General features: G+C 36.7%; 2 protein-coding genes across 6 annotated transcripts; both read left to right on the forward strand.

Moving 5' to 3' along the window:
• Positions 1-1,119: 1,119 nt before the first annotated feature.
• On the forward strand, positions 1,120-31,187 carry LOC134854625 (acetyl-coenzyme A synthetase, cytoplasmic-like). 5 transcript variants are annotated; one of them, XR_010164422.1, is made up of 2 exons: positions 1,120-1,752; positions 22,672-24,393. XR_010164422.1 is itself a non-coding variant. In XM_063870959.1 (2 exons), the coding sequence occupies exon 2, from the start codon at positions 28,959-28,961 to the stop codon at positions 30,999-31,001; it is 2,043 nt and encodes a 680-aa protein (XP_063727029.1). In that variant the 5' UTR covers positions 1,184-1,752; positions 28,957-28,958; the 3' UTR covers positions 31,002-31,187. The 5 variants fall into 5 exon arrangements, 4 of the variants coding, with proteins under 4 accessions (XP_063727029.1, XP_063727030.1, XP_063727028.1 ...); XM_063870959.1 differs by lacking the exon at positions 22,672-24,393 and adding an exon at positions 28,957-31,187 and having other exon boundaries at positions 1,184-1,752; XM_063870960.1 differs by lacking the exons at positions 1,120-1,752; positions 22,672-24,393 and adding exons at positions 24,755-26,473; positions 28,957-31,187.
• Positions 31,188-36,233: 5,046 nt separating this feature from the next.
• LOC134854886 (anoctamin-4-like) lies at positions 36,234-48,456 on the forward strand. Its single transcript, XM_063871245.1, has 5 exons — positions 36,234-36,481; positions 37,708-37,886; positions 39,279-40,016; positions 40,453-40,595; positions 47,374-48,456. Exons 1-5 carry the CDS (start codon positions 36,234-36,236, stop codon positions 48,454-48,456), a joined length of 2,391 nt encoding a protein of 796 aa, XP_063727315.1.
• The last annotated feature ends 19,257 nt before the right edge of the window (positions 48,457-67,713 follow it).

Below are 67,713 nucleotides of genomic sequence, written 5' to 3' on the forward strand. Positions count from 1 at the left end.
AACCCCGATTTTTAGGTCAACGTTTTCCTAAAACGCTTTTTGGCCTGTTTTTTTTCAAAATTTTGCTTGCGGTGCAGAAAAATCGCTTAACATAGGGTCTTTATAGTGATTGTTGGAGCTCGGAAAATCAATTTGGTTGACATAAAAAAAGGTCGATAAAGTTTTGAATTTTTTTCGAAAATACCCCACCCCCTCGAAAAAATCCTAGATCCGCCCCTGGTATCCATATGACGTTCAAGAATTTTTTTTGTTTTTTGCAGAATTGTGTGGAATTTTGTGGAGTCGTGTGAAGTCTATGACGAGCATTTTTGGGTGTGAGATTAAATAAAGAACCTCTGATTGATTTTTTGCTTGGAGAAGCAAATTTTTCGGTTCAAAAAAGTTAAATAGCAAATTTGGTGTAAACTCTGATTGTATACTTTAAATGCAAAATTTTATAAAATCACATTCAGTTTTTTGTCTGGAATGCGGATTGTCGCAGTTAAGCAGTCGTGATTGATTTTGTGGTCGTGATTGACGACAGAAATTCGACTGGAGTCGAAAACACCGTTCGTATTGATCTCGGCTTTTACGATTTTTTTCGTTTCGGTGGAATTTGCTTTTTTTCGCCTCGTTTCTTTATTTCATTTCTCAGGTTTTCTATTTGATTCTCTAGTTCCTTGATTTGGTTCAAATCTTTGTGACTTGCCATCATTAAAGTGCTCATGCAGTTTCTGAATTAGTTGTTCTATTTCAGACTTCAGATGGGCAATTTCGTTGTCTTTTGCCTCAATTTCCTCTTCTAAATTATCCAAATCTTCGTTTTGTTTAAATTAGCAAAAAAATTTGAATTCGATTTTGAAATGGTCTCGAAGTCGAGTCCGAACAAAAATTAAGGAAATTTATTTTTGTTGAAAACTTATCCTCGGGGCTAGTCTGAATCCGTCATTGAATCCGTTTTTCACTATTGACTTTGAAGTCGTGATTATAAGGAGCCCAGAGTCTCATAGTAAGAGCTTCATTGAAATTCACAAAAGCTTCAATTATTGCGAACAAAGGTTTTTTTACAAGGGACTCTCTCCATTCAATCAAGAACCGCCCACGGTCTTTCTGAACTCATGAATTACGTCAGTGGTAAGAATCAAGAACCGTTTTTCATCCAATTGCACTTGAATTATTTAAAAAAAAGACGGAACCGCCAGTTATAAATGCACCACCCTGCAATCACAAAATTCTACAAGTCGAAGTTTATTAGACCTAGCATTGAATAGTTGACAGTGAATCCTAAATTTTATGACAAACAGTTCATAAACATTCATTATATTCAGTGAAACTACTGCTTTAAATGAAGCTACATCAGTGTTTATCTCCAATGCCTGAGTTCTTCCATCGTTCAGATATCAGATCAATTTAAAAGATTATCCCGCTTATCATAATGTCATGCTCTGACAAAATAGTAATTCTTTGATAAGTTTTCTTCTTCAAGCTCTTTTGATTCAATTAAGCCCCTCTCAGAAGCTTTAACCTTTCTTCTTTCGTTCAGCACACCTATTTTTAGAAAAATTTAGGGCTTAAGAAAGAAATAAATTAGACAGGCCTATCGGGGATAGGACGTCACAAAACAATAAAAAGCAATCAAGTTAGATTGCCCGGCAAATTTACTCAATCACTTTGAGTGGTTTTAAAACCAATCGATCGGAACGAATTTTAGATTTTATTTATAGCAATTTCCAAAAAATTACTTCTACACTTCTCAGTCACACACAGACTACAGTAAGTTTCATTTCGTAGTTTAAAAATTAGACTTAAATCGAAAAAAAAAAACAAAAGCCCCCCCCCCCCCGCCACCACCCCCCTAAATGATGAAAAATTGAAATAGAAATTCTTATTTCAAAATTGGACTGAGTTTACTTTGAAATGCAGCGCTGATATCCCGAGCATTAAATGAAGCTAGAAAGTGCAAGAGTTCAAGGGCAATCAAAACTGCATCTGGTATGAAATTTTTGCGCAGAAAAGGGCAAAAATAGAGTAAAGAGCCAGTTTAAGGCGCAATAAAAGTGATAATAAAAGTGCTTCATCTTTACCAGTTCATTTTAATAACTTCCATTTCTCACCAAGGGGTGTAACCAAAAAGACCTTTCGCCCTTTTCTTTGGCAGAATGCACAGGTTTAAGTTCTCATCCTTTATGAACTTTTTTGCTTTTTATCACTAGCTCATGAAAAACAAAAAATTTTCTATTGCTGAATTATAGTATATTCATTGGATAATTTGGAATTTCGAACAATTTGTCAATCGAGACATGTTAAGGGTATAAACATATAATGAAGATACTAACGTACCAGTTAGTATTAACAAAAAAAGGTTGACACTTTTCAATATAGAGTGCTGACTTTCCAAACGATACGCACAAAGCTCGAAGTTTGAAAGGCGCATTTTACAAATTGGGTTGACTTAAGACAAAAAATGATGAGACAAATCTTTCCTAATTTTTGGAAATTGTTTTGATGCTATTTGTTTTTGCAAAGACTGAGCTCAAAATTTTACCCCAAAAAACGGGTCATTTTTAGATCTTTAAGTAAAAAATAACGCCAAAACCACCGAGTCATGACCGAAAAAATTATATCAACCTGAGCTTCTTACGCATTCCAACAATCTTTAGGAAAAATTTAACTTCAAAAAAATTGCACACAACGTTTAAAAATAAACTTTAAACTAGAGTTGGTGTTTTTTTGTTGTAAAATTGTTATTTTCTTTCTAGAGTAGCATCAAACGAATTTGCGATATTATTATGCACGACTCTAGGAACCCTATGTTTGAAAAGCAGCAGATATCGGTAAACCGACAGTAAGAGACACAATTGGTAAGTAACGTAATCGACGGCAAAAAATATCTTTTTTAATTTAGATTTTAGAAAACATGATGTAAAACTTCTGCGGCTGTAAGATTCTGCTCCAATGGTTTTGTCATACCTCCTTGTATGAGCGTGACTATACTGAATCCGAACGGATCGTTAAACGTAGTCTTTATGTGAGTTTGATAAAAACAACTGTTTTTCAGAAACATAAATTAGCGTCTGAGTCTTGCTCATGGACTTAAATCGACATGCCGCCGTATCAAGGTCAACTGACCAACCAATTTATATAAATATGTTTAATCAAATTAATAAATAATAACAATGATGAGTTTATTGATCCGTACCGGATGACACTCCCCCTTCTCGGGATATTTAAGAGTTTCAAATTTTGAGTTTTATAGTCCCTTGAGGACTGTTTGTGCATTTTCTCCCTCTTTTCTATTGTACGCTATTTCTTTGTTTCCTCTACTTCTTGGTTGTTTTTATCATCTTCTGCCTTCTCGTTTTCCTCTTGCATTGCATTATTGTTTGTGTTGTTGTCCGCTTCATTGCTGCTAATCTTATTTTCGATATATAAGATAACCGTTTTGTTCGGGCTTTCATCTGATGAGATGAGGTCGACAACCTCGTCCGTTTGTATTCCCTTGTTTTTCGGACTGATTGCCTCCAGAAAATTTATACACGCCTGATACTCGGGTGATTTGTCCGTGAATCCCATTTCCTGAATGAGCGATTTGAGGCTTGGCTTCGTTTCCGAGTTGATCACATCTGGTGGCGAATCAAGGTTGAATTTCAGCGGCTTTTTGTGAGTGTTTGGTTCTTCGATAGAATTTATTGGGATGGAGTCCCCAAAAAATTTTGCCAAGGTTGAGTGACGTCGGGGAGTGGAGCGTCCTGATGATGCCTTGTCTGCTGAAGTTGAAGTTGTTGCTGGCGGTGTTTACTTTTGGTTGATTCTTTTTGGCGATGGTTCGGCCGCTTCTGAATTTGACGACCTGTTGCTCTCCGTGTCACTATGGCTGATAGTTTTCTTGGTTGGGGTCTCAGTTTTCGTGCTCCTCTCCAATGAGGATAGACTCATTCATCGCGGTTTGTCACACGGACGTCCACCTGTTCTCTTCGCCATTGGTTTGCCCGACCTTTTGGTTGGGCTGGATTTTTTGTTGCTCTGCTCCTGTATCGCTTTTTGTTCCTTTCTTGACAATTTTTTTGGTCAGCCCTGTTTGTTCATCCTCTCGGAACATAATATGTTGAGGCGCCGTCGGGTCTTTGATGTCTAAAAAACTAAGACAAGGTCCACATCTGCTTGCGGATTTGTATGCTCCTTAGTCGCTTAACCGTGATGGTCGGATTTTAATGTTTGGATCATTCTTTCTACCACCACTATGGCTCTATGATCCTCTACCGGTGCGACAAGTAACTTAAAATGATTTGTGGTACAAAATTTGGAATTTTTTGGCCCTAAATATCTGTGCTTGGTCTTATCTTAACCGACGGGGTACTCCGTTGTTTTAAACAGATCGTTGCATAAATTTTACGGTGACATCCGCCGTAGTATTTCAAACAACTTTTGCTGTTGGAAATTTCGACCATTTGTTTATAGCAACTAATGAGTAGGCGTCCTAATTTATTTCATCGGGGAGGGGCCCTGCAAAATCTAACTGTACCTCCGCATTTGATTCTACAACCGAATCCATTTGGAATGAGTGATTTTCCCTATAATTGGTTTGAGGGTTTTACCTTGCTCGGTAGAGTGTTTGCAACTTTTCGCCATCTGGACAATTGATCGGTGTATTTGTGGAAACCACACGTTGTGGCATAAGCCTACCATGGCGGCCGACAATGGATGTGTCAGGTGCAGACTGTCTAATATCGTTTGACGTAGTGTGTTGGGATAATGATGCATTCGTCAATCAGCAGACATTCTTCCCGCACGTGCAGTCTGTTGCGAACATTAAACCAGTATTGTCCGTAGTCGGATTTTATCGCGTCCCAATCTCGCTTTTTCACAAAGGTGCTAAGCGGTCTGAGGTTCCTGTTTTTTTTCGTAGCTGCGGCGATAAATTTTACTCCCAGGACCTTCTGTAGTCTCTTCCGGAACAGTGATGTATCTTCTTCTGTTTCTGTCATCATTGTTTACGGTTGCTACTTTTCCTTCTGTAATTTCGTGGTGGCTAGCTTCCAGTTGTGTGGCCTTGGGTTGTGTTCTTGTCATGATTGGCTGTTATTCATTCGGAGCATATTCCTCCTGGCTTGCGATGTTGTAGTTTATCGGGATATTTTAGAGTTTCAAGTTTTGAGTTTTCTAGTCCCTTGAGGACTGTTTGTGCATTTTCTCCCTCTTTTCTATTGTTCGCTATTTCTTTGTTTCCTCCTATTCTTGGTTGTTTTTATCATCTTCTGCCTTCTCGTTTTCCTCTTGCATTGCATTATTGTTTGTGTTGTTGTCCACTTCATTGTTGCTAATCTTATTTTCGATATATAAGATAACCGTTTTGTTCGGGCTTTCATCTGATGAGATGAGGTCGACAACCTCGTCCGTTTGTTTCCCCTTGTTTTTTGGACTGCTTGCCTCCAGAAAATTCATACACGCCTGATACTCGGGTGATTTGTCCGTGAAGCCCATTTCCTGAATGACCGATTTGAGGCTTGGCTTCGTCGGCGAGTTCATCTCATCTGGTGGCGAATCAAGGTTGAATTTCAGCGGCTTTTTGTGTGTTTGGTTCTTCGATAGAGTTTATTGGGATGGGGTCCCCAAAAAATTTGGCCAAAGGTTGAGTGACGTCGGGGAGTGGAGCGTCCTGATGATGCCTTGTCTGCTGAAGTTGAAGTTGTTGCTGGCGGTGTTTACTTTTGGTTGATTCTTTTTGGCGATGGTTCGGCCGCTTCTGAATTTGACGACCTGTTGCTCTCCGTGTCACTATGGCTGATAGTTTTCTTGGTTGGGGTCTCAGTTTTCGTGCTCCTCTCCAATGAGGATAGACTCATTCATCGCGGTTTGTCACACGGACGTCCACCTGTTCTCTTCGCCATTGGTTTGCCCGACCTTTTGGTTGGGCTGGATTTTTTGTTGCTCTGCTCCTGTATCGCTTTTTGTTCCTTTCTTGACAATTTTTTTGGTCAGCCCTGTTTGTTCATCCTCTCGGAACATAATATGTTGAGGCGCCGTCGGGTCTTTGATGTCTAAAAAACTAAGACAAGGTCCACATCTGCTTGCGGATTTGTATGCTCCTTAGTCGCTTAACCGTGATGGTCGGATTTTAATGTTTGGATCATTCTTTCTACCACCACTATGGCTCTATGATCCTCTACCGGTGCGAAAAGTAACTTAAAATGATTTGTGGTACAAAATTTGGAATTTTTTGGCCCTAAATATCTGTGCTTGGTCTTATCTTAACCGACGGGGTACTCCGTTGTTTTAAACAGATCGTTGCATAAATTTTACGGTGACATCCGCCGTAGTATTTAAAACAACTTTTGCTGTTGGAAATTTCGACCATTTGTTTATAGCAACTAATGAGTAGGCGTCCTAATTTAATTCATCGGGGAGGGGCCCGGCAAAATCTAACTGTACCTCCGCATTTGATTCTACAACCGAATCAATTTGGTATGAGTGATTTTTCCCTTTTATTGGTTTGAGGGTTTTACCTTGCTCGGTAGAGTGTTTGCAATTTTTCGCTATCTGGACAATTGATCGGTGTATTTGTGGAAATAACACGTTCTGGCATAAACCTAACATGGCGGCCGACACTGGATGTGTCAGGTGCAGACTGTCTAATATCGTTTGACGTAGTGTGTTGGGATAATGATGCATTCGTCAATCAGCAGACATTCTTCCCGCACGTGCAGTCTGTTGCGAACATTAAACCAGTATTGTCCGTAGTCGGATTTTATCGCGTCCCAATCTCGCTTTTTCACAAAGGTGCTAAGCGGTCTGAGGTTCCTGTTTTTTTCGTAGCTGCGGCGATAAATTTTACTCCCAGGACCTTCTGTAGTCTCTTCCGGAACAGTGATGTATCTTCTTCTGTTTCTGTCATCATTGTTTACGGTTGCTACTTTTCCTTCTGTAATTTCGTGGTGGCTAGCTTCCAGTTGTGTGGCCTTGGGTTGTGTTCGTGTCATGATTGGCTGTTATTCATTCGGAGCATATTCCTCCTGGCTTGCGATGTTGTAGTTTATCGGGATATTTTAGAGTTTCAAGTTTTGAGTTTTCTAGTCCCTTGAGGACTGTTTGTGCATTTTCTCCCTCTTTTCTATTGTTCGCTATTTCTCCACTTCTTGGTTGTTTTTATCACCTTCTGCCTTCTCGTTTTACTCTTGCATTGCATTATTGTTTGTGTTGTTGTCCACTTCATTGTTGCTAATCTTATTTTCGATATATAAGATAACCGTTTTGTTCGGGCTTTCATCTGATGAGATGAGGTCGACAACCTCGTCCGTTTATTTCCCCTTGTTTTTTGGACTGCTTGCCTCCAGAAAATTCATACACGCCTGATACTCGGGTGATTTGTCCGTGAAGCCCATTTCCTGAATGACCGATTTGAGGCTTGGCTTCGTCGGCGAGTTCATCTCATCTGGTGGCGAATCAAGGTTGAATTTCAGCGGCTTTTTGTGTGTTTGGTTCTTCGATAGAGTTTATTGGGATGGGGTCCCCAAAAAATTTGGCCAAAGGTTGAGTGACGTTGGCGAGTGGAGCGTCCTGATGATGCCTTGTCTGCTGAAGTTGAAGTTGTTGCTGGCGGTGTTTTCTTTTGGTTGTTTCTTTTTGGCGATGGATCGGCCGCTTCTGAATTTGACGACCTGTTGCTCTCCGTGTCACTGTGGCTGATAGTTTTCTTAATTGGGGTCTCAGTTTTCGTGCTCCTCTCCAATGAGGCTAGACTCATTCGTTGCGGTTTGTCACACGGATATCCACCTGTTCTCTTCCCCATTGGTTTGCCCGGCCTTTTGGTTGGGCTGGATTGTTTGTTGCTCTGCTCCTGTATCGCTGTTTGTTTCTTTCTTGACAATTTTTTTTGATCAGCCCTGTTTGTTCATCCTCTCGGAACATACTATGTTGAGGCGCCGTCGGGTCTTCAATGTCGAAAAAACGAAGACAAGGTCCACATCTGCTTGCGTATTTGTATGCTCCGTAGTCGCTTAACCGTGATGGTCTGCACGGTCAGTAAATTAAAGGATTAGGTAGAAAAGCACCCCCACTTTTTCTTAAGAGTCTAGGTTGTTTTCCGAATGTCTGTACCCATGCTGTATGTGGTGTGTAAGTTAAGATTTTACCGTCGATTGTTTTGTATTTTTGTTGAAATGTTTTGGGCTCTTTTACTTAAGTTGCCACTCGGATTGTTTTTCTTGCTTCTTGTTCTATTCATTTGCTAATGTTTTTGTCGATGGATGTTTGTATTCCTTTATACCTATTGTTTGTTTTATCTATGTTTTTTAACGTTTCGAACCTGGTGTTTGTTTAGATGTCTTGTCAGCTCCCATTGGTTGTTGTTGTAGTTGTTGTCGTTTTTTAATCGAAACTTCATCCTCCGACCACTGTTGTAAGCCGTGCATGGTTTCATCTGGCAGAGGTGGCTTCGTGATGTTTTTCCGATCTAAACATGCGTGTTTTGCATTTTCCCGGATAAGATTATTAGGTGAACTAGTAGTTGCCAGGTTTGATAGGGGAGTATTTGGTTTTCTGCCCAAGTGTGCTTAAAAAGGTGAGATTTTTGTTACGCCATGTGGTGTTATGCGCAATGTTTTCATTATCACGGCCATGTCCGAAAATAATTTGTGTGGTTATTTGTTGGATCTGTTCTCATAACCCCTAGTCGACGTTTTAATGTTTGGATCATTCTTTCTACCACCACTATGGCTCTATGATCCTCTATTGGTGCGAAAAGTAACTTAATATGATTTGTGTTACAAAAAAGTTGGAATTTTTTGGCCCTAAATTTCTGTGTTGGTCTTATATTAACCGACGGGGTACTCCGTTGTTTTAAACATATCGTTGCATAAATTTTATGGTGACATCCGCCGTAGTATTTGAAACAACTTTTGCTGTTGGAAATGTCGACCATTTGTTTACAGCAACTAATGAGTAGGCGTCCTAATTTATTTCATCGGGGAGGGGCCCTGCAAAATCTAACTGTACCTCCGCATTTGATTCTACAACCGAATCCATTTGGAATGAGTGATTTTCCCTATAATTGGTTTGAGGGTTTTACCTTGCTCGGTAGAGTGTTTGCAACTTTTCGCCATCTGGAAAATTGATCGGTGTATTTGTGGAAATCACACGTTCTGGCATAAACCTAGCATGGCGGCCGACACTGGATGTGTCAGGTGCAGACTGTCTAATATCGTTTGACGTAGTGTGTTGGGATAATGATGCATTCGTCAATCAGCAGACATTCGTCCCGCACGTGCAGTCTGTTGCGAACATTAAACCAGTATTGTCCGTAGTCGGATTTTATCGCGTCCCAATCTCGCTTTTTCACAAAGGTGCTAAGCGGTCTGAGGTTCCTGTTTTTTTTCGTAGCTGCGGCGATAAATTTTACTCCCAGGACCTTCTGTAGTCTCTTCCGGAACAGTGATGTATCTTCTTCTGTTTCTGTCATCATTGTTTACGGTTGCTACTTTTCCTTCTGTAATTTCGTGGTGGCTAGCTTCCAGTTGTGTGGCCTTGGGTTGTGTTCGTGTCATGATTGGCTGTTATTCATTCGGAGCATATTCCTCCTGGCTTGCGATGTTGTAGTTTATCGGGATATTTTAGAGTTTCAAGTTTTGAGTTTTCTAGTCCCTTGAGGACTGTTTGTGCATTTTCTCCCTCTTTTCTATTGTACGCTATTTCTCCACTTCTTGGTTGTTTTTATCACCTTCTGCCTTCTCGTTTTCCTCTTGCATTGCATTATTGTTTGTGTTGTTGTCCTCTTCATTGTTGCTAATCTTATTTTCGATATATAAGATAACCGTTTTGTTCGGGCTTTCATCTGATGAGATGAGGTCGACAACCTCGTCCGTTTGTTTCCCCTTGTTTTTTGGACTGCTTGCCTCCAGAAAATTCATACACGCCTGATACTCGGGTGATTTGTCCGTGAAGCCCATTTCCTGAATGACCGATTTGAGGCTTGGCTTCGTCGGCGAGTTCATCTCATCTGGTGGCGAATCAAGGTTGAATTTCAGCGGCTTTTTGTGTGTTTGGTTCTTCGATAGAGTTTATTGGGATGGGGTCCCCAAAAAATTTGGCCAAAGGTTGAGTGACGTTGGCGAGTGGAGCGTCCTGATGATGCCTTGTCTGCTGAAGTTGAAGTTGTTGCTGGCGGTGTTTTCTTTTGGTTGTTTCTTTTTGGCGATGGATCGGCCGCTTCTGAATTTGACGACCTGTTGCTCTCCGTGTCACTGTGGCTGATAGTTTTCTTAATTGGGGTCTCAGTTTTCGTGCTCCTCTCCAATGAGGCTAGACTCATTCGTCGCGGTTTGTCACACGGATATCCACCTGTTCTCTTCCCCATTGGTTTGCCCGGCCTTTTGGTTGGGCTGGATTGTTTGTTGCTCTGCTCCTGTATCGCTGTTTGTTTCTTTCTTGACAATTTTTTTGATCAGCCCTGTTTGTTCATCCTCTCGGAACATAATATGTTGAGGCGCCGTCGGGTCTTCAATGTCGAAAAAACGAAGATAAGGTCCACATCTACTTGCGTATTTGTATGCTCCGTAGTCGCTTAACCGTGATGGTCTGCACGGTCAGTAAATTAAAGGATTAGGTAAAAAAGCAACCCCACTTTTTCTTAAGAGTCTAGGTTGTTTTCCGAATGTCTGTACCCATGCTGTATGTGGTGTGTAAGTTAAGATTTTACCGTCGATTGTTTTGTATTTTTGTTGAAATGTTTTGGGCTCTTTTACTTAAGTTGCCACTCGGATTGTTTTTCTTGCTTCTTGTTCTATTCATTTGCTAATGTTTTTGTCGATGGATGTTTGTATTCCTTTATACCTATTGTTTGTTTTATCTATGTTTTTTAACGTTTCGAACCTGGTGTTTGTTTAGATGTCTTGTCAGCTCCCATTGGTTGTTGTTGTAGTTGTTGTCGTTTTTTAATCGAAACTTCATCCTCCGACCACTGTTGTAAGCCGTGCATGGTTTCATCTGGCAGAGGTGGCTTCGTGATGTTTTTCCGATCTAAACATGCGTGTTTTGCATTTTCCCGGATAAGATTATTAGGTGAACTAGTAGTTGCCAGGTTTGATAGGGGAGTATTTGGTTTTCTGCCCAAGTGTGCTTAAAAAGGTGAGATTTTTGTTACGCCATGTGGTGTTATGCGCAATGTTTTCATTATCACGGCCATGTCCGAAAATAATTTGTGTGGTTATTTGTTGGATCTGTTCTCATAACCCCTAGTCGACGTTTTAATGTTTGGATCATTCTTTCTACCACCACTATGGCTCTATGATCCTCTATTGGTGCGAAAAGTAACTTAATATGATTTGTGTTACAAAAAAGTTGGAATTTTTTGGCCCTAAATTTCTGTGTTGGTCTTATATTAACCGACGGGGTACTCCGTTGTTTTAAACATATCGTTGCATAAATTTTATGGTGACATCCGCCGTAGTATTTGAAACAACTTTTGCTGTTGGAAATTTCGACCATTTGTTTATAGCAACTAATGAGTAGGCGTCCTAATTTATTTCATCGGGGAGGGGCCCTGCAAAATCTAACTGTACCTCCGCATTTGATTCTACAACCGAATCCATTTGGAATGAGTGATTTTCCCTATAATTGGTTTGAGGGTTTTACCTTGCTCGGTAGAGTGTTTGCAACTTTTCGCCATCTGGACAATTGATCGGTGTATTTGTGGAAACCACACGTTGTGGCATAAGCCTACCATGGCGGCCGACAATGGATGTGTCAGGTGCAGACTGTCTAATATCGTTTGATGTAGTGTGTTGGGATAATGATGCATTCGTCAATCAGCAGACATTCGCCCCGCACGTGCAGTCTAATGCAAACATTAAACCAGTATTGTCCGTAGTCGGATTTTATCGCGTCCCAATCTCGCTTTTTCACAAAGGTGCTAAGCGGTCTGAGGTTCCTGTCCTTTTTCGTAGCTGCGGCGATAAATTTTACTCCCAGGACCTTCTGTAGTCTCTTCTGGAACAGTGATGTATCTTCTTCTGTTTCTGTCAACGTTGTTTACGGTTGCTACTTTTCCTTCTGTAATTTCGTGGTGGCTAGCTTCCAGTTGTGTGGCCTCGGGTTGTGTTTTTGTCATGATTGGCTGTTATTCATTCGGAGCACATTCCTCCTGGCTTGCGATGTTGTAGTTTATCGGGATATTTTAGAGTTTCAAGTTTTGAGTTTTCTAGTCCCTTGAGGACTGTTTGTGCATTTTCTCCCTCTTTTCTATTGTTCGCTATTTCTTTGTTTCCTCCTATTCTTGGTTGTTTTTATTATCTTCTGCCTTCTCGTTTTCCTCTTGCATTGCATTATTGTTTGTGTTGTTGTCCACTTCATTGTTGCTAATCTTATTTTCGATATATAAGATAACCGTTTTGTTCGGGCTTTCATCTGATGAGATGAGGTCGACAACCTCGTCCGTTTGCTTCCCCTTGTTTTTTGGACTGCTTGCCTCCAGAAAATTCATACACGCCTGATATTCGGGTGATTTGTCCCTGAAGCCCATTACCTGAATGAGCGATTTGAGGCTTGGCTTCGTTTCCGAGTTGATCTCATCTGGTGAGGAATCAAGGTTGAATTTCAGCGGCTTTTTGTGTGTGTTTGGTTCTTCGATAGAATTTATTGGGATGGGGTCCCCAAAAAATTTTGCCAAGGCTGAGTGACGTTGGCGAGTGGAGCGTCCTGATGATGCCTTGTCTGCTGAAGTTGAAGTTGTTGCTGGCGGTGTTTCCTTATGGTTGATTCTTTTTGGCGATGGTTCGGCCGCTTCTGAATTTGAATACCTGCTGCTCTCCGTGTCACTATGGCTGATAGTTTTCTTGGTTGGGGTCTCAGTTTTCGTGCTCCTCTCCAATGAGGATAGACTCATTCATCGCGGTTTGTCACACGGACGTCCACCTGTTCTCTTCCCCAATGGTTTGCCCGGCCTTTTGGTTGGGCTGGATTGTTTGTTGCTCTGCTCCTGTATCGCTGTTTGTTCCTTTCTTGGCAATTTTTTTTTGTCAGCCCTGTTTGTTCATCCTCTCGGAACATACTATGTTGAGGCGCCGTCGGGTCTTCGATGTCTAAAAACTGAAGACAAGTTCCACATCTGCTTGCGGATTTGTATGCTCCGTAGTCGCTTAACCGTGATGGTCGGCACGGTCACTAGATTAAAGGATTAGGTACAAAAGTAACCCCACTATTCCTTAAGAGTCTAGGTTGTATTCCGAATGTCTGCACCCATGCTGTATATGGTGTGTAAGTTAAGATTTTCCCGTCAATTGTTTTGTGTTTTTGTTGAATCGTTTTGGGCTTTTTTACTTTAGTTGCCACTCGGATTGTTTTTCTTGCTACTTGTTCTATTCATTTGCTAATGTTTTTGTCGGTGGATGTTTGTATTCCTGTGTACCTATTGTTTGTTTTAGCTCTGAGTTTTAACGTTTCGTACCTGGTGTTTGTTTAGATGTCTTGTCAGCTTCCATTGGTTGTGGTTGTAGTTGTTGTCGTTTTTTAATCGAAACTTCATCCTCCGACCACTGTTGTAAGCCGTACATGGTTTCATCTGGCAGAGGTGGCTTCGTGATGTTTTTCCGATCTAAACTTGCGTGTTTTGCATTTTCCCGGATAAGATTGTTAGGTGAACTAGTAGTTGCCAGGTTTGATAGGGGAGTATTTGGTTTTCTGCCCAAGTGTGCTTCAAAAGGTGAGATTTTTGTTACGCCATGTGGTGTTATGCGCAATGCTTTTATTATCTCGGCCACGTCCGAAAATAATTTTTGTGGTTATTTGTTGGATCTGTTCTCATAACCCCTAGTTGGAATTTTCTGGCCCTAAAGGTCTGTAACAGTGATGTATCTTATTCTGTTTCTGTCATTGTTGTCTGGTTTACGGTTGCTACTTTTCCTTCTGTAATTTCATGGTGGCTAGCTTACAGTTGTGTGGCCTCGGGTTGTGTTCTTGTCATGGTTGGCTGTTATTCATTCGGAGCGCGTTCCTCCTGGCTTGCGATGTGGTCTTGCATCTCCGGCCGTTCCTCACTAACTTCTGTTTGCGTTCCCACCAACACTTTACAGTTGTCTGTTTGTATCGCTTGTGATGTCTTCGTTTTGGGGATGTGTTGTTTGTTTGGTTGTTTTCTCTCTTTGGTAAAGACTTTTGTTGGGAAGTTTTTTTCTGGTGGCCTTGAGGAAAGTAATTCTCTGGCGTCCTTGACTTCTGTTTGTGTTGTTTCTGATGTGGGGGCTATTGCTTTTTTCTTTGTTGGTGGTCGTTTGTGCCACCGAGGATCTGAGAGGCTTTCCTCCCTGTCCGACGTTCCTTGCCAGTCGAGTAGTTTTTCCGCCTTTCGGCCAGGTGGGTTTAGTGGTTTTACTTCGTCATTGATAAATCCGCCTTTGTAATTTGTAATATCCTGTTTTCGGTTCATATTTTGTTGTGTGTGAATGAATTTTACGAAGTTAGTTGAATTGTCGAAAGAACTGTTTTTAGTCAGCGCTGACTGATTTTCGGAGTGATTTGAGCAGAACTGATTTGGGGTTTGTGTTTGCAATTGACCGCTCAAATTTTGAAAGAATGCTCATTTAAGTCAGGTTTTGATGTGATAATTGTTGTCCATTCTTTTCGCGCGCTTTTTGATCAGCTGACACGGTGCCAGATTCTGATTGGCTAACTCATTAAGAATGACGTTGTCAATCGTTTCCAAGTTATTTATGAATGTACTAATCGATGCAACAACAATTTCCTCCTCATCATACTCGCTTGGGGTATTGCCAATCCATCTGGATATTGTGACATATAGTCTATAGAACCATTTTATTCCCCGCCAAATGTTTGATATCGAAGTGAAATGGGATTAGTCGATCAATCCATCTGGTTAATATTCACTGACTGGTTTTTGATCTTTTGCTTGCGTTTAAGGCGCTGATTAAAGCTTGCTGGTCTGTGATGACGGTGAAATGTTTCCCGTACAGATAGTATTTGTAGTGGTCAGTTGCCCACACTACACCGAGTAATTCGAGCTCGATGACTGAATACTTTTCCTCGCGGGAATTTAAAAATCTTGATGCATAGGCTATTGCCACCCAACCCTTTGATGAATATTGTTCAAGCGACGCCCCTAACCTTGATGTAGAAGAGTCATTTACTATACGTGTCTCTAGATTTTGATTAAATTGTTTGTTTTGTGTTATTTCAGAGACAAGTTTTTAATGTTTTCAAATGATGTATGATGTTCCGGTTTTCACTCAGTTGGTTTATTTTTCAGTGTGTTTTTCATTAGTGGCCTTAATGCTGCTGCTGTTTGTGCTAAGTTTGGGATATACCTGGTGAGATGATGTATAGAGGCCATGAAACCTTTTAATTGTTTAAAGGTTTTTGGGGGAGAGAGTTTTTTAATTGCTTCTGTTTTTATTATCAATGGTGTAGTGCTCTCGCTATTCATAGTGTATCCTACCCACTCAACTTGTTTACAAGCAAACTTACTTTTGTCTAATGATATGGCAAGGTTTTCACGTTTCAGAATCGTTTGTAGTTTTTGTTTGTGTATCTCGATCGATCCCTTGGTCACAATTAGTATGTCGTCTAAGTATGCGTATGGGTTTGAGTAAATTGTACGCGTGAGTTCAATGGCCTTTTGAAGTTCAGCTGGCAGATCCGTGAGGCCGTAAAATCCAGTTTGAAACTTATAGGTTCCTCTAGCATTGCTACCAATTAAGCTGAAGTTGCATTGTTCCCGAATTGATTTATCCAGTGGGATTTGTGAATACGCGCATCGCAAATTTAATGTTGAGAATGATATTTGCTAATTGTTGTTTTATTTTACCACCTGTGCTTTGTTGTCTAATAGTAGTTCGATGTTAGGCATCTGATAATTATTCTTGGGAATAAAATTACTTATCTTTTTCGAGTCTAATGCCATTTTTACCGACTGGTCCTTTTTTTACCGTAATCATGATTGGACTAATGAATTGTCAATCTGAAGATTTATCCAGTTTTATTATATGTTTTTGATCCATGAGTTTGCTTAGTTCTATTTCTACTCGTTCTTGTAGTTGAACTGGGTTGTAGTTTTCTGCTGTACCGGAATGAAATCTTGATTGAATTGTGTCCGCATTACGTGGTCTCTTGGTTTTCCAATTCGAGTACATAGTAGTGGATAGTTATTTTTTACCCATTGTTTGATTTCCGGGTTCGAATATACTTGTTCCAGTATGTTCAGCACGTCCCTTTGTTTCGGTTTTTCTTGTATTAGTTTTACTCCAATTTGTGGAAGGATGTTCCTGCCTATGATGTTTACCTTCTGGTTATCTACAATGATGAATGGGCCACACTGATTTTCCAGCCTCCTGATTCAACTGTTGCAATCAGTCGTCTCTTTGGAACGATTGTTTCACCAATGTAATATGCTAGATTCCGAGCTGTATCTTCCAGCGGAATTTGTTTCAATATTGCGGTTTTGTCCATCACTTATAACCGCCGGGCGGTTTTTTTAGTAAGGAACAACATTGGACTCCCGGAGTCAGCGATTGAAAAAAATCTGCTGTTTTTGTCTTCAGTTTAATGATATGTCCGTTTATATTGTCTTCGGGCAAATTTGTTGCGTGTTTTATTTCGAATGCTTCCGATATTGCCATCACTGAAAACTTGTCTACATTGTATTCCTCCAAACCATTTTTTGACGTAAGCTCAGCAAATGCGACTGGATTGAGTTGTGTTCCTTGGCTCTCTGATTCGTTTTCTTCTTGTTCAACTTCGTTGTTGCAATCTCCTAGATAGATAACGTTTCCTGAGCGACACACTTTGGCAAAAAGGCCCCGTTTGGCGCATTTAGAACTAATTTTATCTTTTGCGGGACACGATTGTAAGTGGTTTTGTCCGAACTGGTTACCACTTTTTTAATTTGCTTTTGAGCGTTGGGAGATTGGTTTCTTAGTTGCTGAGATTGACCTTTTGCATTTTGTTGGCCTCGAGGATATCCGATTCCCCGAAAGTTTCCACGGCCTCTTTAATTGCATGATTGTTTGCAAAGTTACTTCGTCTCCGTGTGTTGATGTAGTGTTTCGGTTCTTGGTTTGGTGTGGATACTTGGTTTCCGAACGGATTTGTTTTCTTTGTACGACTGTGCTATTCCCTTTTCTCTGCGTATCGCATATTCATACGCGTCTTGTGGGCTTCTTGTTTGTGCGAGTAATTCTTCGGCTATCTTTTCATTTTGCATATATGCCGTAAAGATGTCTCTCACTCACTCGTCGTCTCTGTCTCCGCAATCGGCTCTTGACGCCAACTCGACTAGATCAGCGTGAACTTGTTCCAGACTCACTGTTTTCTTTTGTTTTCTGCAAATAAAATTGTATCTTTCGAACGCGACAATTCTGGTTGTTACGAATATGTCTTCTAGAGTCGTAAGTAGCTCTCTTGTTGTTACCGTGAGTAGGACTAAGTCTGGGAGTTTTTGCTGTATTTGACTTTGTCCCTAAGCTCCCAGACAAAGAAAAAAGTAATTTCTCACTTTTGCATCTGCTTCATCCCATCGGAACGGAACGAATTACATAGAACTCCCTTTTCGCGGGCTTTCACTACGTCTCCCAACCGACTCTCTTTTCCTGGTTGCGAACCTCCCGATTTTTCTTTTGAGCTTTGTCTCTCCAGTGATTTCGACCTCGTAAATCCGTTCGGTGGGCTCGAGGAGCGGGGGTTTATTTCTTTGAAAATTTCTTACTTTAATCCCGTCTTTGGCAAATACTGCCATCTCAAAAATTGCTGCCCACTTCGACTATTCCAGTGGTGGTTCGGCTGAGGCTTTCTCCCAGAATGGGTTGATATTCAGCGGGTTTTTTGAGTATCCTGCTGGCTGCGCCATGAGCGTGACTATACTGAATCCGAACGGATTGATAAACGTAGTCTTTATGTGGGTTTGATGTTCAGAAACATAATTTATGTTCAGAAACATAAATTAGCGTCTGAGTCTTGCTCATCGGCTTAATTCGGCATGCCGCCGTATCAAATTCAACTGACCAACCAATTTATATAAATATGTTTGTTCAATTTAATAAACAATAACGATGATGAGTTTATCGATCTGGACAGGATGATAGGTTTGCTGTCGTTTTTGCTGCATAAAAAAGTGGATTGAGCATTCTTTTGAGTCTTTTTTTGTCAAACGGTGGCTAAAAAAATTGTTGTTCTGCTGAAATGACCAAAGATGTTGCAGTTTTCTTTTTAAAAAAGTTAATGTTTTTGTTTGGAGAATTGTAAAAAGTCTTTGTAAAAACGGTTTTTGTGACAATTGATGCAAACGCAAAGGCTTATATGCAAAAACCTCAGCTGTTTTTTGTTTCTGGGAAAAAAACAGAAACTCTAATTTTTATTCAACTCTTGGATGCTTTTATGAGAAAAACTCGAAAATCAGGCAAAGTCCACCGAATTGTACATGCAACATTCAAAATAATAATAAATTTTCATTCCGATTCATCAAATCAGCTGAATGTAAAAAAGAAATACATAGATTAAATTGTCGAAATGCACCAGATCCATCCAAAATTTTAGCCTGGGCATTGAAGGATGGCAGCAATGAAATATACACACATCTGACTTTTCTATACACTGAGTTTTTGAAAAACAAGTTATATCCTTGCAAGCTCAAAAAAGCAATCGTCACTAACATAAAAAAAAAGAGGATCCAGACAAACCAGAAAATTATAGGCCTATCTCTATAACTGTGGCTTTCTCAAAAGTTTTTGAAAATTGTTTTATAAACAAATCAACGAATATCTGATATCCCAAAAATTACTAAGTAATACCCAATTTGGTTTCAGAAAATCATATTCAGCAATCGACGCTATTCTTTATTGCACTGAAGCATTCAGAAAAACAATAGACAACAAAACTGTAGCATGTTCCTTACTGGATCTCTCTAAAGCATTTGATTCTTTTGATCATACTTATCTTAAACAGAAACAAAAAGGGTTAAACTTTTCCGAAGAAGATATAGAAATGATCAATTCCCTTCCCTTATCACCAACCGAAGCCAGAAAACAATTGTAAACAACACTGAATCCGATTGGGTTGCATTTGAGCAGGCTGTCCCACAGGGCATTGTCCTTGACCTTCTAATATTCAACCTCTGAATTAACGATCTCAACAAACAAATTGACAAAACATGTGAAATAGTTCAATATGCGGATGATACATTACTACTCTGTGAAAAGAACGGTCCACAAAAAGCTCTTAAAGCAATCAAAGCCAATTGCAGTCTGCTGTCAAATAATTTTTTCGATCATTCACTTCAGTTAAATGCAAAAAAAAAAACAGAATGCATCATTTTCAGCAAAAACACATTCAAGGAAAAAAGATGAAAAGTATACTATAACTCTAGATGATAAAACAATTGAGGAAGAAACCAATGTTAAATACCCAGGAGTAGGTTTAGATCAGTTGTTAACATTCCAAGATGAAATTTGAAAAAATCCTAGGAAAATGGCATGCGGTATATAAACACTTCAATCAATCGAAAAGCCATTGCCAGTAAAAACAAGACTCTTGATAATGAATGCACTGGTAATTAGTTATTTGCATTACCCAGCAATTCTTTTAAGTGGAATATCCGCTAACTTAATGATATCTCTAGAAAATCAGTTAAGCTGGGCAGTAAAAACTTGCTAGGATCGTGCAAAATACGACTCATCTTCAGACTTGAAGATAAAACACAATATATTGTCAGTAACAATGGTTCTGGACTATAAAATATTGTGTCATTTTTGGAAAATACAACATCAATTATTGCCAGCCTATAATAACTTTGAGTTTGATAACCACCAAATAGATATTAATACAAGAAACAAAAAATTATTTTTCGGCGACAGATACAATGGGCAATACATAGAAAATCCCTTCTTTAAAAAGTCCGTCATAATCTGGAACAAACTAACAGATGATAAAGTCAACTTTAAAGACATACTAACATACAGAAAAGCAAAGATAAAATTCAAGAATTATTATTTATTGTTATTTAGAGCCCTCTGTGGCAACTCATGGTAAAGTTTCATGGAAAAGCTTCAAGTTTATATAATAACATTTTTATATAAACCACCTTGAAGCTATCAGGTGAAAAGTAATCATCGATAATTGTAATAGTTTTTGTTTTGTTTATTGTAACTATGCGTATCTAATGATGTTATAATATTTTTATGAATTGATAGAAAAGATTTGACATACACTTGTGTATTGAAATTAATTTCGATATGCAAATAAAGTGTTCTTTTTTTTATTGTTTGTGTTTAAGTGCTGAATCAGTTGTAGTCGATCATTACTGTTTTTGGCTCATTTTAACTGCCTGTCGTACGAGCATTGTATTATTCTATACAATCTGGCGGGAGTTTTTCCTTGAAAATAGCCTTTTGAGCCATTGGGAGTTTGTATCAATATCGCAAGCAGGGGCGGATCTAAAATTGAGTCGCTAGCTTTGTAATTAGGGCTATTGATTTTTGTAGTTGGTCTGGTTTGTTGAGTTTTCGTTTTTTTTTAAGTTTGATATATTATTTCTTTTTTCAATAATATGTTTTGTACTAATTTTAAGCATGCGAATTGTCTCCTGTTTTTTAGGGCATTGTGTACTGTTTTGTTTTTAGGGTAGTGTGTTATCTTTTGGTAGTCTAGTTGCGTCTAACAGGCATTCCTGATACAAAAATTTTTAGTTAGACAATGGTACGCTCAAAAGAAACAATGAAAAATTTGAGTATTAAGCAAGCTCATAAAAGATGAAATTTAGTGTCTTTTTAATAAATGAAAAAGTTGATTTTATTTTCAATGAGGGTTGAGAATTTCAAAAACAAACAACACTGAAAATTGTGTTTTCCTATCGTATGATGTTGCATCTCGAAAAACTAGTTGATTTAGCAATGGAAAATTGCAATCTAAAAAACTCCTGGATGCGAATATCGAAGTTAGTTTCCGTCTTACATGATGTTTATAAACTTACCTTATAAGGATGGTTTTCAGTGTAGTTTGGAAACAGAATTTTGTTTTCATTTCGGCTTCAAGAACATTTAGCTTGAGATCCCGTCGAGATACTGTCCTGCGCCCATATGGCGGACAGCAAACCCCATGAAGAAATATTATCTGCTATCAGGGAGAGAGAGGGAGATAATGAGAGAATGAGAATGAGAACTATTAGAATGGTTTGAATTGTACAAGTTCCGGGTTGCCGCTTTTCCCATAAAGCATCTTTGATTTGCATACCACATGATCTTCTCTTGGTTAACAGAGTAATTTATTGTTGTTATTTTTCAAAGCGACGAGTCAATTTTTAATTGAAACCAAATTAAAGGTGGTCTAATTGTTGGTAAGGTTCCCGGCTATCATTAATTGAATTAGATAAATTCAGCCTTAATCCTTTCCTGTCTGATTTTCCGTACGAAACACTCTCTCCTATTAGTTTTAAGCAATTCCTTTCATTCGCTTAATAGAGAAACTAAGTTGTTGACGTGTTTTCGAACCATCCTGAGTTAGTTGTACAAATACACGCTTTGCGCCTACAGTAAATCTTGTTACTTTTCTCGATAAAATCCACCATCATGTCGGAGGACGAACACAATAAGGTGACCCCGAGGCTCCACCCCTAATTAGCAAAGCAATACAGGCGCAAGTAAAAAAGCTTCAACCCTTAATAAACATTTTGTATTTAGATGATGAAAATCTAGCCGACGACTACAAGATGGTGCTCCAAGACCTGGAAATCATACCGAAAACGAAAAAAAAACTATGTTTTTAGCCTAAGCACAGAAAAACTTGAGCCATGTTTTCCAGAACCGACCACAAATACGCAGTATATTACGATTATAGGTCAATTTCTAAATGTACGTCTAAAAATAAAACTCAAATCCAAGGAAGAATTGTTAATCTTAGGCTCCACTATTGGCGAATCTTTTGGCAAAGAACTGCTAAATATAAAATAGCTGAACTGCGGAAAATTTGGGAAAAATTTCAAAAAGCTGGATGCCCATTATGAGATTACCTTCTAAAAATTGCATAAGCATGCTAAAACTCCTTTTTTGCGGAAAATCCCTTGTTCTTTGAAGAGTAAATTTTAGACGATACGATCAAATTTCAACAGACTCAATATTTAAAGTTATCTATGTAAAAATGAAAGATAACCAATTTTTGTTAGTCGTTATTTCGGAAAGCAAAAGTGGCCTGGATGTTTCTTCCGCTAACCTCCTTTCCTTACCCGTTTTTTAAAGCCTCATCAGTAAGAGCGAAAGCTACCTTAAGCGTTGTTTTTGATTCTGAGCGCGAGGAGCGTTGCAAATAAACTTTGGTTTGACTCAGCAAATTGTTAAGTAACTCCGAAAGTCGAAGTGCAAAAAAATTGGAGAGCTTTTTTTTGATACCGAATTTTATTGAATGATTGAGAAACTAGAACCAACTGATTAAAAACGGTCAATGCGTGCCAGAATATGTTCCTATCGCAATGGTCGAATGTCGGCCTTTGTAAAAATCTAAGAAAAAAATTTACAGCATTTATTAGCGATTGGACTCCGCCTAGATTCAAAGATATGGTAAATTTTTAGATTCGTTAGGGGAAAAGCTGTAACCGTAATAGGATGTTTTAGCCTATCTTGACTGAAAATTGCACTGAGGTTCTTGCCAAAAAAAACTTGAAGGCCCTTATAATGCGAAGTTTTACTTCACCCACATTCCTTGTTTTAGAGCTTTGTTAGCTCCACATGACAGATCGAAGCGACCAGATTGTTTGACGCTTGTCCCATGGGCTGTTGGTTGGCCAGCTACTATAGGCTGCTGGTAGGGCAATAGCTTTTGAAGTTCAGGATGCCGCCGGCCCTAGCTTTCAGTTTTTCTTCTAAGTATTCTAGTGGGAAATCTACGGCAGGTAATTTTTAGTGAGAAATCTACGGCAGGTAATTTCTCAAGAAGAGAATCTTCATCTCAATACAGAAAGCGAAAGCTGACTGCGTCACGAAAAATTGCAAATTTTTTTTGTAGAGCCAAGGGAACGAAAGTGCAGCTTAGTAAAAGTATCTCATATCAGGTCAATTTTTCAACTCTGGTTCTTTCTGTGCAAATGTTAGTTTTCTCATTCTGATTGGCTGGATTACCAACCATCTGAATTTTTTTTTTAATTCACGCTCAATTTTGCTTTTTCCTAATTTATGGCATTCAAATGGTCTTATGATTGGGCGATATGATCAAGGACTAGTGAAGTAACTTCGGTTACGATGATAATTTCTGACCCTCTGAGCTACCTCTCTCCCATATGCTCGAGCCGAAGATAGTGAAGTGAACAACCTTCAAGAAAGTTTAAAGAATCTTTTTAAAATCTACGCAACCTTTAAAAGTTTCTGAGCAGAACAATACGCACACTAGATTTTTTAAATATTATTGGACTAACTTTTGAACATTTTCAAAGTTAGCAAAATGCAAATTAATTGCTACTCCCTAAATGGCCGTCGTTGTTTAGGTGGGCGTGGTGACTATTTCAGTTTACTAACCTTACTAATTGTCGACATACTAGGTATTGATTTGTTATTTCTCTTTTCAGGTTTTTTTCGGGTTCATATTTTCTACCAATCAAACTTGAGTATTTTTTGTTTACTTTGTGACAAGTATGAAATAACGGTGGTCTAGTTGTTGACCGGCCTCCCGGCTTTTCTTATTTTCTGTATACTTGCGAGCTTAGGGCCGCTTAAACTAACTTCCCGAAACCAACTTTTCTTCTGGCAAATTTCTTAGCTAGACTTTTCTTTTACTGTAACCAACTTTTCTGGCATATCGCTAAAAATTGAGCTTGCTGTTTTAAATTAAATTTGCAATTTTGTTTTTGAGGTAACGAAGTTTCTTTCATTGTTGCTGTAGTTTTGTTGACTTGCTTTACATCTCCTTTTTATCAATATCACTTCCATATTCAAAAAAATTCTAAGGATTTTGGCTGGAATGTGATGACGGGTCTCCTGACTGTAATCTCGGTTACTATGATACTTTTGACCTGCTGATTACCTCTATAATGCTTAATTTTACTAGCCCTGATTTTTGGCTTATTTTACTTCCGGTTTCCTTGTTTCTCCATTGGAAAATCGTTTGCCATCTATGGAAAATCAAACATACACTACTACCGGCATACACAAAAATCAAGTACGTGAACAACATAATTGACGAGAACAAAAGAACTAAAAATCTACACTCTAAAGCAAGATTCAGCAGCCATTATAACGAAAATAGTTTTTTTTTCAGAACATCAGTTCTTATTTGGAACCAAATTCAAAATGCAAATTCAAACATAAACAGCTGCAGCCTAACTTACAAGACTATGAAATTTAAATTTGAGGAATATTTTCTATCTATTTTTCGTTAAGATCCTTCTATTGCAACCTTTGGAAAAACAACAAACAGTTTAAGTTTATTTGTTGTTGAAATTCGAACCATTAATTTAATTATTTTGTAAATAAGTATAAATCTCAGAAAAGTTGTGTGACTTACACTTGCTCAATAATATTAATTATCATTCTGCAATTGAAGTGTTAATTTTTTTATCGGGTTAGTCAGCTTAATGTAATTCGCTTGAAGGAAACAAATTGATTTTTGTTCTTAGTAATAATTTTGGTATTTTGTGGTGTAAAATTTCAAATTTGTATTGCTTAAGTGCTGAAAGAACAACAATTTTGCAAGGCATTTTTTATAGCTCAATGGCCATCTTATCTCGTATAGTTGGTTTTTTTGCAGCTTGGTAAATACTAAAATACTAGCTTGAGATCCCGTCGAGATACTGTCCTGCGCCCATATGGCGGACAGCAAACCCCATGAAGAAATATTATCTGCTATCAGGGAGAGAGAGGGAGATAATGAGAGAATGAGAATGAGAACTATTAGAATGGTTTGAATTGTACAAGTTCCGGGTTGCCGCTTTTCCCATAAAGCATCTTTGATTTGCATACCACATGATCTTCTCTTGGTTAACAGAGTAATTTATTGTTGTTATTTTTCAAAGCGACGAGTCAATTTTTAATTGAAACCAAATTAAAGGTGGTCTAATTGTTGGTAAGGTTCCCGGCTATCATTAATTGAATTAGATAAATTCAGCCTTAATCCTTTCCTCTCTGATTTTCCGTACGAAACACTCTCTCCTATTAGTTTTAAGCAATTCCTTTCATTCGCTTAATAGAGAAACTAAGTTGTTCACGTGTTTTCGAACCATCCTGAGTTAGTTGTACAAATACACGCTTTGCGCCTACAGTAAATCTTGTTACTTTTCTCGATAAAATCCACCATCATGTCGGAGGACGAACACAATAAGGTGACCCCGAGGCTCCACCCCTAATTAGCAAAGCAATACAGGCGCAAGTAAAAAAGCTTCAACCCTTAATAAACATTTTGTATTTAGATGATGAAAATCTAGCCGACGACTACAAGATGGTGCTCCAAGACCTGGAAATCATACCGAAAACGAAAAAAAACTATGTTTTTAGCCTAAGCACAGAAAAACTTGAGCCATGTTTTCCAGAACCGACCACAAATACGCAGTATATTACGATTATAGGTCAATTTCTAAATGTACGTCTAAAAATAAAACTCAAATCCAAGGAAGAATTGTTAATCTTAGGCTCCACTATTGGCGAATCTTTTGGCAAAGAACTGCTAAATATAAAATAGCTGAACTGCGGAAAATTTGGGAAAAATTTCAAAAAGCTGGATGCCCATTATGAGATTACCTTCTAAAAATTGCATAAGCATGCTAAAACTCCTTTTTTGCGGAAAATCCCTTGTTCTTTGAAGAGTAAATTTTAGACGATACGATCAAATTTCAACAGACTCAATATTTAAAGTTATCTATGTAAAAATGAAAGATAACCAATTTTTGTTAGTCGTTATTTCGGAAAGCAAAAGTGGCCTGGATGTTTCTTCCGCTAACCTCCTTTCCTTACCCGTTTTTTAAAGCCTCATCAGTAAGAGCGAAAGCTACCTTAAGCGTTGTTTTTGATTCTGAGCGCGAGGAGCGTTGCAAATAAACTTTGGTTTGACTCAGCAAATTGTTAAGTAACTCCGAAAGTCGAAGTGCAAAAAAATTGGAGAGCTTTTTTTTGATACCGAATTTTATTGAATGATTGAGAAACTAGAACCAACTGATTAAAAACGGTCAATGCGTGCCAGAATATGTTCCTATCGCAATGGTCGAATGTCGGCCTTTGTAAAAATCTAAGAAAAAAATTTACAGCATTTATTAGCGATTGGACTCCGCCTAGATTCAAAGATATGGTAAATTTTTAGATTCGTTAGGGGAAAAGCTGTAACCGTAATAGGATGTTTTAGCCTATCTTGACTGAAAATTGCACTGAGGTTCTTGCCAAAAAAAACTTGAAGGCCCTTATAATGCGAAGTTTTACTTCACCCACATTCCTTGTTTTAGAGCTTTGTTAGCTCCACATGACAGATCGAAGCGACCAGATTGTTTGACGCTTGTCCCATGGGCTGTTGGTTGGCCAGCTACTATAGGCTGCTGGTAGGGCAATAGCTTTTGAAGTTCAGGATGCCGCCGGCCCTAGCTTTCAGTTTTTCTTCTAAGTATTCTAGTGGGAAATCTACGGCAGGTAATTTTTAGTGAGAAATCTACGGCAGGTAATTTCTCAAGAAGAGAATCTTCATCTCAATACAGAAAGCGAAAGCTGACTGCGTCACGAAAAATTGCAAATTTTTTTTGTAGAGCCAAGGGAACGAAAGTGCAGCTTAGTAAAAGTATCTCATATCAGGTCAATTTTTCAACTCTGGTTCTTTCTGTGCAAATGTTAGTTTTCTCATTCTGATTGGCTGGATTACCAACCATCTGAATTTTTTTTTTAATTCACGCTCAATTTTGCTTTTTCCTAATTTATGGCATTCAAATGGTCTTATGATTGGGCGATATGATCAAGGACTAGTGAAGTAACTTCGGTTACGATGATAATTTCTGACCCTCTGAGCTACCTCTCTCCCATATGCTCGAGCCGAAGATAGTGAAGTGAACAACCTTCAAGAAAGTTTAAAGAATCTTTTTAAAATCTACGCAACCTTTAAAAGTTTCTGAGCAGAACAATACGCACACTAGATTTTTTAAATATTATTGGACTAACTTTTGAACATTTTCAAAGTTAGCAAAATGCAAATTAATTGCTACTCCCTAAATGGCCGTCGTTGTTTAGGTGGGCGTGGTGACTATTTCAGTTTACTAACCTTACTAATTGTCGACATACTAGGTATTGATTTGTTATTTCTCTTTTCAGGTTTTTTTCGGGTTCATATTTTCTACCAATCAAACTTGAGTATTTTTTGTTTACTTTGTGACAAGTATGAAATAACGGTGGTCTAGTTGTTGACCGGCCTCCCGGCTTTTCTTATTTTCTGTATACTTGCGAGCTTAGGGCCGCTTAAACTAACTTCCCGAAACCAACTTTTCTTCTGGCAAATTTCTTAGCTAGACTTTTCTTTTACTGTAACCAACTTTTCTGGCATATCGCTAAAAATTGAGCTTGCTGTTTTAAATTAAATTTGCAATTTTGTTTTTGAGGTAACGAAGTTTCTTTCATTGTTGCTGTAGTTTTGTTGACTTGCTTTACATCTCCTTTTTATCAATATCACTTCCATATTCAAAAAAATTCTAAGGATTTTGGCTGGAATGTGATGACGGGTCTCCTGACTGTAATCTCGGTTACTATGATACTTTTGACCTGCTGATTACCTCTATAATGCTTAATTTTACTAGCCCTGATTTTTGGCTTATTTTACTTCCGGTTTCCTTGTTTCTCCATTGGAAAATCGTTTGCCATCTATGGAAAATCAAACATACACTACTACCGGCATACACAAAAATCAAGTACGTGAACAACATAATTGACGAGAACAAAAGAACTAAAAATCTACACTCTAAAGCAAGATTCAGCAGCCATTATAACGAAAATAGTTTTTTTTTTTCAGAACATCAGTTCTTATTTGGAACCAAATTCAAAATGCAAATTCAAACATAAACAGCTGCAGCCTAACTTACAAGACTATGAAATTTAAATTTGAGGAATATTTTCTATCTATTTTTCGTTAAGATCCTTCTATTGCAACCTTTGGAAAAACAACAAACAGTTTAAGTTTATTTGTTGTTGAAATTCGAACCATTAATTTAATTATTTTGTAAATAAGTATAAATCCCAGAAAAGTTGTGTGACTTACACTTGCTCAATAATATTAATTATCATTCTGCAATTGAAGTGTTAATTTTTTTATCGGGTTAGTCAGCTTAATGTAATTCGCTTGAAGGAAACAAATTGATTTTTGTTCTTAGTAATAATTTTGGTATTTTGTGGTGTAAAATTTCAAATTTGTATTGCTTAAGTGCTGAAAGAACAACAATTTTGCAAGGCATTTTTTATAGCTCAATGGCCATCTTATCTCGTATAGTTGGTTTTTTTGCAGCTTGGTAAATACTAAAAGCTTATTAAATGCTGGTAACTGTGGTTGTCGAGTTTTTTTTGAAATTTGAATTCTTTATTTTCTTAAAGAAAGTCTATTTTTTAACTGATTTAGTTTTTCGTCTCATTAATTATTCGCTAGCATGCAATGCTACACTTGCATTGTATCAAGAGTGATGCGAACTTTCGCTTCGTCTCTGTGTTTATTTTAATTAGCTTGGTGTCCTGATTTTTTAAGTTTGTTGCACAATTAATGTAAAGCTAAGGCCGGATAATAATTTGAAATTAGTTATTTAAATGCTTGTAACTATGCTAACGACTGTTGCATTCAAATCAGTCGAAGTTTAAACCAGCTATCCAATAAAGTTGCCAAAGTTACCAAGAAATTACAACAAAAATTGTGCAACCATCATGCATCTTTCGACAGCAAATGGTATAAGATTCGGCTGACTTATATACTTGTCTCATTTTCGGATAACTTCGGCTGGCTTATGCACACTCACGGAAGTCACCATTTCTCAACGCAACGTGCAATTGATTTATTTTTCAGGTATGCAGAACCAGGTGTTGATTAAACCTCCTTGTGTTGGGGATGGCGATAAGTCACATTGTACGAATTTTGATGAATACAAATCTACTTACGCTGAAAGCATCTCACATCCAGACAAATTTTGGAGTAAAATTGCACAAGAGAGTTTCTTCTGGAAATCTATACCGGAAAACAAGTATTTATCGCCTATCTTTTCCAATGAGACAGTGGCTACTACTGTGAAATTTTGGCCCGGGGCAACCACAAATATTTGCTACAATGTCTTAGATAGAATATGCGAGCGCGGCGATGGCTCAAAAATGGCTTTCTTCTGGGAAGGAAATGATATAGGAGACGACAGAAAAATAACATATCAAGAGCTTCTCAAAGAGGTCAAACTGTTTTCCAATGTCTTGAAAGGTCTGGGCGTTTCCAAAGGCGACCGTGTAGCCATATACATGCCAATGGTGATTGAGCTGCCAGTTGCTATGCTCGCTTGTGCCAGAATAGGAGCTGTTCATTCAATAGTTTTTGCTGGGTTTTCAGCTGAAAGTCTAGCTGGACGAATTTGTGATTGCCAGGCTAAAATACTGATCACGGCTGATGGGTTCTACAGAGGTGATAAATTGATTGCGCTCAAGAAAATCAGCGATGGAGCTGTTAAATTGTGCGAGGAAAAGAATCAAGCTGTTGATAAGGTCATAGTATTTCGACATGTTACGTCACCCAGTGGTTCAACAATAGACCATCAGTGTCCTAAGCGGTCGTGTACAGATCTGAAAGTGTTGTGGAACGACAAAATTGACGTATGGTGGCATGATTTGATGGCCGATCCAGATCTTTCTCCGGACTGCGAGCCCGAATGGGTAGATGCGGAGGACCCGCTGTTCATTTTATACACCAGTGGGTCAACTGGGAAACCTAAAGGCATGATGCACACAGTCGGAGGTTACATGGTCTATGCAGCGACTACCTTCAAGTATTCGTTTAACTACAACCCAAAAGACATTTATTTCTGCACGGCTGATATTGGTTGGATAACAGGGCACTCGTACATTACGTATGGTCCAATGGCTAATGGAGCTACAAGCGTGCTTTTTGAAGGTACTCCTCTGTATCCGGATGCTGGTCGTTTGTGGGCAATAGTTGAGAAGTACAAAGTCAATCAGATATATACAGCTCCTACAGCTATTCGAATGTTAATGAAGTTCGGCGAGGCGATCGTGAAAAAGCACGATAGGTCTAGTTTGAAAGTCTTAGGCACGGTAGGAGAACCTATCAACCCTGATTCATGGCAATGGTACTACAAGGTGATCGGTGATTCGAAATGTCCAATTTCGGATACCTACTGGCAAACTGAAACAGGCGGACATGTTATTACAAATATTCCTTTCGTAACTCCAATGAAACCAGGATCTGCGACGTTCCCATTCTTTGGAATCGAGCCGGCTCTGCTGGACGAAGATGGTAATGAAGTCATTGGAGAAGGCGAAGGCTTTTTGGTTATCCAGAAACCATGGCCTGGCATCGCTCGAAGCGTGTACGGTGATCATAAACGATACAAAAATACGTACTTTGGTCGTTTCCCTGGATTCTACATGACTGGAGATCGAGCTAAACGTGATGCTGACGGATATTATTGGATTGTTGGTAGAGTAGATGACATGATAAATATGTGTGGGCATCTTTTGAGTACTGCCGAAGTTGAGAGCGCTCTCGTGGACCATCCAGATGTTGTAGAAGCTGCAGTGATTGGGAAACCACATAAAACGAAAGGTGAATGTATGTACTGCTTCATAACGCTGAAAAACGACGCGAATTTCACGAAAGACCTGGAAAAAAGTTTGCACGGGCTAGTTAGATTGCACATAGGTCCAATGGCCGTGCCCGATTATATTCAAAACGCACCAAATCTGCCGAAAACTCGCTCAGGGAAAATAATGCGACGTGTGCTACGAAAGATAGCGGCAAGAGAGGAAGATCAAATTGGTGATACTTCAACCTTAGCTGACCCGAAAGTGGTCGACGAATTGATTTCGAGTCGTCCAGACGAAAAGATCGAATGATAATATTCAAAATTATTCAAACGATATCTAATAAATCGGATTAAAACTAATTGTCACCTTGTCTTTGTAATACTTTTAATTGGATCAAGATTGTTTGATTTGTAAATTTTGTAGTTGTGCTTCAGGCCAGAGAAATTCATGTTTTGCAGTGTTTGCACTGGTTGTAAAACAGATTGTATCTATATCTTTTCCCTTAATATATTCTTCATCTTTGTTTTTTGACATTATTTGCAAATAGTTAGTGTCATAAGGCTCAAATTCAGATCATTTTCCTGAAAATTACTTACTCATTTTATACAAACAGTAAACTATCCAGCAAAAATTTGTCTAGTTTTTTTTTCATTTCCGACTTTAAGCAGCAAATTTTTTCATTCTAAGATTTCGGCGAAAATTAGATTTTTTGGGTTGTTTTTAAGCAAAAAATGAAACTTTTAATTAATGGGTCTTCTACCGTTCTCCACCAGTTATTTTGAGTTTTTATTTTTGTCAATTCGTTCAAATAGCATTTAAAATAATGGCATGTTGTTCCATTACCTAATTACAAAATATTTTGGCTTCAGAAAAAACCTCGTAAAGTCAGCGGCTTGGAATCGGTAGAAGAGCCTAGCAACACTTCGGAGCCAAGATTTTTCAGGCTAACAACTAGATAAACAAAATAACTTGAATTATTTGGAACCTCGGTTAATAAAAAATCGAAATAAAGGAGTTATTTCTCACATGTAGAGTTAGGTAACGCGCATGTCTGCGAAAACAAAGGTTCATGGTTCGAATAAGTTCTGGACTTTTTTTATAAACGAAAATTTCTGTTACGAAAAAGTCATTACCGGACTTGTGTTTGCCCGCTGATGTATTGTCGGCCACAGCAAGTATTTTGCCAATAAGTTGAGCGTTTTTAAAATAATTGAAATACTTTGCGATGTATTCCAATTATGTGCATGTAATTGCGCTCCAAGAAGTTGGATATTTTTTGAAATTTTTTATTGTATTTGTTTTTTTTTCATTTGAAATATAAAACAAAATAACATGAATTTTATTTTAAACATTAATGTTTATGACAATAATAGGGAGGGAAAATTTTCTTCATTTCGCCTGGTGAAGAGTAATGAACGTAGTGAAGACTCTTATATAAATATGATGGTTTTTTTCAGGAAAATTGTTCACACTTAGTATTAATTTTTCGCGGTTTGACTCGTAATTTTTGTTTCTAATTTTAGTGCATTTCCATTGTGTAAAGGAAGGCAAACTTTACAATTGAACAACAAAATTGTAAAGGGCACGAAAAACGTGATCGATTCTAGTTTCGAACGTGGAATTTAATTATCGGATTACCCAGTGAAATAATATTTTTACTTATTGATTCAGTTTTCTAAAATTGGGTATGTTTCATAAAAAATTGTCACTTACAAATTATTTTAGAAGTTCAAAGAATCTTTGGGCCGTCTTTTTTTCAAAATTCGAACGCTGAGAGTTTTCAAAAAATCAAGTCCTTTTTTTCTGTTTTTTTTTTGCGTTCATTACTCTTTTGCAACAGTCAGTTGATTATGTTTTGATTTTGTCAATTGAGATTTTATAAATTATCAAGGCTAGAAAATGGCTATATGGTACTTTTTTTGTAATATGCTGGAGTACGCATTTGAAGTATCGGGGTTTTTGAAAAAGCATTTTGTCACTTTTTACAGACAAGTTTGTTGCTGTTTTTTTTTCGACACATTTTGTTTCGAAAGTGGTGCGAATCTAAACAACGCCTTTGTATTACGCTTGCAATTATCAAATCGGAATTTTAGACTTTTGCAGGTGAACAACTTGGTTGACAAAATCAGTCAAAATTTTTGATAAATTGGTGTAAAATACATTCAAGTTTCCTAGATTTTCTTGCACAATAGGTCTAGAGGTAATGACTACGCCTGAGACAGCGAAGGCGCTAGGTTCGAATCTGACCAGGGCTTTTTTTAAAGAAAAATTTTAATACTGAGAGAAAAGCGTAGCATAAGAAGTTAGTTTCAATACTCATAACCTCCCATTAAAAATCGTATAATATCTTGTTCAAAACCTCACTCAGTCTCTTTTTGAGTGCTAACACAAGTGTTGAAAATTTTATCGAAAATTGACCCCTCAGTTTGTGGTTATTTTGTTTTGAGAAATCGCAGTTTCCATGAATTTTCTAGATTTTAATAACCTAGTAAGTTTCGAAAAATCTTCATTTTTTCATCAGTACCAGGGGAGGTAATTAATCTTAATGTCCTTGTACATCTAGTGAAAAATATGATGGCTTTTAGAAAGTAGCAAAGAAAAAAAAATAAAAAAAATTTAACTATCTTTTTACGGTACTACTGCAGATATTTACGCAAGCCATCCTTATGTTATAGTATGAACTATCTTTTTTTGCCAAATTAAGTCGCAAATATTGTTGCAACGCGAAAATTGTTGCAATAAATGTGTATTTTTTTTATTAATAACCAGCTATCAAGTACAGTCGATGCTAAGGAAACAAAAACTATTATTGTTCCGACTTTCCTAACCAAAGTTACGAAATATTTGTGAGCGGGATGGTTTTTTTTTTCTTCAGACAAATTCGACTTTTTAACTAGCCATTTTTGACTGGATTTTTCAAATATAATTCAAAAAATTTTGTTGTCCTGAGCTGAAATTTGGAAAGAGAGTTTATCTGTGATCAGTTTTTGTAAAGTTGTGGGGTTTAAAAATTGCCATTTTGGCCAATTTGGGACAATTAACTCGCGATATATTTCGCGCTATTAACGGGTAAGCGGAGATTTAATCCGTCATAGAAATCGTTCCAAATTGGTTGAATGAAGCTTATTTGCCATGATTGATTTGTTACTAGGAGCTAAATTTATCACTGTGTATTTAATATGGCGGGTGGGGGATGTTTTTTACAAAAAATCTGAAATTAAAAAAAAACATCCTTTTTTTACATTAATTTTTTCACGTTCTTACTGCTCCATAGATTGCTCTATAACTTTAGGCATGTTAGTCGATAATTTTTTTCTTTCAAATGGACTGATACTGCTAATGCGTCATAATTAGCGTGCGTCACTTAAGAAATTTTGTAGACTCAAAGTTTTACTCATTCAGTTTTTCTCAGTAGCGTCATCTGTCATGTTTTTGCTTGTGTATGTGAAGTGCAACGGTTGTACTTCCAGTATAAAATTGTGCATTTAGGTATGACGGCTAAAATCCTTGTCTTTTTGAAATGCGTTAATTTTGCTGACAAAATAGTTTTTTAAAAGTTTATCAATAATTTAATCCGTGATTGTTAAATGTTAGCAGATAGTAAATTTGTTTTGTTCCCTTTGTCTTTCATCTCGTTAATCTGAAAGTCGTTGATAAATGTTATTTGTTTTAAGTTTTTGTTTGATTTTGTTGTTGTCATGATGTGTACTTTTTTTGTGATTTAAAATTTTTGCTTTATTTGCCTCATATAGGAAGGTGTCGACTGCTCGGTTTTGAACAAGTCGTAATTGAAAAATGCAAATATCGCATATCTTATGCGTCCACGCAATTTTTACGACTGTAAATAAATATCACGCTAGAAATGGTCTGTTTGCTAACATTTTTTTCCTCACACCATGTTTTTATCGGTGAGCTGTCCATTTGATTATAGTTTTTATGGGGCTTAGGAAGTTAGACGAAAAGCAAGGTGAAGTCCCATTTATACCAACGTTCATGTGTACCAAAGTGAAAAATTGGTCCCATTTGTACCATAATTATTCAACTCGATTTCTGATTGGTCGAATTGTGAGCCAACGAATTATTAGATTTATTTTCTAGTGTTCAAACAGAAGAAAAGTAAACAGCAGAATAGTGACCGCCGCAGTCGCGCCAACGTATTGCGATCTTGGCAAAAGAGGGTAGGACTTTATACGAAAATTAGAGCCGGTTATCGGCGCGAAGCGGAGACGCGCGCGTAGCGCGCCTACTGGCGACCTTAAACCAAGAGCTTAAAGTAGTCGGCTTAATAGTCTTAGGCCAATTGAATATTTTCTTGGTACTAACGCAATTGATTTTTTCTGTTGCTACAAATGGAACTGATTTATACAATTAACTTTCCGTAGGCTATTCTCATGCGCGAAGGACCGAATGGGCGAAAAAACTTTTAAGCGGAGGACCGAAAACAAAATTAGCCGAAAATCATTTTTTAAAAAGAATCACTTGGCCTTCATAACGAACTCCTTGAAATATAAAACTCATTCCCATTCGCCGGCGATCAGTGACAATTTAAAAACTTTGCATATTTCTGCCGTTTTTATATTCGGCCAATATCAATATTCAGTCCCTGGAAATGTTTACTTTCTTTCCCAATTTTAGATTATTGAAACCTGATTGGCTGATTTTTGTTTTCGCGCATGAGGGATTCCACCTAACTTTCCTACTTGCTAATCAATTTTTCACATGTTGCAATTTTATAATTTATGCAGTTCATAAATGTTTTCTAATATTCGCATTAACGTTTTATAAACCATAAATAATAAAATAGTTTGATATTCAATGGGATTGTGTTCTCTTTTTGTGATCTGTGGAACTTGACTCTTAACAAAAAATTTTGCTGGCCCTTTCTTTTTTTAGCAGTGACGTCTAAAATGCAACTTTTGTACGAACAATAACTCAAGTTTTGATGGCTTGATGTTAGTTGGTCTTCTTTGGGGGAAAAGTCCCAAACATATCGCTTATGAATATATTGATTAACAGTGATATTAAAACGGTTATCCAAGTTTTTAAAAAATGTTTTATGGTCCTATCTGGCTCTAAGTGCAGAGTTTCAATTTTACAATCGTTGCCGTGAAGGAGTTTTTAAATTGGAATTCGAGGTCTAGGGTTCATAAGTTCCAGTTTCCCTTTAGTTTCCCGATTTAGCGCAACGATGAAATTTTGCTCAAAACATGATCTAAAATTTTGGTGGACTTTAAAACAATGAGCGTATTCGGTATTTGACGTTGCAAGACAATGTTTGTCAACTGAGAATATTTTCAATTAAACTCCAATTAATGTTTTCTAAAATGGTTCTTGAAACCAGGTTTTCTTAAAACGAACATATGCGATTAATGAACTACAGGCAATAAAAATTCTGAATAATTTATAAAACAACTTATAAGCGGGAATGAAACTTGATCACGCAACGTGAAAAGATTCGTTGGTCACTTCTCGCGAATTCTCAAGTGATGCCAAATGGTTAGTCCGAAACAAGTAAAAAGAGTAAGAAAAAGGAAAACTGACATGAGTTCTTCAAAGCAAGATGATTTTGAAGATGATGCGAGGCCCAGCAAAAGACCCAAGACGGAAAAGATCAAATTATTCGAACGGGCTAAAACTGTGTTGTCCAAGGATATGGGGTTGGCTATGGAAGGCGTGTATGACAGATTGGACAATTTAGAGGAGTTTTACGTGGATCCGAATTCGGGTGAATGGACCCGAATCGACTTGGTTCTCGTGCACCGAGTGAAGACAAAAGACGACACAAAAGAGTGTGAAATCTAAGTTGCTGATTTAAAAAAACCTAAGCTTAAGATCGCTAAAATTGATGGGGTTGGATAGGAATCTAGAATTTAGACATTTTATTTTAAGGTTCAATGCATTTTTAAATGTCTGAAAAGTCAAGTTCTTAGAGATGCCTTGTGTTGTTGACTAGGTTGAATTTTTATTCCATTTTTTGGATGTTTTTTTTTGTGGAAAATTTAACAATGCGAGAGCGTTTTGTCAATTTTTTAACTTGGATTTTCGCTTATAATAGTTTGGGCTTAAAGACTGATAGCTGGGTTTTTAACGCTGTTTTTTCGATGCGATAAGCTAGGTTGTGGCAACTGGGTACTATATTTTTATCCCGTAAACAACTTTTTTCACAGAAATTGCACGGAAAATGTTCGTGTTTCAACCTATTTTATTATAAATTCAAATTCAAGCAACCATCCAGCACATCTGGCGTACAGGTATCACGCCTAGTTAAAACGACAAAAACTTGTAGTTTCAATCCGGCCGGGACTTTCTTTTGCAAACTAGAACGTTTCTGCTATTTTAGACCATCGTTTGTTTGCTGACTTCGGTCTGCTTAGTTCCAGCAGAAAGCACTTTTTAAAAGTTAGGCTTCTTTCTAGCAATTTTATGCTAATTTTAAAGTTTCTAATGGTCGAGGTATCTTCGTTTCATTGTTTTTTCGGCTTGTTTTAGCAATTTTTATAATTCATTTTTTCTTGACATGAAAAAAATCTATTTTTTTGAAGATTTTTTTTTCAATTTTAGATTTGTCTTTTCAGTTGTTTTCAATCCTTAATATTAATTTTTGCATCGCATATGTCTAAAACTCGGAATTTTGTTAAGCTGCAATTTATCTATTTTTTACGGGTGTGTTTCCGCAGATTTATTGAGACTACGGAAATTAAGAGAGGGACTAAGACGTACTATTGGACTAATAACTTGCACAGTGCTATCTGGCCGAACATAGAAAGCGCGACTATTAGACGTTGTAGTACGACAGAAACCTAGATATGTATCACTTTTTCTCCAGTATAGAAATTAAAAGAGGTGAATATTTGCCATATTTTTGTGCACTGAAGAATTGAATTCTTTTATTAAAAAACTTTTATGTGCATTACATGCTCCCTGTCTCTCAAATGCTGCGTCAGATTAAGCTGTGTTAAATCTGAAAATTTTTGTGTAAGTTAAGTAACGAGTTTTTTTTAAATTTAAAATCTAGGGTGCAGTCGCGTCGAGCCAAATTTGAAGCCAAACTGCGAGCTAGTGGCCTGAAGCTGGTGAAGGTCAGGGGCACTTTCGAGTCACGTGACAAAAGCGAGAAGATCTTCACGCTTTGCACTGTGGAGAACTACAAACTGGTGGATGAGGTTGCCAGATTCAACTGGAAAATGCCAATTGGTGAAAATACTCTTAGCGTGTATCTTTTTAATCCTTTTAAACTACCCGAGCCGAGGTCCACCACTTGATTCATTACATTTAAAATCTCACCGAAAATCATTTAGGGATCGGAGGATCACAATATGTGCTTGGTTTTACCGCCATGAAGAAATTAAACTTCTGTTGGTATTTAACACGCCAAAGTCATGAGTTGACCAAAACTTAATCATTAAAACTAATTATACATTTTGAAAATGAAAATTTTCTTGTCAATAACTCCATAGAAAATTGAATGTTTCTGTTATAAGCATTTTATACATGCAAAATGTTATGAAAAGCAATTTTCCATACGTTAAATTTGTATTTTAGGCATTTTCCATAAGGAAAATTGACAATTAATTGTGTTTCGCTTTGTTTTTTTTGTCTTGTGAAAACCCAAAGGTTAAGATTTGCCTTCGGAATAAATGTCAATTTTGCACATTTGACATGCCATATAGGAACAAAAATAATAATTTTAAAGAGTAATGAACGTAGTGAAGACTCTTATTTAGATCCAGCTGATTTTTTAAAAAACTTTTGCTGGCTTTTTTAAAAGCTGATAACTCTTTCAAAAATTGTCTTGGAACCGTTTTTTTATTTAAAATCTTCTTTTTACGCGCTTGAGTTTATTTTTTGATGTTTTATATAGATTCTGTTCCGATCATTTGAAAAATATGGAGGAACTTAATATTCGGGTGTTTTAGTTTTTTTGTTTGCTTGCAAAATCAGAAACCACACAGAGTTGTCGGAATGGGTCTAGTGATTTACATAATTTCAGTCGTGATTCGAACTACAATGAAAAATTTTCAAAATTTTCTCAGTATCGAGAAAAACTGGTTCAATTTTTTTTTTCATTTCAATTTTGAGCGAATAAAGCGAGCGAGCAGGCTTACAGCAGACTACTTATGCTTACATTAAGCCTTAAAAAATTAGTTTGAAGCAAGTTCAGTTAGTTTTTTGAGTTTTCTCCGCGCCTTTTTGAGAATCAAAAACTTTAAAAAGTTTTCCGCCAAAAAATATATTTTTTTTTTGAATTTTTTTTGATTGAAGGTTTTCAATCATTTTTAGACCAAAATTTTTGTCGATTATGCTTTAATAACTATGACTGTCGGATATGCCTAAATTATAGATTTACGTCAGATTCTTTTATCACACCATGCAGCAAAAACTACCCTAATTTAAAAAACAAACTTTTTTATGTAGCTTTTTAAAGGACTATGGTCGGAACATTTTGTGCTACTTGCACATTAACCGGCGATCCTTGTTTCAAAATGTGTCTGTTTTGTGTGTGCAACAAAGTTTGTGTTGATTTCTAGCAAATCAGGTAAATATACATAGGCTCATACTTCAATGTTCCAATTAATATTATTTTAGTCAAAACGGATTCAAAGCAATGGAGAAGTTCGTCCTACAGCAAGTGTATGGCTCCAACCAAGTTTAAAGAAAAACCAGGCAGATATGACCCGCATAAATACTTCAAAGCGCCCTTCACCAAAACTAAAATGGCGCTTTTTCCCCTGGACAAAATGGGCGTTGACAATTTCATAACTGATACAGAGCGATCCAGAATTGCTCATTACGTTGTTTCGCACACTGAACAACCGAAAGTGTCAATTGAAAGGACAGGTCAAAAGACAAAAACAGGAAAGGCGCCTGCTCTTGAAATTGCAAGTATGGGAATCGACCATCTTGTTGAGACACACCTTTACACTGATGCTTATCCTGTCCATTCGGGTCCACACATGTGGTCCAAAGACAGCGCCAAAAAATACGGACCCTGGGATAAAAACGAAAAGTACTTGAACGACCGACAGAAACTGTTCTACTCATGGTCGGGACAGAAAGCATTTTTCAAAATGCAGCCGTTGGAGGAAATCAGACGTTATTTTGGAGAAAAAACTGGACTTTACTTTGCATGGCTTGGGTTCTATGCTCGCTGGATGATGTACCCGGCTATATTTGGGGTGGTTGTATTCCTGCTGGGGTTCATTTTGCTCTTCTTTGACCCGGTGGTAAAGGAAGCATGTTCAGATGAGCCGAGACCCGACTTGGTGTTGTGTCCGACTTGTGATTTCTGCGACTTTTCACTCATTGATAGTGCTTGTCAACAAGGTGAGATTCTGCATCCAGACAAAACTAATGGCGTCAAGAAAAAGCTGTTTGGTTAATTTTCAGTGCTTAGAAAAAGAGAGGAAAAACTAAACATTTCGCGAGCAGCGGTATGTTGAGGGCCTTAACATTATAAACCATTTGTTAATCAGTGATTCGGAAATTATGTTTTAACTTTTTAAAGAAATATTATGACAAAACACTATCTGACTCATGATCTGGTCAAGGTTGACAATGTAGACATATTTGGCACCTTGACCAACCCCAATAACAAAACAATCAATTTTGCGCTCGAGAATCGTTTTTGCGCTGATTTAAGAAAATTATGAACGATGACCAATTGTTTTCACCAATTATATCAATTTAAAACATTCAGACTAGTTAGCATACATTTCTTGTGGTGAACATTGTTGACTAGTTTTTTTTGTGTGGGTTTCAGTCAAATTTGCGCATCTGTTCGACAATCCCCTGACCATAGTGATGGCCGTGTTCATCTCGGTGTGGGCCATTCTGTCCCTCGAGTGCTGGAAGAGAGAACAGAACTGCTACTCATTCGACTGGGACTTGTTCACTTCCACAGAGGTATCAACGCTGTTTTTAAGAGTAATATCGCAGGGAAGACTCTTATATAGATCTTGGTGATTTGTTATTCGTTTTCTTTTTTCAGAAAAAGTCTCAAAATGCTCTGATAACTACATATGTGCATTCATACATACTAATGCATTTATGAATGCACTTTAGTATATATGCACTTTTTGAGTTCAATTGAAATTCATCTGCTGAAAGTGACTTAAATGCCACTCTCCAAATACGAACGTGGAAATGGCACAAAAAAGCGTGAACGATTTCTGGTTTCGAAAGGAGTTTAATTTTTGGATTTCCAGCGGAATGAAAACTTTATCCATTGATTCAGTTTTCTCTAATTCAGTTAATGTTATCAAAAAAGCGCCAATCATAATTGTTCTAGAATATCAAAGAGCTGAAAGGGCATCCATTTTTTTGTTTGAAATTCGAATGTTGAGATTTTTTCAACAAACTCAGTGTTTTTTTTTCTGTTTACTTGCGTTCATTATTTTTTTCCTACTGCTAGTTTGCTATGTTTTAAGTGTCAGTAAATTTAGTGAAATCTCTTATATAGATAGAGTTTTATTTTTAAAGAATAATGAACGCAGCGAAGACTCTTATATAGGTCTTGCTGTTTTTTTCAGGAAAATGTCTTAAAGTATTGATGCCCTTAGGTATAATCAATTGAAATTCATCTGCTGAAAATGGCCTAAATGGCACTCTTCAAATACGATCCTGGAACTGGCGCGAAAAAACGTGAAGGATTTCTAGTTTCGAAAGTGGCATTTGTTTTTAAGATAAAACCCAGCGGAATCAAAACTTTACCTATTGATCCAGTTTTTTCAAGTGGGATCAGGTTATCAAAAAAGCGCCAATCATAAACTGTTCCTAAAATTCAAAGAGATTAAAGGGCATCAATTTTTTTCATTGAAATTCGAGGTTGAGACTTTTTCAAAAAATCTGTGTCTTTATAATGTTTACTGGCTTTCATTACTCTGTTCCAACATTCGATGTTCTTTGTTTTGTTTTCAGAATTACGTTCTCCAATAACTTAAGTGCAAAGAGTGCAAAAAGTGATTGAATTAATTTCAAAAGTTAGATTTAATTTTTACTTTTTCGAGCGGAACATTGGAATTACCTAATGATCCAGTTTTCTTTGACTGAGTTAGTTTTAAGTAAAATCGTTAATCAAAGATAGCGTCAAATTGCTCAATTGATTTTTTTTGTTCCTATAAGTTTATTAAAGCTGTCTGCTAGTTTTAATTAAGAGTCGATAAACTTAGTTCACAATATTATATTGGTTGCGATGATTTTTTTTCATGTGAAAGCGATTGCGAATTTAACTATCGAACAGCGAAAGTAGAGGTCACAAAAAGCGTGATGGGCTTCTTATTTCAAAAATGGAATTTTACTAGCCGATTTCCCAGCGAAATGAGTGTTTTACTTATTGATCCAGTTTTCTCAAATTGGGTTAGTTTGTGCCAGTGAATGGCAAACGTTATCATATCGTTTTTTTAGACTAATAACGTGATTAACAAAACCATATGAGTCATATTATCAACTACTTCATTTTGTCGATAAAAATCAACTTTCGGTCATTTCTGCTTTTCAAGTACACTTTGTATTCGAGTTTTGTCCTTTTCATGTTGATTATAAAACTAAAATTTCTCTTGGTCTATTTCAGTTCATTCATATTTGCCGTTCTTTTTCATTTTTTGCTTCATTCCTTATAAAAGGTGTATTCGGTGTAAAATTTTTTTGAGAAAATATCTGCTTACTCGACTCATTTTAAGTCGTCTGATGCTGTGTGTATGTGTGTGTGTGTTTGGGTGTGTGTTTGATACTAAAACTTTGCTAGTTCACTTTTAAAGTTACAAGTTAATAGAGTGAGCTCCTCATTTATGCGATGAGCAATTTTTAATTAAAAAAAAACACTTAAACAATTGATTGATATGCTTCAAAAGGGCATTATATGTAACTTTGGTACTAATATTTGACTAAACGACTGTTTTTAAGATGATGGAGTCAATGATGGGACTTTTTATAGGTCCTGGTGGTTTTTGTTGTTTTTTTTAGGAAAAATCTTGAACTTTGTCCAAGCTCAAAACTACTTTTTTGCGGTTTGATATATATATTTTGAAGTACAGTTCATTTACTTTTCTTAAAAAGGTAGAAGCCCCTTATTGAAAAGCGAAATTGTAAAGATCACAACAAATCAGATTGGCTTCCAATTTCCGGGCGAAATAAAAATTTTGCCTATTGATCGAGTTTTCTCAATTTTGGTTAGCATTATCATAAATTGTCAATCATGAGTATATCAAGAAATTCAAAAAGATTGAAGTCATTTACTTTTTTCTTCGAAATTCGAAAGTTGTGCATTGACTCTTTTCCATGTCCGTTGGCTTTTTTTTACAGAAGCGAACCACAGTGTCACATTGCGACAACTACTTTTGTCCAACCTAAGTAGCAAATAAAAACGCTCATTTGTTGGGTGGGACTCTAGCAGCATATATCTGTTTTACGTTTGCCTCATAACATTATCTCTATATTATCTGGTCGAGCTAGTTCCTATATTATGAGAATCATAAGATGAAAATGTTTAGTATTTGGTTTTGTTTTATCAAACTTTGAGACGCTTAAGAAAGTTTTATCTTTCCTGGCAAATTTTTCGAGTTCGTCTCTAGAACTACTGTTTTAATTTTTTTCCTTGCAATGAGAACGGGTATTGCAATCGGGTACTAGATTTTTTTCTCGTAAATTTGTTTGTTCACAGAATGGTCAAAATAAGGAATGGAAAAGTTAGCCTATTTCATATTAAGTTCAAACTTCTTTGCGTCTCCAGCACACTTGGCCTGGAGGTAACGAATACGCCTGGCACGTCAAATTTTTTGAGTTCGAATCTGACAGGATCTGTTTTTTTTCAAACCGGATGTATTCCGTCTCAAAAAATGTCAGCTTTTTATTTTTCCCCTTGTGTTTTGGTAGGCTTAGATGTCACTTCATAGAATTGTTTTTTTTTGCCGAAACCAACTGGCATTTTAGTTGCTTTTATTGTTTTGAATTACTTCTGCTGTTACTAATTTTAATAATTTTATCTTGCCTCAATTGTTTTTTTTTGCTTAACAAACTGCATTCTGACCAATTGGTTTTGTTTAAAATTGATTGGCATAGTGATTTAACTTTGAGTCGTTTCAAGAAAAACTGAGAATGTCTGCTCATTTTTGGTTCGCACAAAGTTTTCTGATAATAGCTGATAATTTTGCCGGCTTAGTGATTTCGACCCAATTTTTTTCGACTTACTGGCCAGGTGTTTTTTTTATCTGAGATTGTTTGGTAGATTTTTTTTAGTAATTTTTTCTTAATTTTCAAGAGGGTAAGTATCGTTCATTGTTGTTTGGTTTTAAAAGACGCCTGTTAGAGAAGAAAAGTTTTTCTGTTAGAGAAGAGAAGTTTTTTGAAATAAAAAAAATGTTGCATTAAATTTTCAATTTTGTTCCGGAGCAAGTTTTCTGATTTATTTTTTGTTCAAAAGAGTAAATTTTGTCATAACTTGAATTAAATAGTGTGTTTTACGTATAAGCAATTGGTTTCTAAATCGATTCAAGCTGATTGCATAACGTTTTTTTTTGTGTCAAAATTTTTGGAAAAGTCATAAATGTCCAACAATTTGTTTTTTTTTGCAATTTGACTTGATTGGTTTGTCTACGAAGATATAGGGTGAGTGTAAAATGGCGAGACATTCAGGCGTTGATTTTTTCCTGTTTTTGAAGTTTTTGAAAAAAAAATCGAATATGCGTGTTTTTTTCTTACTGGTGTTTTGTCATTTTTTTTTCATCTTTTTTGTTGTGATCTAGCTCTTTTAACGTTGCGTACCAAATTCATATTTAAAAATTTGATGTATATGGGATTTTTTTGAATAATTTTACTTTGAGTTTTTTTCAGATTTTCTGCAATTTTTTTATTATGGCAATTGTTAGAAACTTTAGCATTCATTCTTCAAAAATGTTTTTTTTCTTCGCTTATAGCAAATTTTTGTTTTGTTTGTTATTTTTAATTGCTTTTGTAGGATATTGGTTGTTTGTTTGCAAGAGTTTAAGCAAAGATTTTGAGTTCATTTAGAAAGTTTCGGATCTCGATTTTCGGCCAATTTTTTTTCTGTTTCCATCTATTGGTTCTGATTAAGAAATATACTCAGTTTTGGTGGCTTAAACTGTTCTTTTGTTTCAGATATATTAAAAAACCAATTGCAAAAATTTTCTTCCATTTTTGTAGCCCATTATTTTTTCAACATGATGCATTTTAGTTTTCACGTTTTGTTTGAGTAACATTATCTTTCGATTTTTAGCGTTTTTTAGTGTCGCAAGGGGCGCGAATTTCAGCCATGTCTCTGTCAAAAAGTAGTACCATTGTAGAGACGGACTAGTTTTTTTATGTGTCTGCCCATTCCACTTGCCTCTTTTACTTTCATCAAATTTTTACCACCTTCGAAAGTTTGAGTGTCGGTAATTTGAGACTTATTCTTTGGAATGTTTTTATTTATCAAAAACTACCGTGCAAGTCTGAGGTTAAGTGTACAACCGAATGAACAAATCTTTTCTTCGCTAAAAGTAGGCTCCCAAATCGGAGATCAAATGTTCAATCGAAAAAACATACGCTTAACTTAATCTTGCATAGTGGCTAAGCGCTACTTTTTGTAGAATAGCGATGCTCGACACAGCTTTTTTTCAAAACAATTGTTTGTTTTCGAAAACTACGGTTCCAAATATGAGATTAAGGATTAGATAGAAAGAACAAGTTTTTGCGGTATTCCTCGCGAAAGCGATTGTTTAAGAGTAATGAACGTAGTGAAAACTCCTATATAGGTCTTGCTGGTTTTTTTAAATTTTTTTTTGTCACGAAAAAGTCTTAAAATATTGATGCACTTAGGTATAATGCACTTTTTGAGTTCAATTGAAATTCATCTGCTGAAAGTGACGTCAATAGCACTCTCCAAGTACGAACGTGGAAATGGCGCAAAAAACATGAATGATTTGTGGCTTTGAAAGTGGAATTTGTTTTTAATATTTTACAGCGGAATAAAAACTATACCTATTGATCCAGTTTTCTCAAGTTGGTTTCATGTTATCGCCAATCTTAAATTGTTCTAGAAATTCAAGGTGCTTAAAGGGCAACTTCTTTTTTATTTGAAGTTCGAAATTTTTGATTTTTCCATAAAAATTAGTTTTTTTTGTGTTTACTTGCGTTCATTGCCCTTTTCCGATCTTCGATTGGCTATGTTTCTTTTTTTTGTCATAGAATCAGCAATAGACTTACGAAGTATTTGACCTTTCGACCTATTTTTGGACTTCGTTCAATTTCCCAAAAACGATCGTGCCATTTCTGAAATTTTGAAATTAACCAAATAGAGTTGCCTCAATCTTCCCTGCAAAAGCGGGTTTTCCGTACTTGATTAAATCGGCTGTACACAGTAGCGGATTTCGGGGAGGGGGAAGGGTTGTGGTGGTTGAACGCCTTTTCTCAGGGGTTCGACCTCCTGCCGACTCAAAGGGTCCCCCTTTTGTACTATTTTGAGATATCTGTTTTTGGTGAGGTACGCTAAAATTTTTCTAAAGGCGCCTTGGGCGCCAATAAAAACTAAATTTTGAGGGGCTAAAAAAATGCAGCGCGCGCCGAAAAAAAATAAGTTTTTGGTCAAAAATTTTTTTTTTGAGGAAAATGCCTTTTTTGGCCTGCTTTTTCAAAATTTTGTCTGCGACGCAGAAAATATTCCCAAAACAGGGTCTATTTATTGCTTTGAGAGAGCTCGGAAAATCAATTTGGTCGACCTAAAGAAAAAAAAGGTCGACAAAATTTTCGATTTTTTTTTTGAAATAGTGACCGCGGCAGTCGCGGCCAAAAATAGTGACCGCGGCAGTCGCGTCCACGTGTTGCGAGCTTGCCAACAGAGGGTAGGACTCTATACCCCACCGGCGACCTTGAACCGAGAAATAACTTCAATTCCAATTTTTTCTTTCGAATCTAGCGTTTTGTAAAACTGACTGAATTGTCTCAGGCTGAATTGTCTGTATACTTTTGGGTGAATTGTCTGAATTTCAAATTGGTTGAATTGCCTTTGGCCGAATTGTCTGTGCGCCACACTTGGTAAATGTCCAATTTTTGACAGTTTGATTCATTTTGGAAACTACGCATTCCTTTTGCATCAGTACATTTTCTTAATTTTGATCAAACAGGAAGCTTCAGCTGGGCCCCTAATATTTAGCTATTGAAAGCGCCAATGGCGCAGATGCTAGGACTTATAAATTTTAATCTAGTGTCCGGGATTTTGAATTCGGAATTTAGCAGAAATTTTATTAGTTTCATCTTTTTTTAAGCTTTTTTCTTGCACCTTTTGACTATTTTAGAGCGAGTTTTTGCCTTTTTCTTGTTTGTCTGCGAAGTGCAGCTTTGCCTCTGTGTATAAAATTCTCATTTCATCAGATTTATGTGTCATCATGCAATGTGTCAGATTTTTAGAATTGAAAGAGCTTAAAGGCTTATTTATCTTTAAAACTCTACTATAATGCGGTGCCGTTGAGTTCATTTATACTTTTCAACTGGCGATTACCCCTTTTTTGGTTTCAAATGTGTCCTTTATGGAATTTCCTAAAATTTGAAACTTTTGTGTATGATATTGTCTGGTAATTGAAAAAATAAGTGAAAAGTAATTTTTGAAAATCTATATCCAAACGCATATATTCCTGTTCAATATTCCTGCATATTTTCCTAGTCTTTTTTCCTGAAATATTTTTTATTCCAGGTCAGCAAAATCGTGCGACCCGAGTTTCTAGACTTCGTCAAGCAGAACTTTGTCTACCACAAGAATGACAAAAAACAATCAGAATGGAGACAACGCAACCCTGTAGACGGGAAACTGGAATACGTCATCCCTAAAAACGTGAAGCTGCTTCGCGAGGTTCTAGCCAATTTACTTGTAGCAGTTGTACTTTTGGCGGTGTTCGGCATATTTTCGATGCTGATGATTATTGGCGCTGTTTTGACCTACGCTATTTATAACAGCTCATCCAGTGTTTGGGTTACTGAACAAGCGGGAAATATTTCTTACGGTATTTGTACCTTGGGAACTGTAATTTTCATCGAAATTCTAAATTTTGTTCTGGATAAAATCTGCAACAGAATTACACAAATGGAACAACACAAAACGCCCACTGAATTTGAAAAATCATATTCGAATAAAATGTTTTTCTTTCAAATAACCAACAACTATTCAGCAATCATTTATTTGGCATTTTTCAAATCAAAGTTTGTCGGCTATCCGGGCGACTATCGCCGAGTGTTCGGGCAACGCCAGGAGCAATGCGGACTTGCGGGTTGCATTACCGAAGTTGCATTTGAGCTAGCACTCGTAATGGTACTTTTAGAGTTATACTCGAATATTAAAGAGATCGGCTACATTTTTATCCGAAATAAACGACTCAAAAAAAGACATGTGAAAAAAATCGAACTAGTAGTTGGTTCGATTGCAATTTGGGAAGCCGATTTTTACCTCACAGCGCAAGATGACCTTTATCTGTTTGGCGAGTACCTCGAACAAGTTATTCAATTCGGATTTGCGACGTTGTTTGCGACTGCGTTTCCTTTGGCACCATTTATAGCCTTCTGCAACGCATGTTTGGAAATAAAACTGGACGCTTTTAAGTTCACAACTCAGTTAAGAAGACCCTTTCCGGAGAAAGTGAAGAACATGGGTCCCTGGTTAAACATTTTGCAGACTATAGCAATTGTTTCCGTCCTTACCAATGCGTGCATAGTTGCTTTTACGTCTCAGTTTCTGGATAATTTGTACTACAAATCGGGAAATTATGACAAAGCGTTCGAATAGTGTTATCTCCCTAAATGTTTCTTTTTTTTCCAGTTTCTTCAGACAAAAATTGGCTACGATCAAAAGTCATTTATTTCAGTTTCCATTGATTTCTAAGAGTCGATGAACCTAGTTCAGACTCTTATATTGGTCGTGATCATTTGATTTTTTTTTTCCAGGAAAATTCCTGAAGTTTTTTTAGACTCAAAGTTTTACTTGTTAATCAATTTTTCTCAAATTGGGTTAGTTTTATCAAAAAAGTGCCGGTCATAATTTGATCTAGAAATTCAAAGAGCTTTGAGAGCAACTTTTTCTTTGATACTCAAAAGTTTTTATTTTCAAAAAACAAGTCGGTAAATTATTAAGAGTCTTATGGTATCTACTAAAGAATTGCCACCCCTCTAAATATAAACAGTGAGTTAGCACTTCAGCGTTGTTAGTAAAATTCGAGCTTTGCTGCATTCTGATTTGTCGAAAATTTGACTAGCTTAAACTTTTCTTGAAGGGGGGCAATTGTTAATTAAATCGGACTCGATGAACGTAGTTCAGACTCTTATATTAGTCGCAATGATTTTTTTGTTTTTTTTTTCAGGAAAAGTCTTAAATTTTGTTCAAGTTCAATTTTTTTTGCTGTTTGACTTATGATTTCTTTATAAGTTCAGTTTATTTGTTTTTTTAAAAGGTAGAGAAACTTCATTATCGAACAGCAAAAGTGTAAAAATTACAAAAAACGCAATCGACTTCTAGTTTTGAAAGTGCAATAAAATTATGGATTTTCCCAGCGAAATAAAATTTTACGTATTTTTTGATCCAGTTTTCTCAAGTTGCGTTAAAATTATCAAAAAAAGTGTCAATTCTAAGTTGTTCTAGAAAATCAAAGACCTGTAAGGCCATCTATTTTTTCTTTGAAATTCGGATGTTGAGATTTTATTCAAAAAAAAATTCCGCGTTTTTTTGTTTACTTGCGTTCATTGACTCTTTTCCAATTTTCTGTTGCTAGTTTAAATGAAAATTTAACGTAATAACTGTTGTGGGAAACGTAAAACTTAACGATTAAATTGGAGGCTCTCTCAGCACATGAAATTGAAAATTGAAGCGCTGAGTCAGTTAAGAATACTTTTTTTGGTAACACTGTTTGGCAATTGAACAGATTCGAGTACGATATTCCCGGTAAGTAACATAATCTTTATACTAGATAATTCGTGAGATTATTCCGGACTTTTTCAGTTAGCGACCCATCGCAGATTTTGAGAAAAAAATAGATGAAGTTATTAAGTTTTGCTGACAGTCGAAATGGTCGCGTAAGGGTTGATTTTATCAAGAGTTTCACAGAAGTCGAAATGTGTTTTATTTCAGATACTAAACATTTAGCGTTTCTGGAGTTCATAACCAGTCGCACCCAATGGAACGTTACAGAGGGCTTCACTTCTTCTTCTGAATTAGCTCGAGCAACCAATCAACTCTGCCGCTACCCCGGTCTCCGCTACCCGAACGGACACGTAGAAGAACTTCAACTAACTTCCGTTTACTGGCATTTGGTGGCCATTAAACTTGGCTTTGTGTTCTTCTTTGAGAACTTTGTAGTGGCTGCTACTATTTTTATTAAACTGGTGGTTACGGATGTTCCGAGCAAAGTAAAAGAACGGAAGCTGCGTGAGAGTTACGTGACGAGGCAAGTTCTAAACCCTAATCAAGAGACAGTCGACATTGAAGACGACGAAGACGGAATAGTTTAACTAATCCCTGATGAAAGCTGATATTGCAAAACAATTAGCCGTCCTTGTTGTTTCTAGAATTGAAAGACTGCTAGAAGTTTTAGAAGGTTCCGATTTTTAGGGAATGTGTCGTCTTTTGCTATTTGAGCAAAAAAATTTTTGATTCATTTTCCCACCATAAACAAAATTCTAAAAAAAGTTGAGGTACTGCTTTCAATATTGACATAAACAGTGCCATGGGCAAAAAACCGCTAAAGACAAGAATGAAGGTCATGATTGAATATATCTGTACTTTTGTTTGTTTAGAAAATTATCGTGACTTTTAAGGTTTAATCTATTGAGAAAATTATAGTATGTTCATGAATTGTAGCTTTTTTTGTAAACTTTTTGATTTGCCTAGCTGAGAAATTCTAGCATTGGAAGTGGAATCCATTTACAAGTTTTCCGTGGAATTTGCTCACATCTACATGCAACGTATTTTTTGTCGTACAATAGCTTTGTTGCAGATTCTACAACGGGCGAATATTGCTAGTTGTTTAAGAGTAATGAACATAGTGAAGACTCTTATATAGGTCTTGCAGATTTTTTGTTGTTTTTTTTTCAGGAAAAAGTCTTGAGATATTGATGCACTTAGGTATAATGCGCTTTCTGAATTCAATTGAAATTCGTCTGCTGAAAGTGACGTAAATAGCATTCTCCAAATACGAACGGGGAAATGGCGCTAAAAACGTGAACAATTTCTAGTTTCGAAAATGGAATTTATTTTTAAGATTTCCCAGTCGAAAATAAACTTTACCTATTGATCCCGTTTTCTCAGAGTTCCTGTTATCAAAAAAGCGCCAATCATAAATTGTTCTAGAAATTCAATGCGCTTAAAGGGCATCTTTTTTTGAAATTCGAAAGTTAAGGGTTTTATTCAAGAAAGTCAGGGTTTTATTTTTTTTTACTTGCGTTCATTACTCTTTTTCACTCTTCGATTGGCTATGTTCTGGATTCACAAACGGAAGCAGATTTCACAAAATGCAAGTTGATTCCTTAAAATGCAAGCAAGTCCCACAAGTGTGAATGGATTTTGCAAAATTTGGAAGCTGATTCCGCAAATTGTATGTGGTTGCCGCAGATTTGTGTATTACACTGAACTAAACCCGTTCTTGCGTGAAAAATTAAAAGCCATAGCTGAAATGTTTATCCAGCCAACGCAGAATTTGAAAGTAAGAAATTAACCCTTGTCTGTAGAATCTAAAAACAAGTCTTAAATCATGGACGTACCACTTCAGTAGTTAGGATGAATTTCCCAAAAATTTGTGTTTGTGATCATAATTTGGGAAACCGGTCATAATTCGACTTGATCCATTAAAATTAATGTTTATTTAAAGCTTAGAAAAAATAGAATCGAGAAGAATAGTCTTTGGATTATTGGAAACTCATTGTTTTTAATTATGTATTTGTGTTTACCCTTGCGATTAGCAAGATATTTGCAATCGAGCACCAGTCTTTTTCTCCCGTAAAAAAACTTATTTACACGAGTCACGTCCTGGATTCAAGCGTCGCACGACTAATCTGTGTTGAAAGTTTACTACAACATAAACTTTTTGAGCATGCAAGTTTTTTAAGTATTCGTACAGTTCAAAATATGTGTTTTCTGCTGGCTGTAACTCTTTTTTTTCGCCCAAACGTTTTCCTAGTTTTGTAATGCAAGTGGTGCGAAGCTCCGCTCTGCTTCTGTTTTTATACCTGTTGTTAGAAAGTTTCAGTTTCAGGAAAATATAAACCGAGTTGATGAAGTGCGGGTTGAAGATTGACCCATCTACATCAAAAATTTGTTGTACAAAAAAATATTGGCCCAATTGTTTAGTTAGAAAAGCTTCTCTTTTGGTCTGTTTTGTTTGGCTAGCCAAACAGTTTTTGAGCGACTCAAAAATTGTTTGGCTTAATATACTTGAGCATAATTGATTATTTGGAACTCTCCTGATGGATTGTTTTTTTTTCTAGTTTAAATCGATTTTTGCAAAAAATCTACTATTAGAAGTCACCATCAAAGTTTTTGAAGGAAATTAGTTTCTGTTATATACTTACCAGCTGTCTGATGAAAAATATCTAGATATCTATTTAAAGAAAATCTAGATTAAACTGTTTACCTTGAGCTGCGCAGCTTTGTTAAAATAAATTTTGCATGCTGCAAAAATGGCTTTGCATCTTGTTTTTTTTTCAGAAAATAGCCTGAATAACTAAACTCGGGGTTCTTTTACTGAACAATTTCAAATTTTTAAACAGCAATTTCGACGGCTTTTTTTAGGTTTATGAAAACTTTAATTATGTCCAACTACGGATAAATTTTGCAAACTTGATTCCTATCTCTTCATTAACGCGTATTTCTTCCTCTTGATTGGCTCAGAAGTCATCCCAATTTGAAATAACTCAAAATGGACTAGCAAAAAATGAACGTTCCATGGGAAATCTGTATTCTGTACTTGGGTTCTTTAGTGCACGAGATGAAAACAAAAAAAGGAAAAAATCAACTTTATCCTCAAGAAAGTTTCAATTAAATTGTCAAGCGAGAACTAGTTATGAGAATTTTATCTAAAAAACTGGCTTTGTTAATTCATAAACGTGCTTGCGAGCAGTATGTCCTACGTCTAGACCGTTTTTTATAAATCCAAGTCAGAGAAAATACTCATAACTTTTGTGCAAAAGTTGTGTAACATACGATCTTGCTGTATCTCACGTGAAGCGCATTTTTTATGCTCGATATCTCTGAACACTTCTTCGTGAAAGTTGAAAAAGAAATTGTGACACTATCAAATGCTTAAGACAAATGGCTGGTGCTCCCTTTTTAAAACTCTTTTGCTTTGAATATCAGCAGATTGGCAGCATCCGTTTTGTCATTTAGAAGGTAATTTTATAAATGTAATTTTATAAATTTTGTGAATTTTTGTCACTCTTGGACCTTCTGCTATTCTTGTTAACTTGTTAGCAAAATGAAGTTTCGTGTTTATATCTCTGTTTTTGTTCCGACCACATCACTAAACTTCTGTAAGGTTCTATAGCGTAGTGTATTTCTTTTGCCAGATTGAATTGAAATGCGCCCTCAAGAAAAATTTGCAAAGGCCAAGTGCCGTAACAAATTCGCAAGGGCCAAATGCGTAACTCAGAGGTTTTTGTCCCGCCTTTCGAAGAAAGTTAGGAATATACATACCCGGGATAGTTTTTGTTTGCTCAGATCAGTTTAAGAAAAGTTGACTGCGCCTGGGCACCGATACGGAAATCTTGTGATTGCCAAGCGAGCGAGTATGCTTGCAGTTGACTAAAGTGCGGCTTTTGCTGCTGCTGCAATAATACTTTGATAGTTTGTTTCAATGCGCAAAACATTTAGTTGTGGCAAATTATCCGCACTCACAATTGTTCCAATTTGCAATGAGGCAAGCTAATTCGTCTTATTATTTCCATAAGCGAATCAAATTTTAATACTTTGATACTATCAGCCTAAAATATGCAGTTTGTCAATTTTTCATACAGCAAAACGATTCGAGACCAACTAATGGGCCGTCGAAACATTAAGGGCTTTTTGTGCAGTTATAAAGCACCCACCAGCTTACTTCGATAATCTGCGGGTCATTTTTTGCCTCATAAAATTTTGATAAACTGAAAACTAATCGCTTTTTTATTTTTTTTTCTTGGCAACGATAACAGCGGTTGGAAAAGTATGACCTTCGTGCAGGGCTGCCCTAGTTTAACACCAGCGGTCAAATGATGAAAATTTAGCGACTTAACTACGTTGTTAAAATGAAAAAAAAAACCTTTGTGATTATAAATAGCAAAGATAGCCGGTTACTGGGCAAGTATCACAGAAAGTTTCGACCATAGTCTTGAAAAATACAATCAAAGCTGTCTATTTTTCTGTGTGGTGTCATAGTAAGATCTGAACAAGTTTGCTATTTTCGACAGCCATAGTCAAATAGGCCAATTGGAAAACAGTTTTTATTGAAAAATGACTAGAAAAGCAAAGGCGTTAAAAATTCAAAAAATTTTCTATTTTTTGAAGTCTTTTGACTTTTGAATTTTTAAAAATTCCTAAAATGGCGCTAAAATTCTTGAAAAAAAAAACAACTTTACTCGAGTAAAACTATGTTTTCACGGCTTAAATTAAGCATAAATAGGCTATTGTAATCCTGCAAATCTTACTTTGACAAACCTTATTAGCTCAGAATTAGTCCAAAAGTCAACCTTTTCTGACCGGTTTTTCTCAACATTGAGAGAACTTTCTCAATATTTTTAAACTTTTTATCACTCAATCCATTCTGATGGTTATTTGTGTTAACTGATTTTGCGCAAAAAACGAAAAGAATAAAAGAAAAGTAACTAAAATACACCCGAATACAAAATTCGTCAGCATTTTTCAAATGGTTGGAACGACAACATCTATCTGATTCGGGATAATAATGGTTGCCTTGCAAAAGGATCGATGAACCTAACAAAATTTAACCAAGCATGAAATCGCTTCTTTTGATTTAATATACTCATTATTTGTTTGCAATGAATAAACAGTTTCTATTTGACTTATATCAAATTTAGCGTTCCGTAAAAAGGTTACCAACTTGATTCATTTTGGTGTATCATTTTTTTTACTGCCGGCTTTTGCTTTTGCTTAATTTAATCCCGATTTGACCAGCTTGGAAGATATTGTGCATGCATGGGATATTTTGTGTAATTTTGAACTCAACCTCTCCTCAATACGAAGCTTTTAGTAAAATTGGAAACAATTTTAACGGTTTCCTTTATTAAGAATTCAAATATGGCGAGTCTCTAAAACTTGAGTTGCTTAAAAAAAATTCCAATTTTTAAAAAAATAAAAACACGATAAAAACGACAATGAAAAAAAAAGTTAATTTTTTTTTTCAATACGTTCATCACAATACTGACAAAACTATTTTTTCTCAAATAAAAATATAATTAGAACTAACTTTATGGCTAGTTTCTCTATCATTGCCATATTTTCCGACGAGTTCTAAAGTTGATTTAAAAGATTCAAAATTACGTCTTGTTCGAGACTCTTTCAATATAAATTCACATTTTGGACAAGTTTGTCAAAAAATAATTTTTTTCTGAAATATAAAGTGTAATGGCGAAGTTTCAAATATTAAACATTCTTGTTGTGTATTCTATCATTTATTATGATTATTATTCAAAAATTGAAGCTACTTTACAACCTGTAGACATTGTCGTGGAGCCTAAAGTTTCTTTCAACTGGACATCACAAACATTCATTATCCCTGTTCTACCAATTGATGAGTTACCAACCGTGTGGTCCAACTGTCGGCAGCTCAGTCAGTTTTACTGCCTGCACTCATTTGAAACACACTACGAAACAAATATGCTAGCAGTCACGTCTTATCACAACCAATCAAGCACGGATATTACATTTTTAAATCGACTAGAAATGAACGCTTACAAAAAATGCACAGCAAAGCTAAGCCTTATTTTTACTCGGCATAATCATTTTGCTGATTTGGGCTTTTGTTGTTTTCGGCAATGTCGCAGATACTTCACTTTGGGTTATAGACAAATGTCTCTATCAATTGACGATTATGTTTCAAAACTAACCAATTACAGTGAAGAAAACAAAACGTTGAATGCTCTTTGGGCCTTTTTCGACCCAGTTTGTCAAGTGAATGTTATTACAAAAGTTGGGTTCGGCACAGGTTCCTTGAGCAGATTCAGTCATTCTGTCGGGGTTTTAGCTCAACAGAAGGACAAGCTTTACAGTTTGAAAGTCGGCGCAAGTTGGACTCCCTTATTTCCATATCGTGATCCTGGTTATTTTCTCACATGCCAGTGGTTCAAGCGAAATGTAATTTGTAGAAGTCAAGCATGGATATGTAATAATTAGCAATCTAAAGGTTTATAATTGTTCAGTTATCGTTTTCAATCATATGCTTTTTTTGATTTAGAAGCAATGCATAAGTTTCTTCGAAAAGGTTGCAACAAGTTTGGAGGTCTGAAACAGCATAAGATTGCTATCTTTGAATAATAATTTAAACCAACTTAAGACTTCTATTTGATAGAGAAAAAATTGATTTTTGTCTATATTCGCTAAGCTGTGCAAAGAAAACAATATTTTAAAAGATACTGTAGATTTCTTCCGGGTAGTCGTCTCCTCTAAGCACGCTTTCACTCTACGTAACGGTCGCAGAGTTTCTCCCCTTTATACCGTGTAATGGCGGGGGACACTAAGACACGATATTATCCACGAAAGTGTTATGTTGGTGGTCAGACTGAATCGGCTGATCTAAGGATTACGCATTTTCCCCTTAATTTGGCCTCTTTCCGGCTCTCCTCTTGCGCTTCTAGCTAGTTCAGCAAATCGTGGGCACAATAAGTAAATTCTCAATCGCAAAGGAAGTAAAAGCAGTTCACAGTGCCCTTAATGAGCTAACTACTATTTAGCAACTTCTATAACGAAGCCCGCGTTTCGTTCCGTTCAATCGCTTCGTTATCTCGCTCGTCAATTTTCGCTTGACGCAATTATAAACTCGCCTACTCCAGCAGCGCAACTCGCTCACACAATTAATTCAACCCGGTATTAAACTTGGGTTCTCTACTCTGACTGAGAACCAACTACTCTTTATAGTAGCTAACAACTGCTCTCTTCTCTGACGAGAACCAACTACTCTTAATGGTAGCTAACACTGTTTTGACTCTTACAGGCTCTCCGATACCCTCCAATCCCTTATCTTAATTTACACTTAGTTTTAGTTCAGTCACGCTATTCTTTATCAGTCCTGATATCCGCTAAAATCACCCGTCCGCACATGTTTTAAGACTATATCCCTCCTCCTGTCAACTCTGCCACATGCCAGCTTCGGTTTCTTTTATCAATCTTTTCATATTAGTTACCTGGTAGGCGGTAGCTGTCACAATTTGACAAAGCAAACAAATGTCATACGATTCTAATCAACTAATTCCTGACCTCATCTAAAATTTCTACCTGTACTCTATTCCAATCCCGACTTTCTAGCTATCAAGGGAAGGTAGTTCGTCTATTAGGGATCAAATTAAACCAAAAAGTCACCTCCTGTAAGCCAAGTAATTTCCCCGTCCGTTCATACTATTTAGGAGACCTAATTCTCATGCTACGGTCCTATTACAATCATATTGCTCTGGGACTACTTTTCTTTAGTCCAGTTGAATTGCTATTAATAGATCACTCTCCAAGCTAAACTGAATCCAATGTTTACCAAGTCCACTTTGAATTAAATCCAATACTCCAAGGTTGCAATGTAAAACTGTATCTCGATCGGCTTCTGCTCTAATTCTCAATATATAACCGGGGTCAAACTTCAATATTTGGGTTCAGAATCCCAGGGGGGTCCTAACTACCAAGTTTCATTTATATCCCATTAATACTTCACAAGTTTTCCCATTTCTAAGGTCCATAATCACTTTTTCCGGAAAAAGGCTATTAACACCGGAGGAAGTTGCCGGAGGGTTTTCACTCACGAGGGGTCTTTTTTTTTTGGGGTCCATCTTATGTCCATTGCCGCAATAAAATATTTATGCCACAGTTCATCAATTCGCGTAAATTGCCTATTTCCGGTCTAAGGGGGTGTTTTTCCAAGTGATATTAGCTTGTGGCCCAATCGCCGGATTTGGTTCAAATTATAATACAAGATGTGTCTTGCCACTACCTATCATCCCTCCAAGTTTTAGCTCCCTGCATTCATTGGAGGCCGAGAAACGACTTCAGGAAGTTGGGGGTGGGTTTGTTTACTTTGGGCATAAAACCGGAAGTGGGGGTCTTAGGGGTCTGGGGTTCCGAACTTAAGCTTCGCTCAACTAGGCCTACAACATACTAAAACTTGAGCCCAAAACCGCCGCTAGTTTCCGAGTTCTTGTAGGGGCCGTTATCACTTGGGTCCGGGGGTCCGAAGGGTCTGGATTTTTGCTTGCCCGAGTCAAATCAACTCTAGTATCCGTCCTATGAGTTTCGTAAAGCTAGCACCGGTAGCTTCGATTTGGGGGGGGGGGCTGCAAAATCGGCACCGTTTTAAAATCCTGCTTAGAAGAGACGATATCTTCGAAGACTGAACTATTTTCAATTTTACCTTTTGTTTGCAGTACAACTTAGCTTAATGACGAATTGATCATACGCTCAGGTTACTATAGCATGTAAAACAGTAGATTCGCCAATTCACCAGATACTTTGAAAACTATTTAAAGAGCAGCGCCCAAGAATAACTGATTAAAACTTATCGAGGCCCTTGGAGATAACAAGACACAATGCCAGGGATATAAATATGCTTTAGGATGATTTTGGTGCTCGGTTTTTTAGTAGACTCAAAACAATGAGCAAGTGAGACCGCTTAATTCAAATTTGGCATTGGCAAGTAGCGATTGCTAACCCTGCTGCGCTTACATTAAATGTGATTGGTAATGTGTGCGTTAATGCACAATTAGTACCTTGGATCCAAGTCTTTCGCTTATCGCAGCTCATACGACATTGTTTTTTAATGTATGATGAAGACTCGCCAAATTTAGCAGCAATCTGCCCTTCTTGTCCCCGTCTTGTCCCTCTCCCAACTTACTCGCCCTGTTCCCCCTCGCCCGCTATATTGTACACCACAGGTTAACTCAGGTTGACCCTGACTGTTCTTGTACTTCATCTGAGCCCTTATGCTGGATCAACTGCCCAATTCTCAGTTTTTGACCTTGGCAAAAAGTAGAATAATTCATTAAGGTAGCTTTAAATACCCTTAGGAATCTTACAAACTCAAATGGAAAATCAAATTTTCCAAAATGTTAATTTTTCACAGGCGAAGCTGCGCTTGACAACCCAGCAAAGAATTGACAAGGGAACTTTAGAATAGCAGCAAAACATGGTTTGTCTCTAACTTAGACTTCGATTTTCAGAAGTTTCTTGGCAAATCGCGAGACAATTACCTTGATTACGAAAAATTGACCCAAGAGTTAGCAACCTTTTTGCGTGTACCAATCACTTGCATCAGTTAGTTGTGTTACATTGGTCTGCTAAAACAACTCTTTCACATTTTTTCAGCTGAAACTTTGGTTTGCAAAAAAACAGCCCTACAACAGTTTATTTAATTAGCAATTTAATGAAAAGCAGCACGGATTGGCCTTGCAGTGAAAATCAGTACTGTTGCAGTACCGTTACAGTAAAAAAAGTACTGTTTCAGTACTGCACCAGCGTAAATCAGTGATAAAAAAATTGCAAAATTTTTAAACATCCTTGCTTTGAATTCGCACCAAAATTTCACGATAACACGACTTTCCTGTAAATTTTTCGATGCGATACGTATTTTATTTTAGGGTCCCGATACAAAGCTTTGGACGCCAATCGAATCAAAATTCTGACAACCTAATTAAAGCTTTTCAGGCTAAGATAATTCGAACTATCTGTAATTACAGTTTGGGAGCGCTCTTCGTGCTTTCTTCTCTGCGCAATGTTTTTGATCGCCTGCTCCTACTAATAAACATAATAGCAGTACTAGAAAACATAACAGTACTAATCATAATTGGCAGACCAATCCGGGAAACCAATTATTTCAAGACTAACTAGGACTGGACACTTTAAATCAACGGATCAATTACGCGAACCGGGAATTAGCGTACTAAAAAGTAGGAGATATTTTTATGATTCAAATATATTTTGATTAGCAATCATGCCTCACTTCGTGCCCCAAGTTTGTTTGCTCGAACAGCGATAAGCAAATAGCTGTCACTCTCTCAATTTCTCTACACTATGAGTGGTTTGAGCGATGGCTGTTTCTTTTCCATGTTTCTCACCATTTTGAACCTAAATATCTAATACTCTAGTTTCGAAAGCACTGATGCTCAAAATAAAAGCCACAAGACTGCTCGTATCAGGGCGAAGCCCTGAATGTTCCGACTGCCTTTTAAGGTTTATGGAGCAGCAGTAATAACATAAAAAAAATTAAATGAAATAAAACAAAATGGACATTTTTTTCTTCTAAAATTTGAAATTTTTTATGAAAATCATCCCCCCACACGCCATATAAAGTACAAAAGGATAGATTTTGCTCCTTGTAACAAACCATTTATGGCAAATAAGCTTCTTTTAACCAATTTGGAACGATTTTTCAGACGGATTAACTCTCCGCTTACGCGTTAATAGCGCGAATTATATTGCGCGTTAATTGTCCCAAATTGGTCAAAATGGCAATCTTTAAAACCTCATAACTTTACGACAAATAGTCACAGGTGAAATATTTTTTCAAATTTAAGCTCAGGACAACAATACCTTTTGAATGATTAAAAAATCCGTTAGAAATGGCTAATTAAAAGTCGAAACTTGTCTGAAGAAAACCCACCCGGAGCACAAATATTCCGTTACTTTCGTATCGAAAGTCGGAACAACAAGACTGCTCGTATCAGGGCGAAGCCCTGAGTGTTCCAACTGCATTTTAATGTCTATGGAGCTCTAATAGCATGAAAAATTTAGTGTTCCACATACAGCTCCCAGCTCAATTTGCAAATTTATGTTTAGGTTTTCAATATTTAAAAAAGCTTAATTTCGGTTCATCAAAACGAGATTTCTGTCGTCCCTGCTTCATTAATTGGCTCTTTTCCAGTTCCCTTCTTTCAAAATACCGCGTTTTGAGTTTGTTTTACCTGTTATTACGGCTAAATGCGTGATGTTACGCTGTCAAGTATGAAGAACAAATCTTTTCACAGTTGTGGATTCGTTCACCACGCCAAATTTCATTGCATTATAACAAGTTTGAGAAAACTTTTCAAGGATCAATTGAGCAATACCCCCCCCCCCCCATTCTCGCGTGGGGGGGGAGATAGCTCAATAGGTACTTGAGACATGTTTATAACCACTTGAAAATAGTTTGAATGACATGAAATCATAAAACATATTTTCCAACGAATGTAGAAAGCCAAAATTTACGATGAAAAAGCTCTAAAGTTTCATTTAGATTGAAAAAAGAATCAATAAAACAGGCATAAAAAGCGACTTTTTTCTTTCTTAAAATGACAAAAACTTTTTGCGAACAATATTAAGGTGCTGCGGAGAACCGTTTTTGCTATTCAGATACAAGTCTAGAGCACCAACCCTGGTAAATTGCTTTCTGCGATGAGGCTATGGTCGCCTAAACAAAATTTTGCAAAAAAAAACATTTTTTTTTATAAATTTCGATTGCGTGCTATAAACACATCATCCATCTACTTGTGTTTGCTGACGTCTTTTTGTAGAGTTTATTCGTTTTTGCTGGGGGGGCGGGGGAGATAGCTCAATTGGTCATTACGGGGGGGGGGGGAGATTGCTCAATTGATCTCTTTTCAAAATTGAATTTGAAAGGGGGAAACTGGAAAAGAGCACATTAATTCAACTTAAAGTCTTTATGTAGAGCAGATAGAAAAGCTTTAGAAAAAAGCATAATTAAAAAGCAGCATTAATTTTATCAATTGGAAGAGTTTACAAAACGTTATTTACACAACTAGACAATTTATACGAAAAACGCAGGTTGGGCATTTGTGATGATTTGACATAGAGTTAGTACCCGATGTGACAAGTAACGACGACACCTCCCGGAATTGGAAGTTTGCCAAATCAGAAGTCAGTAAAATAATGGTAAAACCAGCTCGCAATTTAGTATGCTGTAGCCCAAGTTACAAGAAGCGTAGTTTCTGAGCCTCAGACATTCGGCCAAATATCCTGCCAAATAGAAGTAGGGACAATTTTTATGTTAATGGTAATAAGTGATGGTGAAACTTTTATTTATCTCATAGTTTTAGCCAAATCCAACCTCTAGACCGGAAGCTATTAGCAATTGGTAGGTAACCCCAATGAGTTTGAAATAGATAATGGAGGGAACATATGATTTATGATATAATTGGATATTACTTGATTGCCGCAAAGTACGTATCTACTGGCCAACACACCTCCGGCGGCACTTTGCGGTGTTTACATTTTCCCCCGGAAAACAAAGATAAAAAGCCCCAAAAGTGGAAAAATCGGGATTTGTTGGCCACATATGAATAAAACTTAGTGCATAAGACAGATTTGGTACATCATGCAGGATGTTTGATGATTCGTGCTATTTGTGGCTGTTTTGAGCGCCAAAGAATTGAAAATCAAGTTCAATGGGGAGGCATGATTCAAATTTCTGAATGAAGAATCAAACACAACTATTTTCGGAACGATCTCGAAGCATTATCCGATATTGTTTCAAGACACTGAATGTCTCTGCTATAAAATTTGATCTCTCAATATTACAAATGGGGCTAAAAAAACGTTTTCTATCATTTGGTCTCTCCATGAAAAGGGACAACATCTGTTTTCACGCAGAGCTTACAAAAGTATAGCTAATGCTTGCTCGGTGCGTATTCATAGGTCCCAAAATGAAAAATTAGTTCCATAGGTCCCAAAATAAAATAGCAGTTGCAGAAGTCGCAAATCTTTTCAATTGGTCAAAAGACTAAACTAGCCGAGTCTCGCGGCGATAACCGGCTCTAAAATTTGTATAGAGTCCTCATTGGCTCAAACTTCAACCAATCAGAATTCAAGAAGATACGTTTTGGGACTTACGCGACTGATTTTTTATTTTGGGTGCTATGAATGGGGGTATTCACAAGTACCTAAATGATAAATCAGTCCCATTTGTACCAAAATAAAAAAACAATCGCGTTAGTACCAAAAATATTTAATCGGCCAAAGACTACCAAGCCGACTATTTTAAGCTCTTCTTTTAAGGTCGCCGCTTTGCGGCGATAACCGGCTCCAATTTTCGTATAGAGTCCTACCCTCTGTTGGCAAGCTCGCAACACGTTGGCGCGACTGCGGCGATCACTATTCTACTGCTTAAGTTTCTTCTGTTTGAACAGTAGGAAATTAATGTAATAATTCGTTGGCTCACAATTCGACCAATCAGAAATTGAGATGAATAATTTTGGTACAAATGGGACCGATTTTTCAATTTGGTACAAATGAACGTTGGTACAAATGGGAAATCACCCAATGAAAATTGGGACCTATGGGGATTCACCGCTTGCTCATCTACACTGTAACATGCTGTATTCATTTTCAGCACGGCTGGCACGGCATATTGAGCGTCAATCAACCTGTGCAGTGAATCAGTTTTTTTGCTCCAATTTTTGAAGAAATCTGCAAAAAAATGTTTCCTCCGTTTTCTCTTTTGCAAAAAAAATCAGTTTTGCCGAAACTAATGGGGGACCAAGTTAACATCCTCCCACATAAAGCCGTTTGGGTAGGGGGTGGGGGAGGATGTAAGTTTGACGCACGTTTATTTGCTGCCTCTCTATCAATTTGTAGCATAGGAAGCAACTAAAATATACTCTAATTTTAAAAAAGGCCAGCCTGTTAGTTCCAATAATGCATTTCTAGTAAAAACATAGGTGACTTCTTTTTCGTCAACCTTGCGCGAGGCATTGTTTTATGGATCTACAATACCGTAAAAATTGCATGTTCAGAGTGGTTAAAAAGGGAGGAAGCGCAATTTCGCCAATGGGGACCCACAGCGCAATTGTGATGGCCATGTAAAAACAAAAAATCATTTGACACCGTGACCCCAGTCGAAACCAAAAGCCATCCGGAACGCTCAAAACCCCGCTCAAAATTTGAACGGTTCAATCAACCGTACATTTTCCTCCCCCCCCCCCCCCCCCCCCCTTTAGTGACCTACCGTAAAATGCCCGCCCCAAGCATGTTTTAATTCTGAAATTTAATTCCGCATAAAATATTCATTTCAAACAAGCGCGCAGAATATACGACACGAGAAAAGTTTGAAATGTAGTGAGAGAATAGCGATCAGTGTAAAAAAGCCGGTTGCTCTAGTGATTAGATGATGCGACCATAAAAACGGAGGTATCTGGTTCGAATCCTGGTCACTCCAAGGAAATTTTTCTTTTTTGCTTTAGTTTAATTAGGTTACTTATTTGCTGCTTAGTTAAACTTTAATTAATGTGGGTTTTTCAGGACTAACTTTGAATTTCAATTATATGTTGAAAACTGGCATCAACGTTAAGGAAATTTTTCCAAAATTGTTCAAGTGTTTCGTTTGTGGTCATTTAATTCTGCATAGTTATCTTTTTAATGGGTTAATTTTTGCTGCTCGATTAATTATTTGAGTGAGACAAGTCCCTTCATGTTACAATCCCCCTAGCATTTAAGACAATTGTTCTAATTGCTGAGGGAAAAAGCGTTCCCCTCCAGCCGCACCCCCCCCCCCCCCCCCCATTCAATTAGGACAATTGTCTTAAATGCTGAGGGGAAGGGTAAAATGAGGTAGAAAAAGATGGTTATTTGAAAGGTAGTTGAAATGGAAAAAATGACTTGTGGAAAAGTTGAGAGGTTAATTGTCTCATTTGCCGAGACAAAAATTCCTGTCACGTCAGCTGGCAAAAGACGTTCACTGGCGGAAACGTTCACTAAATCTACAAAAATCAGACGATTAAAAAATGGGTCCGCGCGGATCCATATTGAAACAGTTAAAAAATCTGTTTGTGGAATCCAGTGACAAAATGAAAAATTGACCGCGGAATCCAATGACAAATTGTGGAATCCAGTGACAAAAAAATGGCTGCGGGGTCCACTGACAAACAGTAAAATCCAATTACATTTTGCTTCAAATCACTTCAACTTTAACAATGCATTTGACTGCCGAATCCAAATTAAAGCATGTCTTAGCATTTGTCTACAAAATTGGCATTATCACTGAATTCCAAATGTTTGCTCGCTAGCTAACTTTCAATTTTAGCAACTAGTGTATAAACATTTGTCGTTCGATTCCATCTGGTTTCCGACTTCAAAGGCTTTTCGAAAGGTTGCGGAATCTAACGCAAATCACGCGGATTTCAGGCACAATTTACGCGGAATCCAAACCACTACCAAAGTAGCCGAGCTTGGCATCGAATGTTTTATACGGAACAGCTATTTATTACTGTTAGTAACCTAAAATTTTAATCATTATTTTGTATCGATGAACTTTTTTGATCAATTAGATCAATTTATTTTGCCCTGAAAGTTAATTTCTGAAAAACCGGTGTTTTATTTCCCGTAAACCAATTTAGGTGGAAAATTGTACGGTTGATATGAAAGGCTTAAACGGTTTTCCAGCAAAACTGTGCAGTCTGAGCGTTTAAAAAATCTCAATCAATGCTTGGAAAACGCTAAATTCCCCCGGGCGGTTTTGAACGGATTACAAAGATAAGAGACATTTTTTGAGCTGATTGATTACTATAAGCATGGGTTAACTTCTCGAAGCTCCATATTCTAGACTGAACTGTTGTATTGAGCAAAGTTATTTTAGAAGCACAAAATCAAAACATCAATTGGTAAACGTTAATTAAATTTAATGCTAGAATTTATCGAAGTACTTGAAATAACAGCTGTCATTAGCATTGCAGGGGTTAAAATACGCACTCAGATTGATTTAAAGCAATCTCTATACTAGAGTACAGCATCAAAAACTGAATCGCAAAAATCAAACATGGTTAAAATTAGATTGTTTATGCAAGCACTTGAGCATTTCTAACTTAGAGAGCTTCATTTTTAGTAAGAATTTTATGTTTAAAACACTTAGCAAAACTTGATTAATTTATGATCTTTGAAGCACAATTGCAAGGTTTCAAAATCATGATTGGGACAAAATTCAATCAAACATCACGCTATTGGGAATTGGCATTCGGAACACAAAACTAGATTTGATATAAAATCGAACTTTGATACACAATTACAAACCAAACATCACGCTATTCGGAGTTGGAATTCGGAATTGGCGATCGTGAGGCTGTATAAGGCTTTCAAAACCAACAAAAACTTCTGAGATATAATACAGCAATACAGGGCAAAGTTAGGTACTATGATCCAATTGAATATAGTTTTCTTTGTTTATTTTTGATTGAAATTTGGCTACTTTTGTAACACAATTTTGTCAGATTCTGATTTATTACACCGATCTCAAACTTGATAGTGTAGAACTTTGCTTTTTGCATATGTCAAGCAATACATGAAATGTTTCCGTTGTTTATAACTCTAATTTATATGGTCTACCAGCGCGTAATTGCTAATAATGATTTAGTAATAGAGCCGGAAGGTCAAATGAACTGGACATCACAAACATTCATTATACCAGTGCAAAGTCATGCCAGAGTTTTGCCCCACAACTGGACCGTGTGCCGGAGATTTGGTTTTTTCTACTGCTTGGACGCTTTCGAAGTCCTTGCTGAACCAGAGCTAATCTCTTTTACGCAAAGTGTTCATGAACAAAATACCAACCGTGAACTTTATGATTTGTTAAGAAGAAATATAGCAAACGAGTGTTCTGAAAAAATTCGACCTATTTTTCTTTATCATAACATCTTCTCTGACGCGGACGAGTTGTGTTGTGATCGTCAGTGTTTTGATTATATGGTTAATGGCTACAGATATATGAATCTAAAAGTAGAAGAATACATTGGAAAGCTGACAAATTACTCGGATGCTAATGGAAACACAAAAAATCTTAATGCAATCTGGTCCTACTATAATCCAATTTGTAACGCGAACATAATAACAAAATTGGGATTTGGAGAAGGTCGCTTAAGAAGATTTGAACATTTGAACGGAGTGCCTGGACAAAGAACTGGGGCACCTTATCTTCTGAAAATTGGCAACAGATGGAGTCCAAAATTACCATATGAAAACCCTGGAAATTTTCTGACATTTAATTGGTTTAAAATAAACGTAATCTGTAGAGAACAAACTTGGATTTGTGGATAAACTGAAAATATTATATTTTTTTGAGCATTTCAGATGTTTCAATTTTTAAAGTGTATTTTATCATGATATATTTCTTCCAGATCAATGACGAAATTCTTCATTTGTAAACCAGCGAGAGTCACATCTATCGGTTTGATTCACTATCATGCTTTCTGTTGCAATTTATAGGCCAACTTTATTTTTTTTGCTCTATTTGTTGAGTAACCCGCCATACTCAGCATTCATGGCACCACTAATATCGTAAGTCACATGTTCTTTTTCATAGATTTGCCTTCAAACAAGTTGAAACATTTCAATCATTGCTCCCGCATCCAGTTTCAAGCGTTAATAATCGATTATATTACGATTTTAGTACCAGTCTCACTAAAATTGAGAAACAATCGATTTTAATCAATTATTAATCTATTATAATCTCTCTTTTTAAAATCAAGTTCTAATTAAATATAATCCAATAAAATTGATTATAATCGAATATTTATTTGTCTATTTTTCGATACAATTATAATCGATTACAATTGATTATAATCCATTATTTTTGTTCAAAATTCTATTTCGTTAGTTTTGCACAAAAAATCCATTATAATCGATTATAATTGATTATGATCCCTTTTGTTTGTCCATTTTTGATGTCGAAGTTGCATCTAATTTGCTTATATTTTATGCTTTTGTGGACGTTGGTTCCAATGAAAAATGAGAATTACTATTTTTAAATTTTTCCAATTAATTCAAATTTATAAGTTTTTTTCTATTCTTATCCATTAGAGTTGTTTTGTGATGCATATTTTAAGCTTTTTTAATAAC

This window comes from Symsagittifera roscoffensis, chromosome 9 (assembly GCF_963678635.1).
Source record: "Symsagittifera roscoffensis chromosome 9, txSymRosc1.1, whole genome shotgun sequence".
Classification (NCBI taxonomy): domain Eukaryota; kingdom Metazoa; phylum Xenacoelomorpha; order Acoela; family Convolutidae; genus Symsagittifera; species Symsagittifera roscoffensis.

Bases quoted from the DNA above. Each gene is read 5' to 3' on its own strand.
- LOC134854625 (XM_063870958.1), top strand. From the start codon at position 26,501: ATGCCGCCGGCCCTAGCTTTCAGTTTTTCTTCTAAGTATTCTAGTGGG. The intron at 26,562-28,956 runs GTAATTTTTAGT...TTTATTTTTCAG, and splicing joins TAGTGGGAAATCTACGGCAG to GTATGCAGAACCAGGTGTTG.
- LOC134854886 (XM_063871245.1), top strand. From the start codon at position 36,234: ATGAGTTCTTCAAAGCAAGATGATTTTGAAGATGATGCGAGGCCCAGC. The intron at 36,482-37,707 runs GTGTGAAATCTA...TTTAAAATCTAG, and splicing joins ACAAAAGACGACACAAAAGA to GGTGCAGTCGCGTCGAGCCA. The intron at 40,596-47,373 runs GTATCAACGCTG...TTTTTATTCCAG, and splicing joins ACTTGTTCACTTCCACAGAG to GTCAGCAAAATCGTGCGACC.